A 72,089-nucleotide genomic window follows, 5' to 3' on the forward strand; every position below is an offset into this window, starting at 1 on the left:
CATTCCCCGACCTTCTACTTATGTTGCACATGAGAAATAAGAGGGGGGATGGGGCTGAAGATGAATGAAACAGAGAGTGGGGAATGAAAGGGAGTTGGAGGGGAAAAAGAGAAGAGAGCAAGATTGGGGAAAAAATGCCCTTTGACTGGATTTAAAAAGTCTGTGGCATTTCATTTTCAGAGAGAGGGGAGCTTCATCTCCTTCAGATCCTTTAAGGGCCAACCTAATTGATTAATGTTTCCATCTCATTGCAAAATGAAGGGGAGGGGAAGGCGACTTAACTGGAGCCTTTCACAATCTAAAGTCTTAAAACAGAACCAACACAAAGACAGACGATGACAGAATGAAAGACAAAGTGATGAAATAAAGTCTAAAATTCCAGTGCATGAGTAAAATATGTTGAAGGTCAAAATTGCCACAAGAGTACTCTCAACATAGAGGAAGAGTGTCATGTTTGAACCACCATACAACATGATCTTTTTGTAATTAAATAACTCATTCATTGTGGCAAATAATGCATGTGGTTTCACAAAAATGCTGTATGTGTTTCAGCTCCTCTCATGGCATACAGGCAATTACTGGATTTAACAATTAAATTTAAGAAAATCTACCATCTAGCATTTCTGTTCATATTCATAACTTGATAATTTAATGCTTTGAAGAGGTGATGCACTTCCTGATAAGGAAAAAGTATCACATTTTCCACTTAATGACACAGACCTATGCCAATTTTAAGCTTTTCCTACTTATGACCTGAGGTTGGAGGAACAGAAAGATGATTGCAGTGAAACAGAATTCATGGAAATTCATGGGAATTCACAGTCACCTAAAATTATGGAGTTGTGCACAGGCAGTTGCAACCTGATCAACCTGGTGAGTACAAAATTCTCTGAATTTTCTCACTGAAAATGTAATGTGATTACTTGCCCTTTTTACATGTTTCTGACAGCAGCATGAAAATATTTAGATATCGTTGAGCCCGTGAGCGTTTTCCAGTCACAAAACAAAACCAGCGGAGAGAAGCCAAAACAGTAGTGACCTTTCCCCAACATGGTATATTAAATATGAAAGGTCAGCTCAGATTGTGGGGGAGGGTAGCAGTGGAGTCTTGCACTGAGCAGACACAGACAAAATACTGTAATATCTACCAGGCAAATCCCAGTGGTTTCCTTCAGAGGTCATTTCAATGTGAAGGGAAAAAGGCAAAAACAGAAGTCAGAGAAACACACTTCAGCAATGTTTCTTGTCTGCTCTTGAATTTGAGATCTGCACTCCACACTGCAATACAGTAGACTGGCTATTTTCATAAACCCTTAATAATCCCTCCACTCTTCTTGCATGCCTGTGCTAACATCTGTTCCACTTTTGGAGTCAGAAATATTGTAATTTAATATAATTTGTGGTTATTTGTTAACCGTAAAATGCAACCTCTGCAATAATGGCCATAAAAATGATTTCCATTCACTGTAATTAACGCCCTGTCATATAATTCACGTCCTCTGAAAAGAGAGTCGGCTATTTAACTGCCAATCCCTCCATTCAATGTTGGAACGCAAAACAAAACAAAATTATCACTTTTTTATGATTGTAGATGCCTTTTCAATCAGAATTAAAGTCATTTACAAGAGGGAGACATCTGTGTCCTCATCAATGTAGTATTTAAAATGGATAGCACATAGAGAATGTATATTTAGATGTAAATCAGTCAAGTTAAGTTTTTCTTAATTTAGATTTAGCATCTGTTTTAAAAACACTGGTTTCACTACAAGGGCTTTGATCCAAATCCAGAAAATGTGTTCAACAAGAGAGAGAAGAGTATAAAAACACCTTGAAATTTACACACAGGGGTAAATACACACATGCTGCCAGTTGTGCAATTTAGCGTGACTTATGGTTTATGTCCATCACTTGAGATGAATAGTACATTTTGAATGTAATAAAATGGGTAATATTATTGACACAATATATTGGCACAGAATAACACTTCAGCTAATTACATGTGGAAAGGTACTTAACCATAAAATACCTTGCAAAATGCAAGGTGGCTTGACAAAGTATTGAATCAGAGAATGCAAATGCCTACCACACATTAAAAAATGTATTCACATTTTGAGATTATGTATTTCTTCTTTTCATTTTACAGTTAAATCATGTTTTTTTGTAATAAAATAAATAATACATTTTGACAAAATGTGAAAATGTAATGGTGTGTGAATATTTTGCAAGGTGCTGTAAATACTGAACATGGTCTACTGAAAGGAAATGCTAAATGCATAGCTCCAAAAAAAGATCAAAGCAGTTCAGTTACTCTGTGGAACCCCTTCTGCTGTGACCTAGTTTCTTAAGGTCAGATTAAACCTACCCTGTAAATGAAAATAATTTATTACAAATGCTAAATTGACTGCATTTACTGTAGGTCTTTTTTGTCAGTACAGAGTTTAATATTTTGAAGCTTATTTTGGAATTGTTGCAAAGTGAAAAGTTTCAAGAAGTTGTAATGCTTCCCAATAACACTAATAACTGTCAAATACTTCATATAACAAACTATAAACTGTTGCTAATGAGTAGCAGCTCATCCTGTTAAAGCTGCTTTTCATAGCAAATGCCTACTTTTGAGAAGCTGGGTGATTCAAAAGTGCATTTTTTTGTGTCTGTTCTCATGACAGTATAATCACGATTTTAACATAAATCACATACACATCATCGAAACTTGTTAAACACCATTTAATCACTAAACCACAAACTGGTTTCATGTGGGTTTTGCAATAAAACAGAGTGTTACATATTTTGTAATATCTTTGAGTTATAAAAACAACCATCAGATATGATTTCTTTTTAGAGGCATATTCATATGTCAAGGACAAATGATGTTCTGGAACAGGTATTGTGATTGTCTATAATTGTCTACAACAAGCAAATAACCCAATTGGTTCCAACTTTTAATTTGTCAGACTTTGATTCAAATTAAATTTTACCAAGAATTTGAAAAGATAAGAAAGATCTGGGTAGGAGAAAGAATAGACAGACTTTACAAATAATAATTATTTTGGTATTCAGTGATGATCAGAAAGGTTTGTTAGCTCATGCTCAAAAATGTATCGGCCATCTGGAGAGTTTAGATTTGTTGCCTAGCCGACCTGTGACTCAGGCAGCGAGCCAGTTTGATATAACATGATATTTAAAATACCATACTGCGTCCTGATTTGACGAACAGCATTTGAAAGCTTTATGGAAGTAAAATATTAGACACAGATTGAAAGGGAAAAATTGTCACAAAATAATGTGTTTAAATGATGGATAAAACAAGAGAGACAGAGATGGAGTAGAAGTGTCAATTCTGAATCAAGTGTTCCTCTATTACTACCATTACTGGAGCATTATGGTTAAACTTTACAAGAAAAGGATAGTTCAGATATTTTGAAGAAATTTTATTTGCTGTTGTTATGTTATGTGCTGCAGCGAGTAAAATTAAATCTGATGCTACACTTCAAGCCATATTTGCTCCAGTATCCAAAAATTGTTTTTACATGAGTCCAGTTGTGGAAACATTGAATTCACATAGTAGCCATTAGACATCATGGCCTGTCAAGTGAAAGTATTTTTTTTTTCGTTTTCTTTTTGGATAAAATTTTTCAGATGTGTTAAGTATTTCTTTTTCTTTTCACATTGATTGTTCACATAATGGAGCTAACCATCTGTTGACTAACTGAATTGGCCAATATTAACTTAGTTGGGCAAGGTTTCTCGATGTGTTTTTCTAGAAATTTTCCTGCATTCAGCCCTCCTGTTAGTAGCTGGGAGTCCTTGAGAAGAAACATAACAGGGAGTTTGATCATCCAATCAGTAATGGACTTTAATTAGCATGAGAGCTGTCATATTAGCTAAACAAGATAATAAATTAATGGATGCTTTTTCTGAAGTAGACCAAATTTGTTTCAAAATGTATTGCTATACTCTAAAAAGTGTATTTAGGTAGTAGTTCATGTTATGGACTAATTTACATTAATCACACTAAATTATTTTTGTTTAGTAATATCAACTTACTTTTTATGTTGAATTAATTTTTAACTTAAAGGAACTTTTTACTTTGACTTTATTTGAAATAATTAAGTATTCTAGGTCTGATGTCACGATGCAAGCTGCAGACCTCCCATATGGAGGTCTTAGTCCTTGACACGGCCATTGCAGGTAAAATGTTTGGCCTGATAACATTTGCAGCATGTCTTCTTCCACCCACTTTCCTGTTTAAATGCTCTCAAATAAATGTTGCCTGAGCCAAAATAATCTTTAAAAAGATTAGTTCTATTTTTTTACTTCTTTATTTGAAGTAAACTAAATTATTTGAGTAAGACTGACTTAAATTTGTTAAGACATATGAATAAATTAAGTTGGATAAATTCAATTGACTTACTTATTACCAACTGAAGCAAGTCAATTACGTTGGTTCAACTATTTTCATATTTCAGTGTATAGTCATGTTCTTTCATGAATGAGGCTGTGTTCCTGTACAAGTGTTATTTTGATTTTTCCATTGAATGAAACACAGCAAACATATTTATAGTTTAACAGCTTTCATATAAAAAACCCAGTATTTTATGTAGCAGTTATTTTTGGAATTGTTTTCAAGGCTTTTTAAACTTCTAAATGAATAAAATAAAAATAATTTAAGAGTGACAGAAGAAATTGTATAGCAGAGTAATATAAAATCTATCCATTTGTATTTTTTTATTTTTTGTAAATGGACAATACATATTAATGAACAGAATATAAATATGCAAGATTGTAGCCAGGGCTAATCTCCATCTCTAGTCCTTATGTCTTCAAGTTGACTGAGTGGTCTCAGCTGCAGAATCAACAGAATATCGCTAGTGTTGAAATCAACAAGTTTTTTTTTTTTTTTTAACTATTATAGGGATAGAAAACTTATTTTCTAAAATAAATATTGAATTGGAAAGATCAATGAAACTTCTTACCAAATGTTGAATGCCCTTTGATAATACAAGGTGGATATAACCACACATTCTAATCACCATTTCTCAAGCTTTCCAACGTTATTTTTACAAAACTCAATTTTATGAGGCAAAGTTATACAGAAGTTTAATTTTAATGTGTTTTGACACATCTACAAGTTACTTTTGTTCTATTCATTAAATCTCATCTTGCGGTTCCATTAGTCAAAAATGATTCTCTATAGATAAAATACTTTTTTTGCTGCCTTTGTGGAATTGAAAACATTAATTATGAACATCTGAAGAACCTGAATAATCTTCATTTTCATCTCTCTGTATCTCACTTGTGACAGGAAGCATTTGCAACTGCAGCACATCACTTTAATTGTGGAGAAACCAGCGCCTTAGCAATACTAATCTCATGCAATATAATCAAGGGCACTTTCTCACTGATTTTCTGAAAGCAGTTCCCAACAGCACAAAAGATGTATCTTGGATTTTAGATAAGTGGAAAGAGGAGAGGATCTACAGATTTATACCATCTTGTAAAGTTACATAAGCCACTCTAGGCTCATGACATACTTAAATAAGCAAGGTTATGTAACAGCTCTATAACTGCACTTTACAATTGAGTTGCAAAGCAAGTTAGGTACGAGCACAGGAATTTACAAGTGAAGCAAAACATTGTACCAGATTCCTGCTTTTGTTCTCTGTGTGCATTAAGCAGTGTTTTCACATAAAAATAAAGCTACAGCTGTAAAGTATTCTCCCTCACCCCCCTACTGCTGGTGACTCACAGGAAGTTAAAGGGAAAAGTGAAAAATAAGTCAGAGCTGAACCAACACAAAGCGTGCATGTGCATTGGGACACATACAGACAATGCCCTGAGCATAAAAGAGGGACACAGATATCACTGCCTTTGCTGTGTACCCATCTATTAAAAGCAGAGGGTTACAGAGGGTGTGGTCGTGAGAGACAGAAGTTATTTATCACAGTTTCATGGTACTGCGGCCCCTTATAAATTCAGAGCAGTGCCTGCTATGAGTAAACCCTTTCATAGACTCATTAATATTTGACAAAAAGCATGGCTTTTTTATTAGATGCACAATTTTACCATTTCTTTTCCCTGGCCTGATGTGAGCCTATTGCCACAGTGCATTACATGGTTTTGCTCTTATCTTACTCGGTTCAGTCATATAAATTCATGGATCTCATTTTCCTCCTTCAGCATGATTGGCATCTACAAAAAGGAAGTGTTTTTCTCATCTCCACAGTCAAAAGTGTTTTGTCCGCCTTTATTGTTACAGTATTTACAAGCATGTCTAATTTGTTTTAACCTCATTTTCATTTGTATTGCTGTGCAGTGTTTGAGATTTTATTTTTCCATCAAAGTTCATGGAAAAGTAAAACCAAAAACAACAGAATCAAATCAACAGAATATTTTTACAAAATGCACAATAGCACAGTTGGTAGCACTGTCACCATGCAGCAAGAAAGTCTTGGGTTCATATCCAGGGTTTCAGTCTTTCTGTATGAAATTTGCTTGGAGTTTCTCCCCGTGCACGTATGGGTTCCTTCGGAGTTTCCTGACTTCCTCCCACAGTCCAAAAGCGTCACTCTTAGGTTGATTGTTTACTTTAAATTGCACAAGACTGACTGGTATGAGAAATACAAGGTAAATCAAGATGGTCTCAAATAAACTACTTTAAAACATCACAGTTTAGAAGCGGATTTTTGCTTCTCTCCTTTCCCTTTCAGTTAAGTTGCGCAGTTTTTACTGCCACACCTCTCTGATCTCCAAAGTCTGACTTTTTTTTGTTTTTTTTTGCTTTATGTGTCAAGAACATTTTGTTGTGACAGTTTCACCAAACACCTTTTTTATAGACACCCCACCCAAAAATAACTAAACTGTCTCTGGAGAGAAATCAATAGATGCTGTTTTGTTTGTGTCAGTATCACATTTGGTTTTGAAAGCGTTGTGATACCACATTGTTTGCTAGAGGGGAAGTACAGAGGGTGGGTGGATAGGCCAAGAAAAGACTAGAATTTCACTTTGAAAACTTCTGATAATTTTTTTGTTAAATGACCTTGGTTACGTTTAAAACCCACATATGGAAATTTGAACGTCTTTGAAGTCTTAGGTTTTGTTATCTTGCAACCTTGCCCAGTTTTTGTAAGGTGGTGTAAACATTCCTGTGAGTGGGAAATGACATATGTAGACATACAGTTAAAACTAAATGTTAACATACAGTTTTAATGCCTTACATACTTTAGGATTTCAAAAGAATTCAGACTAGATAATTACTAGAATGAAAGAGATTTATTTGGAATTGTTTTACTACTTTGAATGCACAATTTTACATTTATTTTCATACTGTTTGATAAAATTACCTTCAAATCTGTATGAGTTGGGTGACAAGCTTTTTGAAATATTTTCTTAGAGTTTTTGGTCCACTCCTCAGGACTGAATTTGTTTACTTGAATTATCTTTTCACTTTGCTTCTGAGTGAATAGATTTCACTCAAAAACAATTCAGATGTCAGCAAAGAAATCTCATAATGAAACATGAGTTCAGAATAAATAAACTTGACCGATGAGAAAGAAGCAATGGTGACAGTTTGTCCACTGGCCATTACAGTTGTTTTGTCTTCTGTGTTTTTGATTCCCCTCCGTTTTTCCATAACCTCACTTTCTGATGGTCAACACATTGAACAGGCTGTGTGCTTTTTCTCCTCGGAGAACACTCCACACTCTCTGATATCAGGTCAAGACAATGCTTAAAATCCGACGTCCATTTGAGATGACTAGATCACTCTTTAACACACCACCTACAGCAGAAAAATCTCATGAGATTATTTATAGAGGCATCATGATAATCAGAGCATCCTTAATATTGCCAAAAAGGGAAGATTGGGTCAAAAATTAACATTTTCATCTTGCTGTTTCAGCCAGACTGTAGAGGCATTTCAGTCCATTGGCATAATTGTCACAAAGTCTTTTATGTGTGTTCTTGGACTGACATACACAACACATACCAAAATAATCTCAATTGCCTCTTCCCAGAGGGTCAAAACAGTTTGAATAGCTATTGTTTTTCCTCTTAATCAATAAATTATTATTTGAAAACTGCTTTTTGTGTTAACTCAGTTTGTCTTTATTGAATTTAGTTTGAGCTAAATATTTTCTATTTTAGGTCAATAGTGATTGACCTAAAAAACCTATTCATCTATATATATATATATATATATATATATATATATATATATATATATATATATATATATATATATATATATATATAAATATATATATATATATATATATACTTTTTAAGGATACTTCTTGGCAAATATAATAAAATATTAATTTAAACACCATAGATGTGTCAATATTTTCAATGCAATTTGCACTCATAATGATGCACTATATAAATATTGAACTATCTTCACAAACTCACTATTAAATGTGCATCATGATAGTATTTGCTACTTTTCAGATTTTTTGCAAACTTGAGTACATACTCTATTAATTTCATGCATTTGTAATAGCAGATTACTAACATAAGAATATGGGCATAATTAAAATCTATTATTTTAATTATAAAATAATAAAAATTTTATAATTAAAATTTATAAAATTTTAATTATAAAATTTTATAATTAAAATTAAATTGTCATATATTATGACATAAAGTGACATAATTCACTTTATGTCAGTGAATTAATTCACTGACATAAAGGATCCAAGACAATCAGGATAAACCTGATTAAAATAATAAGTAGGCCACCACATTTTTAAACCACAAAATGTGATGGAAGATACTTCCATAACATTGTAAACTAACAATGACAAAAAGGTTCTAAGATGATCAATTATAAAATAAAAGTTTCACTCCCAAATTTCTAAATTATTTCTCATGAGCAAAAGCATTTTCTCAGTGGTGAACAAAGCAACTCAAAATCAAACTCATGCTCATATCTCGCCTTCAAAAGGCTCACTGTAACAGTTGCTTTCAGTCTATTATTCCTATCCATAATGTGCACAGGTGCAGCCTAATTCAATTGGAAGATCCTGCCGTGGCTGTACACAAATAACTTGTCTCCATGTTACCAGTAAAGCTGTTGTCATGGAGATGACAAGGCTTACATAAGCTCAAATGTATTTATGTACAAAACAAGTGTATTGTCTTCTTTGTGCTCATTTCATTATTTCATGTTTATACCCACATAGTTTAAATGTAAATTGATTTTTTTGCCTGTCTTTTTCAGACATGCACAGCAGAAAGCATTGTATTGTTTTCAAAATGGTTAGCAAGGTATTAAGTATCTGCTCTCAGGCAGAGACATTTTATGCCATCTGCAAAAGTTGATAACGGTCGTCTGCATTTCCCCTTCGGTATCACTTTCATCTGTATCACTGTGACTTGCTGAGCTACAGCTTTGATATTAAAAGCTCAGATGTCTGGTTTCATAAAAAACAATGAGATGATTAGAAACCTTACCTTTCAGCCAGATATGCACCAGTAATGGAAAAAGCCTTTAGGAGCAAGGGGGCGGTTTCTTCATTCACCTAACCTTTACCCTCCCGTCTGCTTCTGGATCCAGCGCCTAGCAGCTTTCAGCACAGGATTAAACAGTTATTGAAAGAGAAGTGGCTTGATTGACAAGTGAAGGTTTCCTCCCTTGTCAGAAGGACCTCTCTTTCTGCCTCACCCTTCTCTTCCTAGCGCTCACCATTCACACTGTAGCATGACTTGAACAACTTCTGAATTCTTTCTGCTGTGAAATACAAGTAAAACTTCGAGAGCCCAACAATTCACACCGGCTGTCTAAAATGACTATTGTTCATGAAAAGTGGGAGAAAATTCATAAATAAACTATCAGTAATGTGTTATGCTCTTCCTTTGCCATTTCTGTGCCTTGACACAAGGCTTATTTCACCGTGACCGTGTCCGGCCTGCGTCAGTGCAGTCTGTAGCAGTCACTCAGCTTAAATGAGGGAATTTTCAGTCTTAGTAAGACATGTAGGAGTGTGTACTTACTGTACATTTATTTTAAGCCTTTAACTGTATTCAGCAGAGAATGAATGCTGGTGGTGAGTATCAAAACTACTTCAAACAAAAAGTTTGAACCAGCTCTGTTCAGTTATGATTTTCTTTGGAGAGCCCCTACAATCACATGCACAGCACTTTGTTTTGAAGTCAGATTGAGCAACATTAAATGAAGGTTCAAAACCAATTATTTTAACAGCTTAATAAATAAATCAGTTGAAGAATCCTTCAAAAGTCAATTTGAACTTTGTATGATCTTCCTACCTGTTTTGCCATCTCTATTTCAAAAAAAGACCAAAACAACATCTTTCTACTTCTCCAAATTAACATTTATTTAGCATCTACCATAAAATGTCTGGCCTGTCCTTGTGGTATCCTGGATGTAATTGTCTTCCTTGTTACCTTTATGAAAGAAACCCTGCTATTTCAGAATAAATTCTATCCTACTTTTTTCCAAACTAACATCTTTGAAGTTCTTAATTGAGTAATTCATGCCCAATCTCCATATTAGAGAACAACATGTTCTGTCTACCTATGTAAGTATATATGTATCTACTAATAATGTATTTACTAAAACATGATACAGACATTCTAAAATAGTCAATACTTGGTTGCTTGTTCCTCATTTTTTCATTATTGGCCTGACATGAAACTGCTCAGCTGCAATCTGTCAGTTGCTGAGACGCTGAAGCGGACTGCTGTTGCCCCATCTGCATTTTTGGGTTACATGTAAAAGTGGCTCATTCAAATCATGTTTCCAAATTCTAAAAAGGCTTTCTCCACATGTTTTTGAAATAAGAAACCTATTAAGCAACAATGGAAAAAGTTAGCATATATTAATAACATTTGTACGGTGACTCTGGGAATTTTTCTAGTAACAGAACTTAAAATTAACTACAATATTTATAAAATGTTAAAAAAGTCAACTGTAACCTCAAATGTAACCTGCTGTTAGAGGAATTGACTTCCTCCAATACCAGCTTCACTTTATAAAATCTCTATAATTTTTAGTCGTATCTAATACCTTCTGGCAGTATGGGCACATGCTTTTCAAATAAAATATGCATCCATAATGTGATCAAGGTCTTACAAATTGTGGTTAAGAAGTCAATTTATTCGAGTCCTTTTCATGTCTGAAAAAAATATAATTGAATTTTGAAAGTTTAACTGATTTCTGTTTATTTTATTCTTTAAATACTTAAGCTAGAAAATACTCCACTGCAGAATTGCATTTAAACAGTCAACATTCTCCATCATAGGAACCATCATTCAAAATATGCCCAGTGAAATAAAACTCAGTAGAGACTATGAAACCTTTACCTCTAAAGCATTGGCTATAATTAAGCAAGATTTTGCCCACCTTTAACACTTATGCCTCTTTTAATGGAGTCAGATTTTCAGGCTCAAATGAATGCACTGGTGTGCATTTGCACATTGAATTATTCATGTGATATTGGTCCTTTACTGCTAAAAGTTTCCTAATGTTATACTGTTTTTATGTTTTTATGGCTAGATTCCCCCATCAGGAACTGGAGTAGCAAATTAGAAAATTTGGTATATACTCTGTGTGCAGAACATGTGTACTTAAAGTTCACTGTATAACTCCTTAGATTCTGATAAATAAAGTGCAAAATAATAGCAATAATTCTGCCACGTTTAAAGCTGGGCTGTCTTCCTATTGCTGCACTGCCCCCCATCAGTGACCTAATACAAGCGCTCTGTATTTCAAAAATTCCTGAATTTCTAAAATAAAATTAATAAAATAAGAGTAAATGTTACACTGGGAATGTTATGTATTTAATCCATTTATTTTGCATAATTTGTTTATACCGTGTTTTGAACTTCTTTAGTTTTTGTTTCCCTCTGTAAATTCCTCAGGATACCAAGATGTTTCAAAAACATCTTGGTATCCTACTTTTCCTTGAAATTTTGAAAACATTTAAGGATTAACATTTTGATTTATGATTCTTTTAACATGTTTTAAACTGTGTGCTTGAGTTATGGGGTATTATGATGTTTATGTTTTTATTGAAATTTTGTATTCATTTTAACATTGCGGTGAGCCTTTTCTTTTGTTTCCGAGTTGCTTTCTCCTCCTTTTACAAAGTTTTGTTATCCTATTGGCCACACAAACAGATGAAACATAAAAGGTAATAAAATCCTTCGTATTCTGAAGTAATAAGTTACGCTGACTTGACAAAGGCTCTGCCAAAGATATTTTGTAGGAAAACGGAGGAAAAGAGATGAGATAAAATGTCAAATCTGATGTGTTCAAGTGCAATGCAAGCTTTGCAGGCATAAATTAAGATGCAGTTATGTTTCAGCATGTCAAGTCCTGCTTTTCTTAAAACGTGACAGTTTAAAATAAAGAGAAAAATGGTTCAAAAAGAAAGTAATGGTCATCTTAAAGGCTCTGTCAGATAGTGGAGAGAAGCAGGCTTTCTATCAATAGGAATGGACAAAGTGTTAGAACATAAATTTTAGAACTGGACTTGTCTTCCTGTCTTTCTTAGCCATTTAGACGCACCTGTCCACTGTCAGAGCCTGTTAGAAGATTTACTGTTGGTCGGGGAATTTGTTGCTGAGCGATGCATCAGGCGTTGTCATATAAAATCTAAGCACTTTCCCCTGACTAATTTAATCACAGACTTTTATGGAGGCATCAGCTAACACAGAGAAAGGCAGAGTGAAAGACTATAATTGGCGTTCTTTCATTAAAAGTAATATATGGAATATGTGGTATAATTACACCAGTTGGGTAATGGCCTATGAACGACTGAAATTCTAACATGTGGTGATGGGTTTGATGCATGTTCATCACGGGGGAATTTGCACCGTATTGACACGTGACTTTCCTTGGGTGGTATGTCAGTTGTGCTTGTCAGACATTAAGTTGTGTGGTTTTCATAACCTCCCGACTCATTGTGACCATCCAACAAGGTGAAATGACTGAAAACCTGGTCTTCCCAATAAATGAAACTTAGCAGAAATAGTCAATTATGAGTAATTTGTGTGGGTGATGTCTAAGTTAAACTCTACCATCATTAAAGGGCTTTTGAACAGTCTGGAAACCCTCTTATGCAATTGAGCCGGTTAAATAGAAACTGCTTTTTCCTTTGCAGTTTGTTGGCTGCTTTCATTTCACCATCTGCTTGACAAGAGATGTGACAGATTTTTTTTTCTATTGTGTCCTACTTCAAACATTAAAGACTCAACAAGAGAGATGTGCAAGTAACATTGCTAACTGTCATTCTCAGAAATGTTATGCTCCATATTACAAGCTGCAATTTTAATGAAGGAAAACTAATTTAAAGAATCACAACAAATGATAGCACACATAACTCATAATGATAATCATCATGCATGTTAAAATGAATATAGTCTTAATTTTAATTTATATTTTGATCTTTTATTTTTAAAACATAGGCTGTGGGTTGTTATTGGGGTTAAACATATCACTTCAGGTTATTATTACTTTTATCTCCCATAAATGCACACATTCTAACACTTCTTTCTTGGCATCATCTGCCTAATTTATTTTGAAACTACAGTTACTTCTTCATGACATATTGCACATTAAATAGTAAGTGTGTGTTTATGCAGATACAAAAATAATTATTTGCTGTAAACCTGGCAGTTTCCGGATGGCATGGAAGCTGACACTTTGCAGGCAACATACTTACCATACCCTGGGCCTTTCCAAACACATCAACCCTCTCATTTCTCAGTTTCCTTGTTTAACCAATAAGAAAAATATGCTTCTTTGTAAAATTTAAGTGTGTAGGCGTGTTGGCGTGCATGGAGGTGTATGTGTATGTGTATCTGATACAGTGTAAGGACCATTTTCCTTATACTGGACCGACTGCTCTTTATGGGGCAAAATAAATGGAAGTCAATGCAAAGAAATATATACTGTGTGTGTTTTTTGCTTGTAGAGGGTACTGCAAGGATGCAACCAGTATAGAAGCAACACTAAGCAAGCTGGAGGCAAAATAACTGAGGACAAAAAAGGGGCAAAAGAAAAATTAAGAGCAGGGGTACCCAAGTTCAACCCTTGAGAGTTGCTATCTTGTACCTTTCCCATCTCCAAAAACATCTGCATCAAATGGCTTAATGTCCTCATATGCAATTCCCTGATTGCTTTAAGCCTGATAGCAATCTAGTCAATTGATGCTGATGTCCTGAAGACAGGATACACCAAAATGTCGACACAAAAGCTCTCAAGGACTTGACTTGAATATCCCTCAATTATTCAAGTCAAGGAACTAGAGGGATATAGAACTAGCAGAATATTAGAAAATACAACAGATCATGATGCCATTCCTCAACACCGAATGTCTTCAAAAAGGTCATTTTAAATGTTCAAAATATGACTTGTTAACTTTTAATTAACACAAAACCTCTTACAGATTATATTGAGTGTATCACCAGTAATAAAAAAAATAGTTTTATAACAAAGGTCGGATTTTCTCAATTTGTAGATTAAATATGCTGCTGTGATCTAACGTCATACAGAAAGGCAAAAACCAAAGAATACTGTTGATATGTACACTCAAATTTTCCATCATCTTCTTCGTCATAAAATGTTACTTGAAACGAGATGCAAGCTGTGAGAGGGTTTGTATTTGTGTTACTGGGACAGAGAAGGGGCGAACATGAGAAAGAGAACAAAACTGAGGAGGACGACGTTCCACAACCCACCAACAAACGCAATGTGACAAGATGGTTACTTTTTCCCTCTGCTGTGACAGTTAATTCTGGACAAGGAAAAATGTCAAAAATGTTTAGCTGCGCTTGAGCGAAGTTAATTACAGAGCCTAAGGCAACTCAAACTAGGGCTGTTAATGGCCCTGACTCACAGATAAAGCTCCATTTACCAAAACTGTTTTAAAGCTACTAATCTGATTTACTTAGAATCAAATGTTTTGGCAGCAGCTGTTAGATTTTTACTGTTAGGTTTAGACTCACATCACATAGCTGTCTAACTTTATTTTACCTGTTTTCAAATGTTTTTATAATGTTTTCTCACTCAATGTTGCACTTTGAGCATGCATGAGAGACACAACTGTATTTGTGCAAGAAACTATAGTCTCAGCTCCAGTTTGACATTCATGCTCCAAACTGCCACCCTTTGACATTTAGACCCTCTGACCACCTACAAAACAGTCACTTTCTTTCTTTGTCTTTGCTTCTGCATCTACCACTCGGTGTCTTTTTCTCTTTCCTTCCTCTGAGGTCAGCAAACCACACTGTTAGTGTTTTCAATCCGCTCTTACACGTCTTTGTGGTTGCTTCATTTCCTTCCAACAGGTCTCTCTAGTGCTGTTGCACTGACACGCAAAAGCCTATAAAGAATCAAGACATTAGGGGCCTAAGCAAAGACAAGTCAGTCCTAGAGATCATGACCCCAGAGGTGGCCATTGAAATGAGCAATAATAGAAAACTCAGTAAATTACCAGGGTGATGTTCCACTCACTGTAATTATGTTATCTGTAGCTTGAACTTGTGAAGCAAAATTAGTCAGCCAAATTTTTTGCTGACACATCTGCTGAATTATTGTATTTTTCTTTCTTACGGATGTGATAATAACAGATTTGATATGAGATATTGAGGAAAAACGCTGGAGATTAGGAAAAAAATGGATACTCATGATTTTGTCTTCCAAATTTTAAAACAATTTAATATCTTGTTTGTATATTTTTAGTGTGAATATGAAGATACTTAAAGGTGGAGTACAGAACTTTTATATAAAATATCCTTTTTATACATTTGTTAAAACTGTCACCATGTTGTGTATGTTATGACACAATCTGTGAAAAGACTGACATTTTCCTCCTCCTTTCAGAACTACTATTGGCGTCTGAAAAATGCACAGCTCCCGACTAAAGACAACCAATCAGAGCCAGGAGGAGTGTCTTAGCACTGTCTAGCAATCTCGTGCTCAACATGTGATATCCGCTATCATCAGTGGCCATGCCAACTACCTTGAGCATTCATGACAGGCTGTGCTAGGTGAAGACATGGAGCCTTTATAAGTTATTTTTATTTTTCACCTTGACCAATAAGCATTCAAAGAGAAAATCTCAAACAATATATGTCTGTTTAAACCTAAAACTTGATTTGCTTTGGAAGCTTTTCCAACATGGCACCTTTTCCATGTGCCATTTTGTTTCTGGGCGTTGGTGGATGGCATTTTTACTTTATATCTTCAGAACATTGCAGCCACAGTCTGGCAGCCACAGTCAACTATATTCATACACTTGCGGTGCACATTTGCTTTTTGAATGAATATGGCTGTCAGCCTTGTAAATACCATAACAAAAGAACACACTCCTTTGCATTGTGTTTCACTTTGCTTCAGCATCACGCGCTCACCACCCCTTGACTAATTTTGTGTTTGAATCAAAAACAAAAGCTTTTTGAATCTCCTCACAGGCCCGTGGTGGCTTTACAGCACATCTAACTATGCTAATTTGCTCTTGCATGATTATTTTGACCAATTAGAATCAGAAAAAGAGGAGTTAGCGAGGTGTTAAAGATTAATTAGTCACAAAAATGTTTATTAGTCTCCAAATTTAATCTAACAGAATACAATGAGATTACTGGGACAAATTAGTTATGTGTAGCATTCCTAATCATCTTGGCTGCAGAGGGAGTAATGACTGTCACCACTTACAATGTGCTATATCCACTTACACTGCTGTACTTCACAGTTAGAAAACACCCTTCCTTATCATTCGTCCTCATAAATGGAGCTGTAACTCAAATATTATTTTCCTTATTGATGAGCTAAAATCATACAAATCATATACAAATGAATTCCTTCAAATTATACTTTTCATAATTTAAAATAACATAACAACATCAACAATACCTGCACCAGAATCTTATAGTGAATTAGCTGTGACAGCATTTTTACTTCTGCTGCGCTGCACTAGTAATTAAAATATTGCATTGCACTGATTTGCATTATGTGAGCAGTGTGGGAAACTGCATCTTTCAGGGTAGTTGATTGCACTGGTGATAAAAAGGGAAAAAAAAGAGTGTGTTACAGCACTAAAGAGCATGTGGGTGTTTTCTCACATTTTGTAGAATCATGCAGTAAAATAACACTAGGAGTGGTTTCATGCTGAGCAAAATCTGGATCCATAAAGCACAATAATTAGCCACAAAAAAGGTGAGTGCAGATGAAAGCATTGCAAATTACATATCTTATTTTGGCAAGGAAAAAACTTTAGATCTTTGTTATCAATCTCCTTATTGACAAAATAAAGAGCTAAAGTTTTGTTGCTTTGTGCCAAAGAACACACCCTTGGCATGCATGTCTCATAAAAAAAGTGGAGGTGAAACATGAAACTTGCAGAAGTCACACATCATTGTTTTTTTCACATAACAGTCTAAGAAGGTAACAGTTTTATCAATAGAAAAGTTAGATGGTTTTTACCCATAAACCTTTCCTATATGTTGATCTGTTTGTTACTGCTTGCCCTACTATATAGGAAAATGCACAAGCATATTTAGAAGAAAATTGGTTTGCATGTTGACAGTAGTGTGAGACAGAAACACTGCTTTCCAGAAAAAAAGAAAAAAAAAAAGTTTGTTAGAGTATTGTAGTTTGAAAAGGTAATAGGATTTTTGCTTCTTTATGGATACTGCTAGCCTGGTAAAAACCAGTTTTACACTCATCTGAGGCCATTTGTTCTAATGTGTGACAATGGTGTCATGAGACCTGAGTTCTAAAATGTCCACTGTACTACTACAAGTGTAAAGTCCCAGTTCGACACTATGAAGCTTCCCAAAAATTGCCTGCTTTTCTGTTTGCTTCCATTTTTCAGTCTAAACATTCCATGTTTAGATTTTGTAGGCTTATGGAAAAGCAGACTGATTGATTCTCAACCAAACTGGTTTTCAAACAAAAGTCTGGTGAGTGTTGAAATGAAGGAAATGAAAGAAAACTAAACCATTCACAACATTGTAAGAAAACTTTCCAGGGAGAAAATTCAATACAACACATTATTATTTTACTCAGCATAATTTAGTTTAATTGTATAACACCATTTCACAACAAAAATATCAAAATACCTTTCAAGACTAATTTAACCAGCTAATAGAAATCAAGCACTATCCAATTATATGGACAAATTCATATTCAGTTACCAAATATGGGTAGTAACTAGCTAGAGTTAGCCACTAGCATTTGTTTACTAGCATTCATTTGAGTATATATAGTACATATTTTTAAAACATACTTTAAGGAGTAGTTGCATGGGATTTTTTACTTCTGCTTGATCAATGTCATTTTGAAGTAATGCTCTTACTTGTTTAGAGAAGAATAGCAGGTACGTTTTAACCACAAGTGTACAAAACAGACTGAGCTTACAATTTATGAAAGAGATTTTTTGTTTGTATTCAAGATCCATTGTTCTAATGTTATTTTCTATCTGCTGAGCCTGCAGAGTCATTTGGAGGTCAAGTAAATATGTAGTTCAAAGTACTTTCTTTGTTCTGACACAATACTTACCTTAAGTATTGGGTACAAAAGCTTTACATTATAAAAAAATTTAATTTGGAAATGTTTCTTTCTTCAGCCCAAATTTGTTATTTTGTGATGTTGTTATTAATCATCTTATCTTGAATGTGAACAAAATAAACAAGATGATTGTAGATTTCAAAAGAAACAGGGTTAGGACAAATCCTATTTTCATCACAGGAAAAGAAGCGGCAGTGGTTGAGGAACACAGATACCTTGGTGTTCATTTGGACAAGAGACCGGACTGGAGACTCAACAGCTAAGCCATATGCAAATTGGATTTAAGTGTCATAAAGATTACATTTTTTGTTGTGCTATTAAATTTATAGATGGTATTGTGTTTCAGGGCTCTTTGAATCACTATAATTAATTTCAGAGAGCTGGGTTGATTAGTTTGTCTGGTGAGCTCAATTAAAGAAAATCTACTTAAGAGGGATGTTCCACATTATTAAGCAGGCCACAGGTTTCAAGCAATATGGGAAAGAGAAAGGATCTTTCTGCTGACGAAACTCATCAGATAGTGTAGTGCCATATGACGAGGTATGAAAACATTAGATATTTAATGAAAACTGAAGTGGTATTGTACTGTGAAGAGATTTGTGGCAGATTCAGAACAAAGATGGGTTTGTACAGATAAAGGCAGAATGAGGAAAGTTTCTGTTAGACAAATTAATCAGATTAAGAGAGCAGCTGTTAAAATGCCCTTACAAAGCAGCAAACAGTTATTTGAAGCTGCTGTTGCCTCTGGAACCTCAAGGTGGAGGATCCTCCAGAGGCTTGAACCCCTAACCAGAGCTCACAAGCAGAAACGGTCGCAGTGGGCCCAGTCGTACATGAAGATTAATTTTCAAACAGACTTGTCCACTGATGACTGCTGTGCAACCCTGGATGGTCCAGAAGGGTGCAGTAGTGGATTGGTGGTGGATGGCCACCACATCCCAACACGGTTGTGACGTCAGCAAGGAGGTGGTGGAGTCATTTTTTGGGCCGAAATCATGGGGAGAGAGCTGGTCGGCCCCTTCAGAGTTCCTGAGGGTGTGAAAATGACCTCAGCAAAGTATATGGACTTTCTGACTGATCACTTTCTTTCATGGTTCAAAAGGAAGAGCCATACCTTCTATAGCAAAATCATCTTCATGCATGACAATGCACCATCTCATGCTGTAAGGAATACCACTGTATCATTTGCTGCTATGGGCATTAAAGGGGAGAAACTCATGGTGTGGTCACCATCCTCCTCTGACCTCAACCCTATTGAGAACCTTTGGAGTTTCCTCAAGCAGAAGATCTGAGGGTAAAATGCAGTTCATATCAAAACAGCAGCTCTGCAAAGAAATTCAAGCAGAAACTATCCACAAACTCACAAGTTCAATGGATGCAAGAATTGTGCAGGTGATATCAAAGAAGGGGTCCTATGTTAACATGTAACTTGGTCTGTTAAGATGTTTTTGATTGAAATAGCTTTTGAATATAGTATATATGACCATTTAATGCTGCACATTCAAAGAATGACCGTTTGCAGTTCTTTATAATCCATAAAATGTTTAGAAAATCTGCTGTGCATAATAATTTGGAACAGTGCATTTTGAGTTTTTTTATTTTTGAAAAAATTATTGTTCTCATGGGGATCTTTGTTCAGTAAAATTTGTTTTATACTGTAATAGTTCATGACTGACCCTCATTTGCATTGACTATTTAAGAAAATCTGAGAAAATATCACTTGCATAATAATTTGGAACATGGTGTACACGAAGGGACAAACAGGCTGTACAGTACATCTTGTTGAAGCTTAGGTCCTTCAGCAAAATATTGCTGAAGGACCTATTGCTGAAGGACCTATATTGCTGAAGACCTATAGGTCCTTCAGCAATATTTTGCTGAAGGACCTATAGGTCTTCTATAAGTCTGTTGTTGAGAGTGTGATCTTTTCTTCCATCATTTGCTGGGTTAGCAGCATCAGAACCAGTGATTTAAAACAGCTAAACAACTTGATAAAGAAGGCCTGTTCAGTTCTTTGGGTTACTCTGGAACCTCTAAAGGTTATGGTGCAAATAAAACTTTTTAATTAAATCAAGAAAATTGTGGACAACCTTGAGCATCCTCTTCATGACACTGTCATACAACAACAGTGTTGTTGTAGAGGCTTCAGCAGATTCGTTGCAATACAGACCACTGCAATACAGACCACTGGAGTAGGTCCTTCATGCCCACAGTCTTCAACGTCTACAACTCTTTGAAGAACCTTGAATAATAAGAGTTACAACATATCATTTCCCTTTGGGATCAATAAAGTATTTTTGAATTGAATTTATAAACATTAACAGAGGCCAAACAATAACAAAATCAATATGCTAACTGGTGAATTATATTATTTTCAACATATGCATTTGACTAGACAAAACATAATATATAAACAAGTTCTTAGCTCAGAATCTTAGCTCAGAATTTTTAAGTGCTGAACTCTGAAAACGAATCACTTCATCTTAACCAGGCCAAAATGTACTCAGATTTGGCTGTTGTTGAGAATGAATTGGCATAATATTGGTGGGTGATAATATAGATCTAATGATGCATGTTGTCATTGTTCTTTCTACATTTTATGATGAAAAACTTGCACAAATGTTTAAGCATTACAAAATTGTACAAAATCCATTTCTTTGTTCAAATAGAACAGCAAAATGCTCTGGGAAAATGTGGCAAATAACTGCTTTTGAACATCTCCCAGTCTATTTGTAAATCTACTCGTGGCACACAGATCCCATAGCAGAAGCAACTTATTCTAATCAAAGAGAAATACAGGTACAGCTCACTCACAAATCATTGAAAACATTCTGATTCCTTTTCAGTTTTTGTAACTTGTACAAAATTTCTTTCAGCAGAAATGATATAGAACAGCAATAATGTCCAGCACTAATTTAATACCTCATTACCATAAGCTTGCTGCAATGCATGCATAATAAATAGTTGTATCTTTTACATGGCTCAGGCATATGGTTGGGAGACTGGATTCTCTTCAAACTGCACCAAATTTGCATGATAGGATGTGAGAGTTGGATGGATTTGGGGATTATATGAAACACAGTTTTCATTTTCAGTTCATTGTACTTAGAAGAGGTATCACATTTACACAGATGGCAAGGAATTTGGAAATGCACATCCTCTATGATTCTCAAAATGTGCAGGAGAAGAAAAAAAGCCACTTCAAAGACTTTATACTCTTTACTGTTTTTTTTTCATGCTCTGCTCTGCTCTCTAACACTTTTTTAATGGGCTACAGCTTTGTGCAGCTTAAATGGGGCAGATCATTATTGTTATTAATCTTTAAACCACATGGTCACAGCTTCATGATATGTTTTCATGTTCCTGAAGCCTTCCAGAACAGTCATGCTGTTTATTATCTTTAGATTTTTGGAAGGTCAGCTTGAGGAAGATATGTATTACTGCACAGATGACTGGCAATGCCTTCTCATTGCATAGCCTCTGTTTTGGTGCTTGAAGAAAACATATACGTTTTATTGCCAAGATGGGTTACAAAAATATTTGGATGTTATGTGCTTGTATATATAAATGTATATATGCAGTTCTTACAAAAATTAATTTATATTACATCCTAAGCAGTCTCATTTAATGGGATACTTTTCAAAATGCTGCTCACATTTTAAATCATCTTGCAAGAGGCTTTGAAAAGATAGCAATAATATTTCATTAGAGCAAGCAAAGGAAAACTCGATTAGCTCAGAGTCTCTTCACATAGATTTTATCTCAAGTCTTGAAGAGCATGATCTTTGGGTTGCCCCAGATTTTAGTTTCATGTTTAAAGACTCCCACAATTATGAGCGCTAACCTCCCTCACTTCTGCTGTCAATTTGAATTTGTGTTTTTCCTTCTAAAATCTGATTCAAGTTTTGACCAGTACAAACACCAATGGCCAGCGAATGTTGATTTACAGTGATGTCAGGATCTGGGGAGCAGTTTTTTTTGTTCAAATGTAATTAAAGACAGATTTTTTTTGTTATTACCTCTTGCAAGATACCTTTGTAATTTCAAATCTTGTGTATGAATAATTTTGAGCCTAACTGTAACTCTGTATGAAATATCTTAATGACTTTCTCACTATTTCTTTCATGAAATTGCAGAGGTAGAATATAACTGCAAGTAGCTTGTGCTGAGTGTTTAGCAGGCTAGAAGGCTACTAATAACCTTACTAAATAAACTCATTCTCAAATGTAACCTAATTAAAACAACTACCTGAAATATACCATGGTACACAAGTTAACTATCTTACCATTTCATATGTGAAAGGTTTAGAGATGTCTGATTAGGTTGTCAAATGGTTCCAAATGGTTCCAAATGTCTAACTGTGAGGAATGAAGAAGCTCCCTAGTCTCTTCACTAACCCTAGAAACTGGGTCACAGCTTAAACAAAACAATTGGATAAAAATCCCCTTCAGTTTTAAAGTATACTGATATCAAGCTCAATGATATTTTATTTGACTCTACATATGAAACACAAGACAGACTTAAAATTCAAGCAACAAATGTCACTTAGTCCAAAAACTTGGACAAAGACCCACTTTTACACAAATACGGTAAATGTAAGAGATAGTAGGTTCCAAGATAATAAAAGCACAGCAAAACTTAACTAGTGAACTTCCTCTGATTTTGACTGAACCATTTTGCGAGGCCTTATGCCACTATCGTGGGTTTTAAATGAACATTTGGTTTTAGTTTAAACCCAAATGTGCTGTGTTGGAGATTTTGTGTTACTATCAGACAAAAAAGATTTAGTTTTAGTTCACACCATATAGTGATTGTATATCTTAAATTCAATAACAACTCAATAGTATAAATCATGTCACAGTTTCCAAATTTTCACGACTCGCATTTAAATTTAAGGTTATTCTTTCTTCCATGTAAACTGAAAATCCAACAATCACTGCGCACAGCAGTTGACTCTGCTTTTTTCTCTATCTGTGTCACCTTTTTTCACATATCATAATCAGTGTTGAGCTTGAGCTCCAAGCTCTCTAAAATTAGTTTGTTTGTGACTCATCTTTGAAACCATCCCATAAAGGTTGGGTGATTCTCAACAGCACTAACTGTAATCAGTCGTGTTGAATATGATGGCGAACTCAAACCACAAAGACCTAAGTGTCGTTGTGTTCTTTCACCTTCTAGTTTAATAAACTTTGTGAATGATACATTCATTAAGATATTGATAGTTTTAAAATGAGGGTTACCACATCACTACACCGCTACATTCAGCAACTAGTGTGACTGTTGTGAGGTTTATAACTTCACAAAGAAATGTATCCTATTAGAGGAGAGCTACAACTCAGTGTGTCAGTTAAAAGTCATTGTGGCCAGCTAAGGAATAGATGTTCAAAATGATCTAATTGACTTTCTCTCTAAATGTGCATTGGTCTTTATGGTTTAGAAAATGCTAAATTCAGTTTACTTCATTGCTCCTTGACCTTTTTGATAATGCTACAAAAAAATCACTTGTCAGACATCCTAGTCTTTGAGTCCAATTATGACTAATCTTGACCCCAAACAAATTTTAACCTAGAAACAAAATTATAAGATAAGTAAGATCTAAGTTTGGAATTCTATGCCTTTACAGCTGCTGTGCATACTGTAGTGACAGTCAAACTGATATTTATCACATATTGAGAGCATTCCCTTTCTTATATCTTGTTATTGGTTGTACACAAATTCATATCAGAAATCTTTGGTATTGCCCTTTTACTACACATGCAAACCAAACAAATACAGTTTATTTTAAACCTGAATGTAAGCAGAAAATTTACAGCGTCTACAGGGTCAATCTGTTTTCATATTTTTATTCCTTTTACAAGTGAATAATGATCAACAAAATGTGACTTTTTTTTTACAAAGGAAAAAAAAAATCCCTAAAACTCTTATTTAATATCAAAGTGAAAACTGATTCCTGATGTTGGGTTGCTTGGGGATCAGCTATGGACAGCCCTGTTCAAGACATTCGCAAAATTTCTCTTGAATTGAGGCCTGGGGTTCGACTAGGCCACTACTTGTCTTCAAACCATTTCTGTGAGGCTTTAGCGGGATGCTTCGGGTGGTTGTCTTGCTGGAAAACAAACGTTATCTTTAGCCCTTGTTCAGTTAAAGATGGAAACTACTTGTCCTGCAGGATTTCCCTATATTTTGCTGCATTCATTTGACCTTCCTACCTTATAAGCCTTCCAGGGGCTGTTGCTGAGAAGCATTCTCACAACAGGACACTGCAAAAGTAAAATCTTTTGCAGTATCCTGCTATCTCCTGGTCAAAAGTCCAGGAGAGTGTGTTTCTGATGATGTGCAGTGTTTGGTGTCTGCCATAGTGTCTTGTCTGAAATATATTACATTTTTTACAAAATGTGTTAAAGTCTTTATGCTTTAGCATAGCAGAAGAGGTTCTATATAATACCTAAGCTGATTTTTTAAGTTCTTGTTTTAGTGCTGGGGATCTGCTTGTCCTCATAGATTTATTAAGAAAAATGTTGAAATGCTACTTATTAGACTCTGAGTCTGTCAAGAAGGAAGTCATTTTTCTGCGGCATGCTTGCCTTCTGATGTGGTCAAACAGCATGCAAAAAAAAGAACACGCCTTTTCTGAAAATGAAGTGTTTTGAGAGAAATGACTTGTGGAGGGAGAGTCCCTTAATGGAGACAAGTAATATAAACTCAGTGAGAGAAAGTAGTGTGGGAGACAGGGAGCAGTTTCATAAAGTTTGACTTTTTCCATCAGCAGAGACCACCAAATGCACAGTTGACAAACGGCCAGTCAAAAATCATGCACTTGTTCAGCACACCAGATAACTCAAACTGAACTTTACAAGTCATTCAAACCACATTGTATCCACATTTCTGTTTAGGTTACATTAAAATGCTTCACTGATATTTAGCAGAACTAATGTGAAGCATTGTCAGTATTCCTAAATACTTTAAAATACATTTTTGCTTAAACCCGGTCTGAAAAATAAGCACTATCTGCATAAACACATAGTTTTGTGGCCAGTCTTATTCAGAGAAAAGCAGGTATTTTCAAGTCTTGGAAAAAAAAACATCCTCTCAAGTTATAATGAGAGAAAGAAATGCAGTGCATTTAAGTGAAAACCCTGTTTAATTATGAATGATTAGAGGACTCTTAAAAGCTTTGAGAGTGAAGAGAAAGAAACTACATAAACAGAACATGAAGTCCAGAATGGCTGGATGGATACCAGATGTGAAATTGTAAATGAACCTTAAGTATACAGGTGAGTGCAGAATGATGAGGGATATTGCTTCTGCATGGCTGGACACTAGCTGACCGTGCACAGGGTCTACCACAGTATATGCTAAGGTAGTAGCTCTTGTATGCAGGTTTATAACAATGTTAACTATGCATTACTTTTGCAGTTTCATTTATTTAATAGTTAACCGAAGGCCTATTTGACAAAGGGTTATGGATAAACATTTTTCAAGGGTTATGTACAGTATGATCAAATTATAGGGAGGAATTTTGTAACTCGATGTGCAGTCATCTAAAGGCTGCTGGTAATGGACCTGTGTTGATATTTATCAATATGAGTGATGCAGTGCAAATCTGAAAATATAATGCAATTTGAAGCTACATTTCTGGGCTGGGTTACAAAGCAGAAGTCATTTAGGAATATGATTTCACATAAAAATACTTTCACCGAGACATTGCAAGCTATAACTTTTGCAGACCTGTCTTGCTCCCTTTTCCTTTCCTCTCTGAATCGTCTTTTTTTTCCTGCCCCACTATTCCTTCCCTGTCAGTAGCATCATGCATGTTTTCACCTCTAAAGTGATTGTACCTGATTTATATGACAGGCCTTTAACCCCGCATGTTCTTGTCCATCAGCATCAGGCAGAAAACACCCAAGGGCACGAGTGAGCAGGACCAAATCTGGTTCTCTGTCATTCACTGACTGTAACCTCCAACTAGAATGCACTCCTACAAATCACATTTATTCCTGAATGTTTCGGTGATGTGAGTATATCTATCTATCTATCTATCTTTAAGTTGAGAACTGCTACTATGCGATATCAACAACACATCTCTAAATGAGAGTAGCAATTTGTCTGAAGAGTGTATGCATGTTTGATTATGTAAATTCTGGAACTAGAAGATACAGCTGCTTCAGGCATATAATAAAGATGAATCCATGAAGACTGTTTCTAGTAAACTTTTTGTGTGACTAACTTACAAATTGTATTGTAGATATTTTAGGAAATTAACAAATCAGCTTTCACTTATGTAGACATTATTTTCTAAAGTACTTGCATAAAAACAACATTGATTCACCACTGAATTGTCTCCACCTGCAGACAGTTGAAGACGCTATAGTTTAATGGTTTCATAGTCCAATTGCTCCCCTTTGTGGACTTTAGTTGTATAGCAAGTCACAATGAACAACTGTTGTCAACAAGTATTAGGGGTTACTGTCCAGCAAATACCAGGTTTGAGAATTACTCTTAAAACTTCTGGCTTTCAAACAGTCACTAAAGTGTAATGATTAAATATTGCATTGATATAAAGTTAAATTACAAATCAGACTTTATGTTAATAATATACTTTGTAAGTCAGTTCTTACTATAAAAAGTAACTGATTTTAAATGAGACTCTTCTATACAATAAAAATAAACTCTTTCCTCCATTTAATGTATTATATAAATATATTTCTATAAATACATTATTCAGGCTTTACCAAAGATAGCATATGGTTGTTTAAAAGAAGGTACTGTTTTAGTTACATGTTATTTTGCTTCATGTTGTTACAAAAGTTGTCTAAAAACACTAGGCTAATGATGTAAATGTCATCTGTGAAACCAACCATAGTTGCAATAATATTTCTAGTTTATTTTTTTTAGTATATTAATCATTTAATTAAAAAATAAATCCTCTTTTTTGGGTTGATGTGATCATATAATAAGCAATGAATAATACAATAAGCAACTGAAAAAAGAATTGTGAGGACAATTAGACATTGCAGTTGGTTTTCTCTGAGGGTAAAATTATACATTCAAACTCATTAATATTTGTTTCACTGTTTATCAGTAAATTACAGAAAAACTTTCAGATTTTGCCCTAATTCTGGCTTGGTAAAGTATCAATCCAGAATTATTCCAGAATCGGACTACAGAAGCATTGATTCCTCTGCAAAGTTTGTCCAGATATAAGAGGGGTTATTTAATTGTGTGGGTTAAAGAAAATCAACAAAAATTTCCAACTTCTGTGACAAATTTCTTGTTCTTAAAATTTGTTTAAGTTGGTTGTTCTATAATCATTCCAACTCATTTAAAAAAACAAAGAAACACAAAGCCCAAAATGAATATTACATTCATGACCATCATGGTGTATCAAAACTTCTGGATGGCCCTTTAACTTGTTCAATTAAATTCTTCACACAAGAGGTATTGACTTGAAAATGTTTTACAGAATTTTATTTTATTTCCGGAAATTGATTTAGCAACTACAAAATAAAAGCAGTTTGGCTTCGATGGTCACGTGACGCCACTGTTTACAGACATCCGGAGAAACATGGAGGACACCATTGGCAGTAATCCCCCATCTCTCGGATTTTTAGAGAAATTGAAGTCTTGGCTCTCCTGGTCATGGACTTACGTATGCTTCGTTTGGTTCGGCATGGTGCTGATTATGGTATATGTCGTGTGGAGTCCGCTGAAACTGCAGGAAACTCTTACTTCAGGTAAATTATTGCAGTTTGATGCTAGCTGCTGTTAGCCTTCGGGTTTGTAGCTTTTATCTCAGCAGCCGTTATTTTGACAGCTCGTTGTTTGTGTGGTCTGTACACGAACAAAGATGGTCTTTTGTGCGGAATTTGTCTGTGTAGTTGCATTATATCATGTGATAGTTAACATTTTTCCCATTCTTAATGGATATTTCATTATTTTATGATTATGCTCTTTACATTAGTCGGTTAAATTAGCTAAATAGCGTCAAATGCGACAGCGGATATTTTATTGTCATATAAATGCAAAAAAGTAAGTTATGTTTGAACTTTCATTTATTGTCATATTGAAAAACGGCACGGAACACCACATTTATGTGGTTTAGGTTGCACAAATCTGACTGCTCTACTTCATGTTTGTCTTTCAGCTTCAGTGTTTCTGAACACTCTCACTCCTAAATTCTACGTGGCTCTCACCGGAACTTCTTCCCTTATCTCTGGACTTATCCTTGTAAGTTTCCAACTCGACTATTAAAGCTTTTTATTTATGCTATCTCGGTACTAACTTTTCACCCACTGAAGGATACACCATCGCCAACCAAAGGGCTTTTGTTCTGCACATCTTTAGTGGGTATAGAAAGAAACAACCCTATTAAAGCGATTAAGACTTTGTTTTTTTCTGGAACACACTGTCTTCCCACCTTCCTTTGTCAGGTGGAAAGTGCTAATAGCTTGAAAATAATTTTGTGCATATCTCATCAATGACACCTTTGGGCAAATTGACTCTGGTGGTGCTTTGGGAGCTGTCAGTGGACCTTGACTTTGACTTTAAAATGCAACTTAAGAAAATATCAAGAAAAGCCAAACCGAGCAGGTGAACTTTATTTAGGGTTGACCATAAACACTTTAAATGATGGTAAATTTGTGCATCCTGGCAGGTGTTGAATGTTATCAGTTAATTATGAACAAAGCCAAATACCCAGTTATAGGAGTGTGTGCACATCTACAGAACCACATTTAAATTTTTAGGACTTTTCTTTTTAACTTGACCAAGACTTTTAATAACTACTGTGGATGCATGTCTGTAATAAAATTCCAATTTCAAAACATGATCCCTTAATGACAGTTCTAGGATAGTTTCATTTAATCAAAACAATTATAAAAGTATTTTATTCTGTCTGAATTTAACTCTTTAAACACTTGTCAATATTTTTTTAAACAATTCTCTAATTGTTTAAAAAGCTCTATTTAAGAAAAGCCAAAAATGAAGTTTGGGAAAAAGTTTTGTTTTCGGATCAACATAATGACTCACAAATGTTCAATTTCTTATCACATATTTTGGTACATTGCTATTTCTCTTTAACCCCTCATCTACTACCTTCTATTTGTGTCTTTTTGAATTTATTTAAACATAAGTATTTTTAATAGATTGTTTTGCATTGTTAAGATTTAGAATTATTGGCATGCTCTCTAATGTTAGCATTTATAATGGCATAAGAATATAATAACCATTGCTTTGTAATTGTTTCTCGTCAATGTTTGTTTTACTTGGAACAGATTTTTGAGTGGTGGTATTTTCGCAAATATGGCACGTCATTTATTGAGCAAGTGTCTGTGAGCCACCTGCGTCCTCTGCTGGGTGGGGTGGAGAGCAGCTCGTCGACTGGTCTCTTCTCATCAGTTAATGGAGAGGCAGATTCCAGACCCAGTGTTTCTGGTAAGTAAATATGAGCTTCATGTATTTAAAAGCAGTAGGAATCTTATTACTCCATGTGCTGACAAGTTGTCCTGCTTTTGGTAGATTGCAAGGTCTGGAGAAATCCTTTAAACCTTTTCAGAGGAGCAGAATACAACAGGTATGTATGACAATAACTAGCTGCTGTTTTAAAATTTTTCTAAAAAAGTATAATTCATGACAGAAACCACACTTTATTAAATATATTATTTATGAGTGAGAAATTGTACTTATTTTGTTACACTCCTGATGAAATATATACATACTACAGGTACACCTGGGTGACAGGGAAGGAACCTTTGACCTACTACGATATGAACCTTTCTGCTCAAGATCATCAGACCTTTTTTACTGGAGATACTCAACAGTTAAGGCCAGAGGATGCAGGTTTGTTAGACTTTACTTCTAACTCATTGTTAAATAACCCTCTCTGCTCAAATTATATAAAATAATAATTCTAAAGCAAGGTCTCAGAGCCATGAGAATAAACCTTAGCTCATTATATCCCCATAGTGATGCAGAAGGCATGGAGAGAGAGAAATCCTCAGGCCAGGATCAGAGCTGCTTACCAGGCCATAGAAATGAACCATGAGTAAGTTCTACTTTTACACATCTGCCAATCATATCCCAGATCATTCTACTGAAACTTCAAAAATCACTACATAAATCCATACTTTTTAGGGATTTACATTAGTATTTGACCTATGAATCACCTGTCAAAGTTATGGAAGAGAAAATGTGTACATTTTAAACACTTGATTGGTGATAACCTATCACTAATAACAGTACAAGGTTGTTGTAAGACACACAGATGTGTCATAGGAGCTTGTTTGCATGTCTGATGAATCATCTTGAATATATGTTTTTTTTCCCCTTCTTATAAATTATGCCATCTTACATTGGTTACATCTGCAAAAAACAGTAGTTTCTAATTGTCAAATTCAAAAGAGATATTTTGAGGTGTTTTTTGTTCATTTTTGTGCATGTGCAGCTGTGCCGCTGCATACGTGCTACTAGCAGAAGAGGAAGCCACAACCATCACAGAAGCTGAACGCCTCTTTAGAAAAGCACTGAGTTTTGGTAAGGATGGGTGCGACTGAACAGTGATTCCTGAAATCCAAAAGCTGATCAATTAAAATGCAAGTCCACAAAGTTGGTGAAGATACTCAGCAAACTAATTGTCTATGGTAATGGATGTAGTTAAGTCTAATGTAAAATTCTGCATGCTCTTTTACAACACCAGATCTCAAATGTGTAAAGTATTGACTTTAATCTGCAGTTGGTCCGTTATTTCTGTAAAGAGTTGTGCCATTATATATTGCTGTAACTTAGACCTCTGCTAATTAGCAGCTTCTTCTATATTCGTTCCGTTTACTTGATACATATTTTAATCCTACTTGTGTTCCTCATTTTTTAACACTTCTTTAATACTACATATATCTTCTTTGCAACCTACAGCTGGGAAAGATATCAATCTACTGGTTTACATTAAACGCAGACTGGCCATGTGTGCACGCAAACTGGGCCGGATTAAAGAAGCAGTAAAAATGATGAGAGATGTGAGTTTCTCTCAAACAAACTCATATCTGTCCAATTTTTTTTATATACAGTACAGACCAAAAGTTTGGACACAACTGTGTGTCCAACTTTGATCTTAATGAGAAAGTACTGTATACAAATAACTTTTGGTCTGTACTGTATATACAAAATAAATTTCAGAATATGTAGTGTTAATGTGATTTAAAATCTCATTTCAGTTAATGAAAGAGTTCCCATTGTTGGGAATGCTAAATATACATGAAAATCTCTTGGAGGCACTATTGGAGCTTCAGGCGTATGCTGATGTCCAAGCAGTCCTCGCAAAATATGATGGTAAGACTAAACGGAATGTTGAAAATTTTGCAAGTAGTCGTAGAAAGTAGCTCAGATGTCGCAATAATTGTACAACATCCACAAAACTATTTCTGCTTTATTTTAGATATTAGTTTGCCAAAATCTGCCACTATCTGCTACACATCTGCACTGCTGAAAGCACGGGCAGTTTCAGATAAGTATGTTCCTATTTGTCTTAACTAAATAGTTGCTAATCTTGTAAATCATCTACTGTCCATATCATTTAAACCTACTGTCTGTGACTTTTTTTCAGGTTTTCTCCAGAAGCAGCATCAAGACGAGGGCTGAGTACAGCAGAGATGAATGCTGTGGAGGCGATACACAGAGCTGTTGAGTTCAATCCACATGTGCCAAAGGTCAGTAATAAGTATAAGCTGAACCTCATGAAAGCTTTACATCAATGTAATATGTGATATTTAACTATAAAATAATGGTTTGGACTTAATAATTTAGTAACTCATCCTACTTATAAACCCTAAATAAAAAGAAGTACCCCCTGACAATTTTATATTTTGAAATACCTGAAACATTTTCAATAACAATGTTTATTTTTTTAAATCATCAGATGGAACAATAAGTGACACAATCAAGATCACTGTTTGCAGATAACAGTGTTGACATACTGCTGACTCACCAGCAGATGTCAGTGTGGGTCATTGTACCTAAAATCTCAGCATATTCTCAGTTCAGACAAGCCTTGTTGAACTCTTTGACATATCTGTTCTTCATTTTTTTTATTTCATGCTTGCTTAACAATGCTTTGAAACGGTGTATGGTTTTCTTTTCTTAAGTGTACTGTTTTAAAAATATCATAGGATAACAGAAGAGAGTAGTTAGTTTTGCTGGCTTTACATTGAACCGAAGGATCACGAAATTGCACCTGAAAGCCTCTTTTAAATCTTACATAAGTTATATGTTTGTGATTAAATATCACAGAAATATTCACAGTCACACATCCTCGTGTTCTAAAGAGAAACGAGAGAGAATCTGTGTGTTAGTTTGTATGAATCTTAGTGACAACAACGATTATTTGGATCCATGCTTTGTGTTTGTTTATTTGGAGATCCAATGGCTACTCTTCCTGTGTTTCACATCACTTTCGTTTTAAAGTGAGAATCCTCATCTTCCTCCCCTGTCCTGGGAAGGAGGATGAGGAGAGATGGTGGGGGTCACCGTCTCTCCTCTCAACACATACCCTCATTTCGCTTTCTTATCTTCCTATCTTCCCTTGCCCCATCTTCATCCAAAATTGAGCACACTTTTCATCATGATATATTTGAGCATTCAACATTTACTTTTTGACCCAGAATTCTGGGTCCCTCTCTCTCATATAAGAGTGTATGGTATGAAAATGCAAACACTGAAAAGTGGGGGCAGGGTGTTGTTTTGAGCTGCTCTGCAACGTCTGATGGATGAGTGCACCTGTAACTCTGCCCTTTGTAGAAATGTTCTCATCTCTTGAGCTACAAAAGATGCCTTGTAACTATTCTGTCTGACATGTAGTCCCCTCTCAGTTTCTGATCCAAAACACTCTTAATCACACATTAGTCACTTCTAGAAAACGAATTTGAAATTGATTTAAAAATCAATGAGTCTTGAAAAACTCATGCAATTGTAAATACATTTGTTTTGTCGTAATTACATTTCTTGCGTAAAATAATCCACAAAAATAATTTATATTAAACTTAAAACAACTATATTAACAAATAAACGGATATTGATGTTTTTTTGTTTTTTTTTCCAACAGTAGGAGTAAAGCCCTACTGTAAGGAGTAAAGAATGGGTCCTTTTTGTTGTGGCAACTGTGGCTCAGAGGGGATGGTAGTCATCTCACAATCTGAAAATTGTGGGTATGAATTCAGATTTCTTGATGTGTCCCTGTACAAGACACTTAACTCAAAGTTGTCTAATAATTTGCTTATCGGCATGTGAATAGATGAATCTGGCCCTAATGTGAAGCAAGTGAACTGTATGAGCAGAAAAGCCTTATATGATTTCAGTTTAGCATTTGTTGTTATGATCAAAGTGTATTTTTGTGTCGTTACTGTTCAGATCTAATTTACAGGGAAACACTGCTTACATAAGCTTTGTGGCCATTTAGGATGCATCACAGGTGACTTAATAACAACCTGGTCTGGTTTCAATATCAGAGCTGCTGTGAAGTAAAGCAAACAAAATAGAGGGGCTTTTCTTTTTTTTCTTTTTTTCAAAAATGAAAAGAAAGGTACATTTTGCATGCACATGTATGTCTGAAAGGAAGAGAAACTGGTAAATGCCTTTCCCCTATTTCCAGCAGTTGGATATGCACAGCCCCCAGCTACAGCATCAACACTCATATGGTCAAGTGGGGCTGCTCAACACATCAGTATGTTTATACTGGATAGATTTCCAGGTGTGAATTTATGTAACCAGGTTTCAAACGGTGCTTATGATTTCACAATGAGACAAAATAAATTAATTTTCAGCCTTTCTAAAGAGACCTGGGAAATTAAGACATCTGTTTTAGTAAACCTAATGATGCAAATTTTTAATAAGCACCATAGCAATTTTATCTTTTTAAATAATTGTGTTCTCATTGATTAGGTATAGCATAGTGTACACTAATATAATACATTACAACTGATGGCAGGATTACTAGAAACAAATATTTTTAATTCTATTATATCTTTTTGGATTATATTTCTTAAAAAGAAATTGACCTTTAAGAGTATCCTAAAAGATAAAAAAATTGGCCAAGAGCCCATCTGTAGTTGTGATTGTTGACACATCTGGTGGTTAGACTCAGCTTGGTGCCCTAACTAGATGTTTTTAAAAGAAGTCTTGTGGTGAATAAATTCATGAAGGATAAAGCGGTTTATACTGTATATGATGAGTGTGTTTGAGTTCGTTCAGGCTTGTCAAAGCCAGTAAAAAGTTCACACATGTAATCTTTAGCCACATATAATTCGGTGTGTGGCTAAACGCTGTCATCCTCGTGCACAGCTGCTTTCCCTTTTTCTTCTCAGGTTTTCTATCTTGCCTCAAGTTCTCCCTTGTCGGTTTCTATTTTGTTCTCCTCCTCTTCTTGTCGTCTTCTATTAATCTTCATTTCTTTTTTCCATCTGTGTGCCGATTCTATTTAGCCAATGTATGAACTGGTATTTCGGAAACTCGACAGTTTTGTAAATGGTTGCAGAGCCAACTACATGTCCCTGCTACCTTGATCTGCTTTACATTTACATTTACAGCTCCATTTGGCAATCCACATTAATTTTTAAGCTTGCAGGGTTATCCAATCGCCCCCCACCCCCTTTTTTTTTTTTTTCATTGCTAGTTTACTTCAACAGCAGTTTTTCATCGCACTATATTTTGGTCAATGTTCTCTGATCTAGATTGCTTGTCAGAGCTAGAAATACAGACTTTTCATGTTACCACCAAAATAGGCTATTCAATTTGTAAGTTGAGACACAGAAACAGGATTAAGTTAGTTTGAAACAAAGATGCATGAGGTTTGATTTTGACAGCAAAAATGGAGCAGCTATAGATATTGCCATGTAGTTTCAGATTTACCTACAAGGTTTCTGGTATTTTACCTTCCTGTAGTAAAATTGGCTAAAGCTGTATGCTAATGAGTTTTAGTTTTTTTTTTTTATTTCAAGTTTCAAAAATGCATGCCCATCAATCATACAGCAACTACAAAGCTGATGTCGTTGTTGCTTGTATGTCAGAGGCAAAAAGAGCCACAGAAGAAAATCAGACAGAGGCTTATGGGTCATGTTCTGGGCTTATGAGTGCCCCAGGATAAAAGGAGAACACATGAAACTCAATCTCTTCATCAAAGAGGCGGCTGGGACTAAAGAGCCAGACCTCAGAACAGGGTGGTGGTGGTGGGGTGTGTGACTAAGGTGTCACCAAGTCTAATGCCATGGCATGTGAGGAAGAACAGCTGAGCGGCTCTCTAAATGGTTAATCTTAAAACACAGAAGAGGCAGGTCTGTGTGTCTGCTGTATACTCTCCGCTTGTTATCAACAACACTTCAGTATGGATAAAGACAGAAGTAAAGCTGGGAACAAAACCTACAGTACTTCTCTTTTTCAAGTAGATTGTGTTACAGAAAGATTTTGCATTTGCTGACCTCTCCTTCCTTCCTCTAAAGGGTTGTTTCTGTCTGCGGGTTTCAAAATTTATTTTTTAGTGGTTATTTAAGACACAAATATGCAAAATAGATTTTTATTTTTAAATGGATTTTTCTTTATGCTTTTTGACCTTTTGTCAATGGATGAATGCAGCCTACATTTCTGATGAACGATTTTTTATGAATAGCAACTCCTCACATTGAAGAGATTTCAAAAGCTGCCTTAACACAATGTCCTGTCTTACCATGTTTGTTGGTGAATTAAAACTACATGCTATTTGGGTCAAAGTTTCAGAAAATTAAATGACTTTTATGGGGTTTTTCATATTTTAAGTATGTGTATTATGTTTGTAAATGAGATATGGATTTAATGTAGGCAACACTGTTTTGTTCATGTTGATCAAAGCGCTTTACATTTAAGCCAGATTCACCCAATCCTACTTACAAACCCACACAAATAACTCACCTTTTGGATTGTAGGACCTCTATCTTCCCACTGAGCCACAGTCATATAGGTTGTAGGTATAGTTCTTATATGCTGGGATGGAAACTGCACTACTGTCAGAAGTATGCTTCTTTTTAAAGGATAATTTTTGTTGATTTAGTTTTTTCATATTTAATGATTAACTAATTATCTAGGATAAAGGTTCAATCAGTTGATTGAATCAAAATGTAGACCAGGTTGACATTAGTTCAAGAGTTCAGCATGCAGAGAAACATGCACAGTCAGTGTAGACTGAATGCCTGCATAAGATTCACATAGGATGAGGTCATGTTATAAATGGGACATTGTTGTGAAATTTTGGTACTTGGGTAATTTTTTTCCCCCAAATTGTATGTATGATATTTATGGGATTTTATGGCATGTATGATATTTATGACATCAGCATAGTTGCTATGCTGATGTCATGGAATATTTTGGCAAGTCCAAATAGTTTTTTGGCAGTCTGGCTTTGCTGTAATTCAAATTGTGTATGCTTGCCATGTCAAATGTTAGGCAATGCTTGGAACATTATTACTTAAAGCCATGTTTTTTTTTATTTGTCATTGAAACACAAAACAGATGTATAATAGAGGGAGAGCATATTTGTTTCCGGTGCTTTAATGAAGACAACAAAAAAACTTTTCATAGCAATGTTTGAAAACTGTCTTATGTGCATGCTACACATTCTTATTGATTCTTTCACATCCATGTGAAAGACTAAAACAGCATAGAGAACACGAGAGGTTGTATACCTTGTGTGACTGTCAAACTGAGAGAAATGAAAAAAGAAGTTGTAGAAAGAGGAGGATGAGCCTGGTCTGGCTGGGCAGGCTGCGATCCAGGGGGCGAGGGGTGAAGCAGCATGGTCAGGCTGGTTGGCTGAGCCTCTGACCATGGAGGGGATTAGACAGGATTAACTCTGGGCCAACCTTCCCAAAGTGTCAGTCTGAGATCCAGAGCTCTGTGATGCTGGCCGCCTGGGAATCCAGCCCAGGGGGCCCCCAGCCTTGCACAGGGGTTTTGTTCTGCAGACTCCCTTGCTACACTTGGCACCACAGAGGTAAATTATAGAGTGGCAGGTTGATCATCGTGCAGCTAATAGTGACTTCCTTAACATTGCATAATTTAACTAATATATATGACAGAAAAACATAAAAAAAAACATTAAACAAAACACCTTTACTTGTATTTCAAGAAGCTTGTCATCTGTTATTTCAGGCAGACTGCCTGTTTTGTCAGCTGTTATCAACTCAGTGGTCAAAACTAATTCACTGAACAAACTTGCAGTTGGTAAAGAATAGGGGGCTGATCTGGGCATGTTACACATTCATAAAATGAACAATAACAGAAAGCTTGGGAACACCCCAACCTCTCCCCTCTCTACAATTGCAAAACAGGGCTCTCAAAAATACCTCACAAATACCTCACATGATGAAAATATATTTTCAGTCTGCAGGGAGTAGGACGAGTTGCTCAATTCGATTCAGGCAAGTACTGACTGAGAAACTATTAGTGGAATAAAAGTAAACTACCGAAACTACATAAAAAGTATTTCAGATTTTTAAAATGTTTAAGCTTTTTAAATAGATACAATATTACACCACATCAAATAAATTGATGCATTCATTTGAAAACAAGATTGTACAACTTTAATTTACAATTGGGTTGAAATATGCACTTCCTGTGTTCACATAAAATACAGAGGTGATGTTTCCAAATGCTTTATCTTTCTCCTGCCTTTTTATATCAGTTTTGTTTTCTTGAAACAAATGTCTATTTTTATGTATGGTGATTGTGGCATCATGCTGTAGGAAGGCTTTTTCTCTGAGAAAATTGGTAGAATTAGTGAGAAGATGGATTTAGCTAAATAGACTTATGGGGTAAAAAAAAAACTAAATCTTTTGTTAGCTGCAAAAGATTTAAGGCTGTGTCAAAGGTATGGCCAGAGTTGCAATACGATGGATAGATCAAAGCCTATTATTTTGCTTAGACAGCCTAGTTAAAGTACAGATCTAAATCCAATTATGAATCTGTCACAATTCTTAAGAATTAATATTTACAGACATTATGTATCCAATCTGACTGACCTTAAGCTGTTTTACCAAAACAAACTTACAAAGTTTTAAGTCTTAATATGTTAAAATTTAGTAGAGATGTTCCCCAGAAGCACTCAAAACAAAAGGCCAAATACAAATGTACGCCACACTTTTCAGCTCCTTACTTGTAAAACTTCTGAAAATGATGTATAGTTTTCCTTCCACTTCATATTTCCACTTCACATTACCTTTTGTTGGTGTATCTCATAAAATACAAATAAGGTACATTGGTGCTTTGGACAAAATGTGGCAATGTTCAAGAGGTATTGGTTTTTTGCAAAGCATGATATGACTCTGACTTGTGCTCAAACCCCAAAACGAATTGGAGACCATGCAAGACAAACATTTAACATTATCATAATTTTTTGTATTTTCCCATTTATAGTACTTGTTAGAGATGAAGAGCCTGATTCTGCCTCCAGAGCACATCTTAAAGAGGGGGGACAGTGAGGCAGTAGCATACGCTTTCTTCCACCTTCAACACTGGAAGAGAGCAGAAGGAGCCTTAAACCTGCTACACTGCACCTGGGAGGGCAGTATGTATCACGTTTTGTATTCTTGTTTTACATCTATCTAATTCTATGAAATATGTCCTTTTTTCTTTGTCACATTTTTTTCATATTTTCCTAATGTCTTGGATAAATCTTTGTTATAACCAGTGTCTGTCATTTCAGCCTTCCGGATAATTCCATACCCCTTGGAAAAGGGCCACCTATTTTACCCCTACCCAGGATGCACAGAAACAGCAGATAGAGAACTGCTCCCCTGTACGTTTCAGCAGCTTCAACCTGGTCTAGAAGGGTTTATCTTCCCTTTATAACAATTTTCTGGGTGTCTTTTTCTCTTATTTTTGTTCCAGCTTTTCATGAGGTGTCTGTATACCCAAAGAAAGAGCTTCCCTTCTTCATACTCTTCACAGCAGGTCTTTGCTCTTTCACTGCCATGCTGGCCATGCTCACACATCAGTTTCCTGAGCTCATGGGTGTTTTTGCCAAAGCAGTAAGTATTGTCACTGCATAACTCTGTCATATTACGAACATCTATTGATATTGATTTTAAATGTTTTAAATTAATTATTTAGAAGTTAGTCAGTTATCTTTTGCTAATTTATGGGCTTTTTGTTGAAAATACATGACTTTTAGCTTCTGTCTTCAATGTCTGTCAGTACCATAAGCTTCACGGCAGCCTAACCTTTAAAGGCTATAAATGTGTGAATGGGTTCCTATTACAGTTATTTGTTACAGAAATGTTTACTGTTTTTAACCACACTCTGTACTCTTTTGTTTATGGTTGACTTGTTTATTACGTCTGACTACATAGACTCATTGGGCCTTCCTTCGTCACAGAAACAAGGCCATAGAGAACATGTCGTGCTCTTTGCTTTGTTTCGTTAAAACTCGAGGGCAGAGTTTTACTTAACACCCAGGGTGCCTGGTTTGTGTAATGATCTTTTAGAAAGCATGAAACTGTTAAACTGAGGAATTCAGAGGTTAGCTTTGCGTTCTGAGGAGAAACAGATTTTAGTAAAGCTGCTGCTATGACTGCAGAGTTGTATTACAGTCTGCAGGTTTTATTATTTATGGGTATCTGTCATGCATAATAAGTTGAATTATTTTATATTATTAAATTGGATTGGCTTTACAAGATGATTTACTGTTTTATTTAAATTATTGATGTGTCAAACGCATCAATCAAACTTACGTAGCTTAATCAAGAATGCAACGTCCATCAGCAACTCTTCAAGATACTGCAATTTTATTAGAAAATGTTCAATGCTTTTCCAGGGCCTTTTATGGACTCAGTTTTATTTTTCTCTTTTTCATTTTTATTCCTAAACCAGCTTTTATATAAAGAGACCCCTTTACAAGTATGAATGGATTTTGAATTAAAGGGGGTTATTATGTATTTAATACATAGTACCCTTCTTTAGCACAATCATGCAAATATGTTACCTTCAACTGCTATGAAAATGGTGTATATATCAAACATAACTTGATTAGAAATTTGACTTCACACCACAGGTGTATCCAAAGCCTTGAAATTGTCTCCTTAAGAGCATTCCGACACTCTACCTTCAACACGTCGTCACAACAATGTTTTTCCATGATACCTTTTGCAAGCTTTCTCAAGAGCTCAGCAGATGCAGTTTCACCAGTTGTTTGCTAATTGCTGCTGCAACTAGTCAGTGGGGGAGGTGCTGGGGAGGGGTGCTCTGTGTGGTGGAAGCTCAGCTGCTGACTGAAGCTCCAAGGTGGAGTTTTGTGGAAATAGGCAGCACATTGTGAGCCCCTCGGATTTACAGGCGTTTAGCATGAATGAGTCAAAAGCAATACCTCGGGAAATCATTATAACATGATATATAGGTCTTCTACATTCTCCTTCCCTAGTCTGAATTATGAAACATGCTCCCCACATGTTGATGATTTTTTTTTTTTGTATTTCTTTGCCTTTGATTAAAAAAAGTGGGCCCTACCCCTTAACTCAGCCTTTTTTTTTCAGAACCAAAAAAGTTAAGGAACACTTAGGTTGCGTTACTTATTTATTTAAAAGTACAGAACAGGAAGCATGAATTTAAATGGTTGATAAAGATGTAGTTGTCACTTCATCTGTTCTGAAGTCTGACCATTAGTGTCATTACAAATAGAGCTGTTTTGGCCTAATTCTTGCCTGATTATCTATGCATAATATTTTTAGTATATTTTGGTATTCCTTGACATAAAATCCGAGGATCTTTTTGGCGCGATGAATTAAGGCTTGGTGTTGCTTTTTCTTTACTTTCAGTTCTTCAGCACACTCTTTGCACCGCTGGGCTTCTTTGCAGACAAAATGGAAAACTTCATGCCGTCCAGTTTTTGGCACCAGCTGACTCGGATTTGACCTCATCTCTGTCTCACTCAGTCATTCACGTGTACACGGACACGCACACACGCACACACACTTAATGAAAACACATAAACACCAATCTCACTCAAAATTCTTGGACAACAAGTGTTTGCTCTCCTGTCTTCAGCATTACTGTCCACTTGCTGCATTGTTACTGATTATATTGGCCAGGGTTGTGTCAACACAGCAAAAACACTTCTTAGATGCTCTCCAACATGCTTTTAGCTAACAGAGGTTTTCCAAGAACTGATTTGGTGAATACCACTTACAACTAATTATTCTGTCATGTTGTTTGTATTAGTAAATTCAGGCATTTTTAGTTTTCATCAGAAAGCTACTGTTAAAATGAAATGATTAAGATCTTCATGACTAATGCCTATTAATCATTACGTTTGTGTCTATAAAAAGTCATGAAGGAAACTATAATTTCTCATATGATGCATCTTCTCAGATGTGCCATATAATTTATCACTCTCCCTTCTTATTAAATGTACATGTCAAGCACTCAGTAGCTGATGTAAAAATAGACACATTCCTGAAAATACAACTCTTTAAATTACTGAGAACTGAAACCTAAGACTTATTCATCCACAAAGACTTTTAAATTAAGTCTCATTTAAAAAGAAAATTGAACTTGTTGAACAATTATTACATTGTCAGAACTAATTTGTCCAGTTGTAAATTATACTGACAAATCTTCACTTTGAGAGCATTTCCATAAGAACCATTATTGAAATAAAGTGCCTTTGTTAGTATTTTATGCCACTGAACACATCTAGTTTGATTACAAATGATTCCTTAAAAATATAAACAGAACTAATAATTATTCTGTTGTTAAAGGGTTTAATGAACTGACAAACTTTGCAATGGCTTACTAATCCTTTGTATGCCATTTCCAAATTGATTGTCCATCCTTTAGCTACACCAGTATATGTGTGCAGAGTTGCGGGGATCTGGGGCCTATCGCCAATGGCCATTAAGTGGAAGGCGAGGTAAACCCTGAACACAAATTGATAAAATGTATGGTAACTGATGACTATGTTTCATTCCAAGCTGATTTTTAAAAGTTGATGACAAAATATCTGTATTATACTACTGAAATAAAGCAAGGCATGCTGAGGACAGGAGAATGTGTTCACAACTATAATTACCTTTCAATGGGTTTGACAGCAAAAACCTACAATAAATGTCTCTTCCCTCTCATGTGTGATGTTTCTTTTTTTCTATATATACTGAAGTTGAATGAGCTCCCCTATCCCTGTTGATGAAAAAACTCCTACCACATGATGCTTCCTCCTCAATATGTCACTTTAGAGATGATGTGTTCAGGCTGAAACCTTTTCTAGTTAATTCCTAATTTGAGTAACAAGAATATCCCAAACAAAGAGCACATTTGTATGTTTAATACATGGGGTTCAGTGAAAACATTGTTGAGTTGTGAAGGTTTTTCAGGATGAATGACAATTCTTTCTTCTGACAGTAAACAATCCACATAAACTTATGTGCCCTTGGGGCAGATTTAGCTCTGAGATTTTGTTAAACTGAGATGCTGATTTGATATAACTTTGTTGGCAGAGAATTATTTTGATGCCATTCCTGTTATATGTACAGACTTCAACTGGGATCACATGTGGTGGAGGACAAAGCACCACACAAATTGTTTTAAGTATGAGTAATAGTTTAGTGTCATTTCTTTACTGTTGGCACAATTTAGCCAATTAATCAATAAATCAAGACAGTAATTATTTTTGTCCTCTGAATGCCACAGTCATAAAGCTAAAATATCAAAGGAACTTTGTTTCCATAAGGATACCATGAGGTCTTTATTGGTAATAAAAGAAGTGTGACTTAGTATAAAATCAGTCAAATATTTCTAGATGACCTTTGCAAATGTAAATTGCATCTAAAATGGTAAATAGACTGAACTTGTATAGCATTTTCCAGTCATTGTGACCACTCAAAGCTGCTTTACACTAGAGTCGCATTCATACACCGATATGCAGATTGGTAGACAACTTGGGGTTAAGTGCCTTGCCCAGTAGCACATCAACATGTGGCAGAAGGAAGCTGGAACTGAACCTACAACATTCTGATCACAAGACTACCCTACTCACAGAGACACAGACGAAGTATACAGACTTGTCAGGTATACTTCAAGACCTTTCCCCTATTTCCTCCTGGCCCAAAGCTTCACTTGGACAAAAGAATCTGGCCTCAGTCCAACCTGAACAATTTCATCATCAGATAAAATTAATTTTGCTGAATGACAAAATACCTAAATTTAAAATGTCTTCATTAAGATATTCAAAAGCTGAACTTTTAATACAGATCAGTGCAAACCCAGGAGCGTTTTTAATCAGTCAGAAGTTATTGCTTACAACTTTCACCTTTCTAATCTGTAAGAGAAACGAACCCACCTCAGACTACTAAAGAAATTGAAAACAGACTATTTTACTTGTAATTGACTTTTGACTTGGTGTATCATTTGGCTTTGTTTAAAGCACTTTCTCTTGGCTGTTGTTCACATTGCGTGGTCTTGAAACAATTTCTTCATTTTTAATGTTCGTAGCTTGTTGTCAAATTCATTTAGATCCATAAACCCTTCTAAAGACTTGTGTTTGAGAAGGCCTAACACTGCTGCTTTACCAGATGTTAGGCTGTCATATTTAAGATCTTGAGCCATTACAATGGTTTTTGTAATGTTTTGGCTCATTTCCTGAAAGTTTTCAAGGAGCAGTATGAGACTAAGTGCTTGTGCACTGGGCTGAAAGCACAGTTGCATAGACAAGATTATAATGAGCGTTACAAAAGTTTTATATGCAACAACTTAAAAGATCTGAAAAGTCTGGTTTACATAACTATTGAGCTCAATTTAATCTGATGCCTCTAATTTCTGTGAAACGGTCTTTCATAAGGTAGCTAATTAGTAAATAGAGTACCCCCATGTGTCATTTGATCTCAGTATAAATACCTGACACCTGAGAGTTTTGTTGAAATTACAGAACTAACAGTATCATAAAGACCAGTAAAATAAGCTGGCAGGATCATGCTGTGGGAACGCATGTCAGGGAAAGCTCATTACAGGGAGAGTGGACGGTGCTAAATGCACAACAATCCTGGAAGAAAACCAGTTAGTTACTTCTTCACTTAAAAAGGAGTCATCAGATGTCTCAGTGCAATGCCTCCTAGGCACTTCCTTTTTGAAGTTTTCAGTTCATGCTCCTCTTGAAGGAGACTCCCAAAGCAGTACCTGCGTCTGAGGACAAATGTGATCCTACAGTCATGGGAGTACAATGTGGCCTCATAGAGTAGACTGAAGGGTTTGGCCATGGAGAGGTATGCATCGTCTGATCTGTTACGTCTGCAACCCAATCTCAGACAAGACACTGGTTGGATGGATAAAAATATTATAATTTATTTATTTCAGAATTCTGCTTACATATAGAGGTAACATGAAAGGTATGTGCTACATTATATCAGTAGTACCCTTGTAATTTTCCTGTATCAGATAAATTTGAGTTGGTTGGGAGCTACTTGCAAAAAATGTTTAATGGTAAGCAGTTATATAATTAATAATAATAACATAAGTTCTTTCCAATTTTGAAAATGGACCAGTTTTCAGTCTATTCTACTGTCCTGAACAGCAATTAATCCCAGAATCTATTGCTTCACATTTTGTGTCATTATTTAAGACAGACTTAAATGCATGAACATTGAAAACTACTAGACACCAAATTCTCTAGTATTTAAACTTACTCAGCTTTGGAACTGTAATAAGTCACTGATGACAAATCCATTCTTCATAAAGTAATGACAGTTCATAAGGTTCGTCACAAACCTGTCTTAAGATGAGATCACCATTGTTTTCTCAAATGAGTCTTAATAACTGGATAAAAAAAGAAATCTTAATTTCCTCCAAAAACATAGTCTTTCAGAGTATCTTGTCTTTAACATCCCTGATAATTGTTAACAAGAAATTCCCTCAAACAAAAAAATACAACTTTTTGGCCACTTGCTGAAATCACCTTCCCACTACTTACTCAGGGTTGAATGAAGGCTCTGGCAACATATGACCCTGAATTATTTATTAATTACAATATCTCTGAAAGGCAATACTGTCTAAACATGATTTTTGTTTTAAGATAAAATTATCGGTTTTACTGCCCCCATGTAAGCTATTTTGCCAACCAATACATTTCCAATTCTCAGGTATCTAGACTAAAAACAACAACATGCATGTCTATCGTCAATTATAAATGACACATTGTCAGCAGCACTTTTTTTCTGTTACTTTAGATCCGGTATTTCTGTTATTATGGCTATGTCTCCCATCTTCATATAAGAATGCATTGTGTCAAAGATCTAAATATAATAGTTTTATAATATATTCAACCATTTAATAACAAAAGTGTCTCATAAATGGTCTTGTTGTAAACTGTTCAATGCACTTCTTTTCCAGTTTCTTTCCTCCTCTCAAGGTTTAGGAGGTCCTTGCATCGAGAAGGATCAAAGTATCAAACGACAAAGCCTTTGCAGTCACAAGATCCCACTTATAGGAATCTTTAGAGCAAGTCCTTGAGCCTATTGCGGCTGTTTTTGGCCTTGCCTTTTTGCTAAGTTATGTCCAACCAATCGGGCCTCTTGTGCGGTTTGCAGGTGTGAATGTCCACTACGTCCTCACAGTCTTTGCACTCCACTGCGCAGCACCACTTGAACTTGCATTCACACTTGGTAACAGCGTTTGACTGCGCATGGTGTCGTAGCCTCGTCCACAGCACATGACCTCACAGCCATCTGTGCCTCTTGAGGACTTGTTGCACACTCTGCCAGCAGTCCCCAAAGAGCCTGTGATGAGAAGAGAATAAATGCCTGATTTGTCATAATGACCAAATAATTTAGAAACTTTGAACTTAAGGAAGTTACATTAAATAGTTTCCACTGATCATTAGTTTTTCTGCAGAAGAAAGCACTCAATAGTACTCCAATTCTCTTCAAAGTGGGATCTTTCTGACTGCATATGAGATATTGAACAGATAACTATAACCCCATTTGTAGAAACTCGATTGTTCCTTATGTGTGATGAAAATACAACTTCACATTTCAGAATTTGTTATGTAACAAAATATTCACAAAACTCTGAACACCAAGACCCAGCATGCATCCTACACCTGTCTGTGACTGGTGTGGTTAATGAGAAGGAAAGTTATAATAAACAATTCAACATATTAATTAGCCACATGCTTTAACAGTGTTACCCAAAAAAGTGTTTCATAAACGTCAATGTTTTTTGAAAAAGAAAAGCCTTGTTCAGTGTACAGTTATCAAACTCTGGACTGACCAGTGTATATTTTACAGACACAGAAAAAAATACATTTGTGTCTGTATATCATATGTCATCAACATGCTGCACTTCATAGCGATATATATAGTATATATACAGTACCAAAAGTTTGGACACTGTGTGGTTTGGACACTGTGTGGTGTCCAAAAGTTTGGACACCACACAGGTGTCCAAACTTTTGGTCTGTACTCAATACAGACCAAAAGTTTGGACACACTTTCTCATTGAATTCAATAACATAAGTTCTTTCCAATTTTGAAAATGGACCAGAAAGTGTGTCCAAACTTTTGGTCTGTACTGTATATATATATTTGCAAAGATTTCATTCTGCATAATACAGGGGGGCAATAATTTCTTATTGACCGGACATGCTCAAAAAACAATATTAATTTGGTCAGGGCACAACTGACAGACCTGTGCTTGGGCTACTTCCAAGCGGTGCCACCATCCAGATATGGAACATCATCGTATCAAAAACCATGACTAAATGTAACATACCTCAGCATAGATCTCACAATTTATTTATTATGGAATTGTTGGCATTCCACAAAATAAAATGTTTAAAAACTACTTAACAAGTAATCCTGCCAGTTGGCCAAACCAAAATACCACTTTTCCCTCACTATTCCAGAAGGTTCAGTCCACCAGGCAGAATAGTTTCAGATTGTGGTCATATACTAAAGTGGAAAATCTTAGCATCAGATAGGTAAGGTAAGTCAACGACCACTATTAAGTTAACTTTTTTTTTTACAAGGTAAGACAGCATGTCCCTTTGAGTCAAAGTGCAACCAAGCTAAATGCTGGAAGGAGCAGAGGAATTTGTAAAATCAGTGCCATCACGTCCCCTGCACATGCTAACCTCATCTAATCTGCTAACAGTGAACTCCGTCACGGTCTACTGAAGGGGATGGATCTGACAACCAGGCAAAGCAAACATCAGGAATTAAAGGAGATGTGAGAGGTCAAATTATTGAACTTTAAGCTGTGGAGGAATTCAAGACTTGAGAGGATGGATTTCTACCCAATTTTTTTTTAAAGTAGTGCATGATTCACCATCTGTTTGTCATTTTTCAAAACAGTGTTTCAAAGAAAATCTAGATTTTGTTTTTTCCCAATGTTTTAAAGAAATACCAAAGGTCCAGGGAAATCTTTTTTCAAGCTTTTCAGATCCTCATTGCTTTAAGAATATGCATAAACAGACATAGCTAGAATATGAGCAACGCATGTCACATTCCTTGGAGTAAGGTCATTCTGAACCAGACACCTCACAAGTGTCTTACCTGGGCTAAGGAGAAAAGAAACTAGACTGTGGCGAGCCTTCAACATCCTCTTTTCAAATGGAATGTTGCATTTCATTGTATATTGCCTAAACTGCACACTAAATGGATATATATTTCAGTAGGCTAGACATTTCCATAAAAAGTCATATTTTTCTTATTTTCTTTTTGTAATATTTAGATTTTCTGAGAAATTCTCCACAGTCAGGTGATGCTTTTAGTTTTTATAAGCTGCAAGCAATATTAATAGAATAAAATTACCATTTTATATATCACTCTGATTAATATATGAGTTTCAGTTTTTGAATTGAATTTCTGAAATAAATTCATGATCCCCAAAGTATGAGACTTTAATATCACAGTATACAGTTGTTTTTAATCAATTTGACCATTTTGAACCAACCTTTTCAAAAATTGTTCATCAAAAACAACTTGCAATAAATTGTAACTCATTCACTTACCTGCCATCCGGTCCCTGACACAGTAATCTGGGGAGTTCTCCACATACACCAGTTCATTCTTGGTGGTTCCCTGGAAGTCCCTGTCAGCCACCCTAAAGCCAGTCCCATCCTGGTTCATCGTCACTTCAATGGCCGTGTTGTACTTCTTCCGAAGGTAGTCCCCGGTTCGCCTGAAGTCAGACATAGCCAGCCAACAGGTTCTCAGAGAACAGGAACCACTGACCCCGTGACACTTGCACTCCAGCTTCATAAAGCGCTTCACTGCCTAGAGCATGGGTCAGAGGTGACAGGGTGTTAAGCTGTTGATGTTGCCGGCTGGTGTAATCAGCTCTGCTGTTAACTCTATTTAGAACTGAATTTATATCCTAAATGTAATCGTTTAAGATCACATTTAGGATCTTAAAAGATCAATAAACTCTGTATCTTACTCTTAGTCTACAGTCGTAAATATATACACACAGTATTTCCTACATTCTCATTAAGGAAGTTAGGTTGTGGAATATTTGTGATTTTGGACATAATTTCAACTATTTTTATCAAGCCATGTGACAAATTGTTAGTTATCTTAATAGTCAATCATGATCAAGAATGTGTTATGAAAAATGACTACAGTATATGTGAAGGAATTCTGCAACTATTAAACAAAATAAGCATTTGACAACTCTAACTTTTAAATAATTATCATTTTGTCCCTTTCACTTATTTTCATATACAAGTACCGGTACATGTCCAGTTTTTTATGCTAATTTCCTAACAGTGAAACTCTTATAATTTATAGATCCATCACACATTGAGTGAACTTTTTCAAACTTTTATTTCTTGCACTTTTGTTTGTTATGGCTTATATATCATGAAAATTCAAAATTTGGTGTCTTATAAAATTTGAATATTGTGGAAAAGTCCAATATTTGACATTCATGATGGTACAACCTAATCAGCTAATAAACTCAAAGCAACAAAACTCTAAGTGATCTCTTTCTAGGTCAGTAAATTGTACAGTCATGGGCAAGACTACTAACCTGTCAGATATTCAGGAGACATTCATTGACACCATCAACAAGGAGAGTAAGCCACAAACAAAAAAAATCATTGCTAAAGAAACTGGTTGTTCACAGAGTTATGAAGAAAAAGGTGCATCAGCAATAAAAATAATTGCAGACAGAGCTTCACAAGGAATGGATTGAGGCTGGAGTCAGCACATTCAGACCTTATGCATTGTGGGTAACAGACATGGGCAACAGATGTCTCATTTCTCATGTCAAGCCATTCCTCAACTAGAGAATACATCAGACGTCTCATACTAGCTGAGCTGAAGAGAAAAAGAACTGAACTGTTGGTTAAGTGGTTGAAAGTCCTCTTTTCAGATAAATGTAAGAGGTGAATTTCATTTTGAAATCAAGGTCCCAGAGTCTGGAGAATCCACATTGCTGTTTAGTGTAAAGTTTCCACAGACAATGATGATTTGCCGTGCTTTATTATCTGCTGGTTTTGGTCCATTGTCTTTGAAGTCCACAGTTAACAGCTATCTACTTGCATATTTTAGGGTGCTTCATGTTTTTTTCTGATGACAAGCTTTATGGAGATGCTGATTTAATTTTCCAGAAAGACTTGGCACCTTCACCCACTGTTGAGGTATGGTACCTTTGACAGTGGTTTAATGACATTCAACCACTGTCCAGGGTGTTACTTTGCTTGATTGACTAACAAACTTGACTTACCTGAAGCCCATGAAAAAATATTGAATTGTTTCACAATATTCAAAGTATTTGACTTGTCTCAAAACACAATTAGGAAACATAATTTATTTTCTGACTTGCATCAAAAGTTGTAATTCTAAAATTAGAACTGCTGCTGCTCACCATCCGACCACATCGGTTGTTGTGGAGGTTCATCAGCGCTCGCGCATCCTTCACCATCTTTTCTCTAGCATCCACGAAGGCCTTGGCAAATTTGATGCCATAGTTGATGTTATCGCTACATCCCCCCCAGTCAAAGTAGCCCTTGTCGTCTCTCGCTTGACCCCGCTTGAGACTGTCACAGTTGCAGATTTTAAGATCGCCCTGACTGCAGGCCCTTGTAATGGCGTAGACCACTCCAGCTGAAGAAATGGCGTAAACAAATGCTGCTTCTCTGCTGCCTGTATGGAAAAACATATGTGAGCGTTAGAGAAAAAGACAGCACTTTTTATTTGATTGTCTTAAATGTCCTTTTTACTACCCTAACTCACCTTTAGTCATTTTGTTCTACTTTAGGATTTGAATTACTTAGTATTTAGTTTGAAATACAGGAACCTTTTGTCTGTATATTTTAAGTAGGAGTGCCATTATCAGTCCATTTGTTCTAGATGGACCAGACAAAGTTGTGGCAACAGTGTCATGCCAAACAATTTTCCTTTTACTTTTTTTTCTGTTTTGTTTTGTTTTGGGTTTTTTTTTTTCAATTTGAACAGACGGGGGCTTTCTGGGTCTCTGAACTGTGTTTTCATTTCAGACAAGAGGAGATTCTGGGGGTTATTTGGTCTGGCTGTTCCACCCTCCTCCTGTTCTCATTCCTGCTCACGCAATGAGGCAAAGCACAGGCGATATGTCAGGGAGTGAAGCTTTGTCTGGCTGCCAGATACATCTACCCAAATATTTACATCTTCTATTACTGTTTATACATCACCAGTGTGGATCTCTCAATCTGCTTCTTGTTTTTGGAGAACATTCACTTTCCCAATCTTCCTTCAGTCCAGAGATGGAAAAATACCCCCACAACACTTTCTCCTTCTGTTTGTATTCCAGGATAAAGTTGATTTAGAGTTTATTCTTTACTCATGCGGCTTTTCTGAGGAAAAGGAACTCAAGCGTCATCTACATAAGCAGCCACTGTCACACAGCAGCAGGCTGAGAAAAATCTCAGACTCACTTCGCAACATCACCCTGCCAAACACAGTGTGATCTCGGTCCAGCGTGCTGCAGTTCCAGCGGTGGTATCTGAACTGGTGCTGGCACTCTTTGATCCACTCGTTGGCCCCCTCGCTAATGGACTGCATCAGGTCCGGGTGCCGCTGGCAGAGCTGCCGCTGCTTGTTCACCAGGCCGGGAATGTTGTCACAGATCACCCGAGCACCCAGTGCTCCGATGTACCTGGGGACACAGACGATGCAAATGAAAAGTGAGCACAGTGTTTTATCAGTGACACTTGTCACTTTGCGATTGTTGCTGCAGATTAACTTTTGCTTTCTCCTTATTTTTTGAGTTGGCTAAGACAACAATGTTTGGATGTTGGGTTACAAAACTATTCATATATTTTATATGATGTAAAAATCAAATGGAAAGCAATCTGCCTAACAAACTTATGAGGCACTTAAATGTCTGATGGGTGGATGGACACATTACTCATATTTAAGAAATATGATCTGTTTATATCAAAGTTTTCTATCCCAAGAAATAACACAGAAGTCTCATTATGAATAAATTTGATCAGGTCAAATGTTTTCAAACTCCAGCTTACAGGTTTAATTTCTAGCAATTAAACGTGTACTCTTATGTAATACAGCACCTGCCACATTTTTGGAAATCCTGGGGAAGCTACATAAAAGGCATAAGAATAAATTTATATTTTATTGCATTCGAGTAATCTTACACTGAAAGAACAAAAATCATTGAAAATTCTAACCTTTGAATGCATTCATTCAATAGAGAAAATTATTCCAACATTGTGAAATAATTGTTTAGACAAAATCACTGGTGTCAGAATACGTTTTTCATCATCTGTTCCCATGATCTGATGTCTCACTTGTTTTAGAAACACTTCAAAATGGGAAAGATTAGAAAATATACCAAGCAAGCCAAATGTGTGTATCTTCATAAATCAGGAAATGACTACAAGAAGCAAGCCTACATTTTCTAATCTCTTTATTAAAATGGTTTAAAGCAACTCAAGCTGTGATGAACAATGAAGAGTTATGTCCTAGGGTGACAGAGTCACTATTTTAGCAATTTACTGCCAGGCTGTTGCATACATTTTACCAGGGGTGCTGTATATGTGCATGTAGATAATGCACTTAACTACATAAGTCTTTCACAGGATGAAGTGAGTTTGGAAGAAGAAAAAACTATTGATTTTTCCACTAATTATGTTCTCAATTCACTTTGCTATATAAAGTGTTTGATTGTATACAGCTATATTTTATTTTAGCAAAAGTTTAAACTGAATTATGAACATGCAAACTTGAATGTCAAGATAAAAAAGTAAAAATGTTCATTGTTTAAGTTTGTTTGTTGTTTGATATGATTAGATGTTCAGGCAGCTATGGGAAACTCCAACTGAAAAAGAGCAGCAAAAAAGGAAAAATAAAAAAAAAACAAATTCACATAAAAATGTTTGACTTCCTATTAATAATTTTGCTTTCTGTTTATTATCCCTGAGTTTGTCAGCAGCCCATAAGAGTATGGATCATATGGTGGCATTGTTGGTGGGCTTCACTTATCAACAAGAGGGCAGCCATCTCCAGTATAAGTTAGAGCTCAGATCAACCATATGACCGCACTAGGTACCCCTCTCCTCTCTCTCCCTGTTTTGGCCCTTTTAAGCTCTGTTCTCCTTCCGGATATCAACCTGACGCTTAATCGCAGCCCCATTTGTGTCGCCGGGCCACTGAAACAGAAACAGACCGAGCGGGCTGTTTCCACTCCTGTTATGGCTGTACTTTCCCATTCTGACCGTGACAATCTGCCAGAGCAATAAAACGAAACAGAGGCACGACTTATGCTTATTGTGTTTATATTGTATGATGTACAGAACGAGCCCCGAGTGTTTCCAAGAGGACACAGAGAACAAGAAAGTGGGGAGCTATTCCTATAGGGAGACTTATGGTGATCATCTTAATTACTTTAGTTGTTAAAACAACAGCAAGCAGATACTGGCAAAAAATAAACTGACTAAAGTGTCTGTTCATGCAAACAGACACTGTGTCTGTTTGCATGAAACTGAGAACAGAACAGTTTGTTGTACCTGTACTTTATCATTCAGCATTTTTTAACAGTGACACTATTAAAAAAAGGAATATAGAAGTATCACTAAAATAACAGGAAAGAGATTAGGAAAACTAAAAGCTCATGAAATTCCATTTTCTTGCAGGTATAATTTCAGGTTAGATTGGATTAAAGGTGCTGGTTATTCTCCAGGATTTTTTTTTTTACTTTTGAGGGCATTTAAAATCCGTAAGAGAAATCTTCAAGGGGCATTCACTCATGCACCACTGCCTGCACCTGCTACCTATACTCTGAGCATGAGCGGTGGATAGGGGAACCTCTCTTCACACCATTAATCTTCAGAACGCTGCTGCAGGGAATATCTCAGTGTGCAGTGACATGCAGAAGAATAACATAAACACACATCCAAGACATTCCTATACAAAGTCAAAGATCTTTTAAAGACATGGGAGAGTGTACATATATAGATAAAGTAGATGAACTAGAATAGTTTTAGTAGCTAATCAATGGAAATTCACACACAAAGTTATATATATATATATATATATACAGTACAGACCAAAAGTTTGGAGACACTTTCTCATTGAATTCAATGAGAAAGTGTCTCCAAACTTTTGGTCTGTACTGTATATATATATATATATATATATATATATATATATAAAGTATTTATTTGATATCATAGATTATTTGGCCTTTACATAACACCATACAGTGATGTTTCTGACACAATGTTATTTTATGTCCATAATACAACCTATATAATCCTGGGGACGACTGATGACTTCACAGTTATCCAGCAGACAGTCCACAAGGAGGGTAAGCTTCAAAAGATCATTGCTAAAGAAGCTGACTGTTAACAGAGGGCTGTGTCCAAGCACATTGATGGAAAGTTGTGTGGAAGGGAAATTGTGTAATAGAGAATGATGCATGAGCAACTGGGTAACAGGAACCTTTCGGAGAATTGTGAAACAAAGCCATGTCACACCACAAGGGAGATTCACAAGGTGTGGGCTACAGCCGACGTCTGGTTTCAGGAGTCAGGATGTAGGCTATAACTGTATCACTCATCTTAGGCCATTCCTGAACCTGAAACAACATCCAAAGCACCGTACATGAACTGAGGAGAAAAAGGACAAAGCTGTTGTTCCGTGGTCAAAAAACAATTTTCTGATTGAAGATTGTTTTGCATTTCATTCGGAAATCCAAGTCTTTACATGCTTATCCTAGCAGAATCTTATCACTGAGCAGCTCTCTACAAGGAAATTTGACAATACTTGGACTTGGCACCTTACCCTGCCTAATGACTACAGTGTCACTGTGCTTGATTGACCAGAACTTTTCTTTGACGTTTGTTGTCCTTATTCAATATTTAAAATTTATGATAAACTGAATTTTAGGTTTTTATTAGCTGCAGCCCATAATCATGTTTGCCATGAGAGTTTTAATTTGAAATTGAAATACTCAAAAAAAATAACTTTAATTTATTTTTACTTTAATTTACAGGAATGTGAATAAATTCCCCCTCACCCCATCTCCCCCCCAAAAAGATAAATCAAAGAATTTTGCAGCAGCTACATTAAATTTGTATTTTACATGTCCAGTTCCATAAGTTCAAAAATAATGCTTCAAGATCTCACTCACCACCACGATGAATCAACTCTGGGTGTGAAAATGAAGTAGGAGCAGAATAAAAATGGGCTTGGCATGATGTTGCCTCTTTGACCCATTTCTAATCGCCATTGCACTGCTGTTGTCTGATATGCTCCTGGTGTTCATTGGGGAAATCATAGCGCCTCTTCTCATGTGTTGGTAAAAGACGTACAGTCAGATGTGAAAGTCCTCGGTGACTGTCCGCCGTCCATCATCGGCGGATAAAAAGAATTTCACAACGAGGAAAAAGTGGTTTCAGTCTCCATTAGCTTTCCAAAGACTATAATTAGAGCGAAGTTTGGATCAGCACATCTGTAACCATCTTCATTGGAACTAGAGATTGATCGTAATGTGTGATATTTAAGTGCGCCGTCGCCAATATATGGGATTAGGTTTAGTTCCCCGGTTGCGCCTCACGATGAAGTTCAGAGAAGTTGGAGGGACTCAAAATCGACAGACTCAACTAATAACACAGTCCAGTGGGAGGAATATCTGAAACTGGGACAGATCCAGTGCTCGCCTTTCCACCAGCAGCCGGGAAAGAAGATGCGCTCAGAGAGGCGCAGCGTTCTGCTTTGGTGCGTCAGCTGTGCGCCACCCCTCACTTCTTCCCTCACCCTGCCCTGACTTCAAAAATTACAAACAGCGGTTGTAAATTTGATTTGAACTGAAAATCATTTTAAAGTGTGATGCACTTTAGCAAACAAAATTCTGTTTTCAACACAAACTTTGTCTGTATGTCATGAGGTGCGGTGTGAGGTGGAGAGGCAGACGCTGAGGATCCAGGTATATGTGAAAAAACGGAGTTTAATGATGAAAATGTCTGAATATCCAAAACAGTACAAAAAAAAAAAATACTGTCAGCAGCAGAGCGGGAAAACAAAGCTCAGCACTGGTAGCACAGGTTACCGGAGGACAGGAAGACAGACTGGTGCATACGACAGATCATAATCCGATTCGAGACCCATTTCTTCCAGCAGCAGCGGAGATGGCAGGAGATCCCGCTGAGCCAGCTCCAACTGCTGCTGGATCCATACCTCCCGGTACTGCTGAGCCATGAGCTGCTTCCTCACCTCGGTCTGGTCGGGTCCTTCTGTCATGAGCTGTGGTGTTGGTGGTGAGGCAGACTCTTGAGACCCAGGTAGAAATGAAAATGATGATTTTAATGGTGAGAATAGGTAAATAGAAATCCAAAAAAGTCCAAAACCCCAGCAGCTACACAGGTAGCAACGGAGCAAACGAATGGACTGACACCACTCACTGAGGACATTAGACGAGGACCCGACAAAGACACAGACACACAGGTGACACTAAATCACTAAGTCAATCAATCAATCAAATTTTATTTGTATAGCACATTTTAGCAGCAAGGCATTTCAAAGTGATTTACATCATTACAAACACAGAAACACAATGCAACATAGAATCAACAATCAAAACACAGCATAATACACAGGAGGTAATCAGGGAACGAGACACACCTGGGAGTAATCGAGGGGAGATAGGACAAGGAAGAGACTCAAGGACACCAAAAACTCAGAAATAAACACAGAAAAACACAGATCACGACACTGTAAGCATCCTTCCACAGATTGAATAGTTCCCAGACTTTTAATATTACTTAAAATTATATTTTAAAAATGCAGGTTTCACCAAAAAATGCAAAGGTATACATTTTTGTAAAAAAAAAAAAAACAGGACCAAAACAGACACGTAATACTGAGGAATGAAGCATATTTTTTGTGTTTTCTTTTCTTGTCGTTTTTGTTTTGTTTTTTCACCTTCCTAGCTTTTGGTGTTTCGGGCTACCTCTGTATTATCAGAATCAAAATCAGGCAATGAAAAGCAGTTGCTAATTATTCCTCTCATTGTATTGTACAAATGTGTTTATCAGGAAAATAGTATAAAAATAATATACAGCCTTATGCATAAAGCCGCACAGCTAGAGCAGTTCTCAGTAATTTGAGAAAATATGGGACAAAACAAACATTCAGAAAACCAGAAGTTTCTCCAAAATGAACGAAGAGACAGTTGCTCTTTAGTGGATCAGCCACTAAAGATACCAGTAGCAATAATGAAGGGGTTGCAGGACTTTCTGCCAAGCACTGGTTTTGTTGTCCATCTGACAAAAATATTATGTTAGATCCACTTTGATGCACGGAATGAAATCTGTCTTTACCTTCACCATTCCAGCAGACACTGGAGGATTTTGAGGCAAAAACTGTTCCTCTTCAGCTCAGTGTTTAGATGATTAATTAAAGATCTAATGAAAATGAAAAGAAGATAACCCATTATCATTAAAACAAAAAAGCTTTAGCTATTTTATATATACCTAGGATTTTTGAGGGTGCTGTTTTTTGACAAGCTGTTCAATTCCTTGTAATCCTTCTTTCATAAATGGTGGTATTGGGGAATCTTCCCTGGCGCATGTGAGGCTAAATTTAGGTTATTTCAGAAAGGATATGTTTTATTTTCACCATGACTGCAATTCCACAGGAGTTGATTTCTAACAATCACTTTGCTTAAAACCTTGTGTTTTATACTACTGCACCCATATGGAAGTATTTCTTTGCATTAATGGCATAACAGCTCAGACTATGTGCCAAGCCTTAATTTTAAGCTAATTTCTTTCACAAAAGCAATAGCTCCTAAATATATTTTCCTGAAGAGAGAGGAAAGGATACTTAAACCAAAATTAAGAATTTTCTGGCCCTTAAACAGAGAAATTTTACAAGTGAGCAGAATTGACAGAAATAAAAATCTGAATCTTTCACTTAAGTCAAAGGCCAGACCTAAATTGGTTATTTAAATTGACAGTTCTAAAACATAAATGTGGCATCTTAGGTGTCCCTTGGCACACTTTATCATCTGTCATTTCTTTTCTTGTTCAGTTTTTCCCATGTTTGGTCCTATGCCCATAATAGCCTCTCTATGTTAGAAAATGATTAATAAGTCAATGAAGATGCCTTCATGCCATGTGCTGCAGGGAGAGGGGAGTAAAATATCCTCCCCTTAGTTCCAAGCACTTGAACCTCTCTTGTAATGCCACCGGAGTGCATGTTTGTAGTTCAGCTCATATCAACAGTCCCAGTCCAGAGACGGGTTTGTCTGGAATCATCTGACCCACCTCAAGGACGTTTTCAGCTCATGTCCCCGAGACTTCAGTGAGTCACTTAAGTATACGTGACAGGTAGAGATAGGCCCAGAGAAGAGATACGATGTTCCTGCTGAGTGCAGATGAAGTGCAAGAGGTCATTTTAATCAGTGCAAATCCATGGGTGTTAGTGCTGGATCTAGGTAAAGGTCAATAACAATGCAGCTGCCTAAAAATACTTCAGCTCAGACAGCCACTGCAATAAGGCTGATCTGGGAGCTTGGATGTAGTTATGAAATACGTTACCATACAATCCAAAAATCCTTTATTCTAAAACAAAGGCCCATCATGCATTCTATGCAGCGCAGTCACCAAGCATGCTCTTTCTGTTGCCCAGCTGTTTGTCCTTCTTTGGTAGTCAGAGCTAGATTTGGAGCCAAAAAGGGATCCTCATTACATGTGACCCCTGCTTTCTTTACCCTGGGACGAGCTATGGATTTTACAGTGACAACTCTATAACAAATTGCTTTACAGGCAGCAGGTGATGGTGGCCATACCACTCATCATCCAGCCCACCCTCTACTGGTGACTCGCTTTGAGCCAGCTCCAGCTGTGGTCTTTAAGGGGCCATGTGTGGGGTCCTTGCTCCTATTCTGGACCCATTAAATGCCTGGAGATAAATTTAGATTGAAACAGACAAAAGGAAGAAAATTGATAGGGTAAAATAATGACAAATAGTTATATCTTACAAGTCCAGAGAAGCGACAGCATCAAGTTCATAGAGAAAACATTTGTAGGGTATTCTGTTCTTCCTTGAGGCAAGTCTTTAAAAAGAAGGCTGTAAATTTATGGTTTAACTCCTGACAGGTTATGTGCTCCCTCCTTGACCTCAGTTCCACAACATGGAACTGCAGATATGTGGTCAGCTTGATGTTGTAGAGCAAGTCAGCATTTGGGAAATCTACACTAAACAAATGTGTCTGCAGCAGTCATTTTCAAGTTCAACTTCATTTATTTATGGATCTATACATTCATGCCCCCTAAATCTTCCATATTTTCACCTGTTATAACCACAAACCTCATAATATTTTATTAGGATTTCATGTGAGAGAGACACAAAGTAATTTATACTGGTGAAGTGGAGGGAAATTTTATCTTTTTCAATTTCACTTACTCGTACAAGTCCTTTAAGATATGTGTCTTGCACTTTGTCATATTTATAAACAGAAGTGTTTGTCTTTGTGTTTTGTAGCTTCTAACTGGAGTTCTTCCAGCCTTGGATTCATTGGTTGCTTTGGATTCCATTTTTGAATGATGGCTTAAGCAGTGCTCCATGTGAAGCTTACGACATTGCTTTACAATCTAAACCTGCTTTTAACTTCTCCACAATTTGACTTCTGGTCTGTCTGCTGTTTGTTCAATCATGGCCTCTAAAATTACACGCAGGTGGACAATATTTAATAACTATAGAACTTTTGAAGGCAATTACACTGTATCTTATATAGTATTATTATATAGTGGTATCAAAGTAGGTGGCCTGATACTTATAATACATACACTATTTTTCACATTTTGAATCAATCTGTATTACCTTTCCTCTATTTTACAATCATATGGCAGCTACTCTGTCATAAAATCTTTATTAAATATATTGAAGTTGTTATGTGAGAAAACCTTAAACATTAAGTTCCATCAAACTTTTGTTGGACTTCACTGTAAAGTGTTTCATCACAAGCTTGTATCTTTTTATAGTATTTCGACTCTAGAATGTTCAAACTAACCACAGAATATCTCTTGCTTTCTTGTAGATTCTTGCTATTGGGTAACATGTCTGTGGTATTTCACTTTTGTGAACAAAAGCCTCTATTTGTGCTTCAATATTGCACCCTAACAAATATGTAAACGAATATTTATTAATGGTCACTAACTGTTGTATGCAAACAGACTTCATGCGAAATACAAAATTTTCTGAGATGTTCAATGAGAAGTTCTTACAGCTTGTCACTTTCCGACGGCGGCACTGCGTTGAAAGGAAGGGAGGCAAGGCAACAAGTAGTGATGTTACGTGATGTGCCGAGGCTTCGAGGCGTGTGTCGAGTAATGGAGGGGGCGTTTCCGTAAAGCGCGTATCGAGGCTTGCTTCATTTAGGGGAGGAGCCGAAAACGATGACGTCCGAAGCCTCGCTGCCTGGCTGTACCACGTGACTGCTTCGGGAAGTGGCTCAGATGTTGGCGCGGGGTTTGACAGCTTTAGAAACCCCACAGGCTGCATTCAAAATGTGGGTTGTTGTAGGCGAGTTGCGGTCAGTTGAGAGAGTGGATAGAGTTTTGATAGTTTGGATAGCAGAGTTTGGATAGTGGTTATTTAGTTTGAGACAGTTAGTTTGGTGTTTGGAGAGTTTAGGAGAGAGATAGATAGATAGGAGATTTAGGAGCGCGAGGACAGGATAGGAGTAGGATGGAACCGGCGAGAAAGAGGAGGATTTCCCCTATGTGGGAACATTTTGATTTGATAAGCCCTAACAAGGTAAGGTGAACTGAACATTTGCAGATGCATTATGTTTGCTTATGAGGAACTGTATTTTTCACTGTTTCTTATTTTCTGTAAAGGTGAGGTGTTTATTGTGCTCCAAGGAGTTGGGGTACAATAATAACACCTCATCCATGTAGTGTCAAAAAAAGAGAAACCGTTTGAAACCAAAAACTGTGGAGAAATTGTTGTTTCTTAATAAAAATGCATGAAATCATCCAAGTTACACAAGCATTAGCCTATTCACTGCCCCCTCCCTAGTTCCACAAGCACTTTCACTGTCCTCTGCCTGATTAAGCCCAGGCCATTTTTCTAGAGTCACAGAAAAACTTTATTACACAACATGCCATATCACATGACACTACTATTTTGGGAATAAATACACACAGAGGATACATTCAAACAATATTTTATTATACACATATGTGTATACATAATTTATGTAGACAAATGATTTCGTCCTACACCTTTTGTGAAGTCATTCCCAAGAGCCATAATAGACAAAAATTCAATGCATCACACGTGTTAAGATACAGCTGGCTGTGATTATACACCTGGCCAGTAGGTGGTTTCGTGTGCACATGAAGCCTCAAGAAATGAACCCTTTCTCGAACCAGTTGGCTCAAGTGGTTCAATGCCTCATGAGGCTTCATCTCACCATCACTAGCAACAAGGTATGGTGGAAAGAGCTTTATTGGTGCTGCAGGTCACCAGTACACCAACACCCATTTCTTACTGAGAAGCACAGCAGCCGGCTTTATCCCCGGGGATTCTTCCACCCACACCAGGTGAAGGGGTGACAAACAATAAATAATTTACAAACCCAACACAAAATAAATGGTACAAATAAATATTTACATGCATGCAAAGTAGAAATGAACTAATCCTAAAGTCAATCAAGAAATTAAATCAAACTTAATATAACTTCAGGACATTACCCTCCTTGTACACATGGTATGCTCCACCCTTCTAAGGAGACACACCAGAAAAGTAAAACTCAATTAACCCAACACAAACAAACTGAAATAAAGAAATGAAACTAAAAGTACTTGTTCTCCAAATAAATATCAATAGTCAATAGGGATGTTCAAGTGCTGCAGGTTTCAATCTGCTGATGTTCCCTTTTACTTTCCCTTTCCTTCATCACAGCAAATAACTTGGCGGGAGAGATTCTGGGGGCTGTATCCAGAATAACAACTGGACGTTTGAGTCCATTGGATCCTGATTCTTTTGGTTCTGGGAATCTTTTAAGATTACTCCAAAACTGTCTGCTGGGGTTGCTCTTAACGCTGTCCCCCAAAGGCAGCAGGTCTTCTCTTGGCTGGAGGTGGACCTGGGTGTCATTCGGATCCAATTTCCTCTTCCAGTATTCCTCCTCATCGCTTTCGGAAATGTTGCCGTCGTCTCCGGGGAACATCTCGAACACAAAAGACGTGTCCTTTCCTGAAGAAGGGGAGTATTTTAATAAAAGAGCTGGACACGGTGCTTCTGCTCCAACGGTTATTGTTAACTGAAAATGAGAACCTAAAAGAAAAGAAAGGGGAGAATAACAACAAAAACCAGGGTTTCTAGTAGACAAATCCTCAATCACAGCACCTCAAAGCTGCAGCACACATGCTGCCCAATTGGCCAAGAGGCCCTGAAAGTCAGTTTCCCAGCTAGCCTTATACTCTGCTCATCAAGAGGCAGAGTGAAACCAGCTGGGCCTGCTTAACCCACCGGAGCTCAGCAACAACCTGAATTGGGGGGGAAATCCTACATGCAGCCACCACTGCATGCAACACCAACACAAAATAAATGGTACAAATAAATATTTACATGCATGCTAAGTAGAGATGAACTAATCCTAAAGTCAATCAAGAAATTAAATCAAACTTAATATAACTTCAGAACATGACCCTCCTTGTACACAGGGTATGCTCCACCCTCCTAAGGAGACACACCAGAAAAGTAAAACTCAATTAACCCAACACAAACAAACTGAAATAAAGAAATAAAACTAAAAGTACTTGTTTTGTAAATAAATATCAATAGTCAATAGGGATGGAGTCCCTGGTCTCCATCACACAGCTCATCAGTGTGAGCTTGTGTTTACAGAGGCCCGAGAAGCTGAGAAGATGAGGCTTTACAGAACGACTAGGCATGCCTGTTCTGGATTTAGGATGCAGCTTTTCTGTCCTACACTGGAATGTTAATTAGGTGAGCTGAATGAAAGAGAGGTGACCCGTTCCGTTAACCAGCTAACCCTTTTCCCCAAGAGCCAGGAGGGGGATTCAATGTGTCGGAAAAGCCAAGTCAGCAAGTGCCTGTGTGGGTGTGTGTGAAGGAGACACAGAAACAATATGTGCTCTGACATTGCTGACTAATCTTCTCTTAATTTTCTTTTCATAAGTAGCTTCACTTTTCACAGCGTACCACACAAGCACTGTTTACTGATTGAAGCAACATCGGGTATAAAACAAAATAACATTTCTGTCCACTTGTAAAATTTCACAACTTTTCCATGCAAACAAAAAGCTGCTTTTGATGTTTGAAGTAAAAGAAGGATTTCAAACAGGAAAATTGACTGTGCAGCTGACTGTGCCATGCTGAAACATTCAACTGAACTCAAATATGTACACTCAACAAAAATATAAACGCAACACTTTTGTTTTTGCTCCCATTTTTCATGAGATGGACTCAAAGATCTAAAATTCATTCCAGATAAACAATTTTACAATTTCTTTCAAATGTTGTCCACAAATCTGTCTAAATGTTTGATGGTGAGCACTTCTGCTTTGCTGAGATAATCCATCTCACCTCACAGGTGTGCCACATCAAGATGCTGATCTGACATCATGATTAGTGCACTGGTGTATCCTTATACTGCCCACAATAAAAAGGTACTCTGAAATGTGCTTTTTTTTTTTGCTTTATTGGGGGTCTGGGGACTCAGAACCAGTCAGTAGCTGGTGTGACCACCATTTGCCTCATGCAGTGCAACACATCTTCTTTGCATTAAGTTTATCAGATTGTCAATTGTGGCCTGTGGAATGTTGGTCCACTCCTCTTCAATGGCTGTGCGAAATTGCTGGATATTAGTGGGAACTGGTACACGCTTTTGTATACGCCAGTCAAGCACATCCCAAACATGCTCAATGGATGACATGTCCAGTGAGTATGCTGGCCATGCAAGAACTGGGACATTTTCAGCTTCCAAGAATTGTGTACAAATCCTTGCAACATGGGGCCGTGCATTATCTTGCTGAAACATGAGGTGATGTTCATGGATGTATGGCACAACAATGGGCCTCAGGATCTCATCACGGTATCTCTGTGCATTCAAAATGCCATCAATAAAATGCACCTGTGTTCTTCATCCATAACAGATGCCTGCCCATACCATAACCCCACCACCACCATGGGCCACTCGATCCACAACATTGGCATCAGCAAAGCGCTCACCCACATGACGCCACACACGCTGTCTGCCATCTGCCCTGAACAATGTAAACCGAGATTCATCCGTGAAGAGAACACCTCTCCAACGTGCCAGACGCCATCGGATGTGAGCATTTACCCACTCAAGTCTGTTACAGCGACGATCTGGAGTCAGGTTAAGACCCCAATGAGGTCGACAAGCATGCAGTTGAGCTTCCTTGAGACGGTTTCTGACAGTTTGTGCAGAAATTCTTTGGTTATGCAAACCAATTGTTTCAGCAGCTGTCTGAGTGGCTGGTCTCAGACGATCTTGGAGGTGAACCTGCAGGATGTGGAGGTCCTGGGCTGGTGTGGTTACACAGTGGTCTGCGGTTGTGAGGCCGGTTGGATGTACTGCCATATTCTCTGAAACGCCTTTGGAGACAGCTTATGGTGGAGAAATGAACATTCAATGCACGAGCAACAGATCTGGTTGACATTCCTGCTGTCTGCGTGCCAATTGCACGCTCCCTCAATGCTTGTGACATCTGTGGCATTTTGCTGAGACAAAACTGCGCATTTCAGAGTGGCCTTTTATTGTGGGCAGTATAAGGTACACCTGTGCACTAATCATGATGTCAGATCAGCATCCTGATGTGGCACACCTTTGAGGTGGGATGGATTATCTCAGCAAAGCAGAAGTGCTCACTATCAAACATTTAGACAGATTTGTGGACAACATTTGAAAGAAATGGTAATATTGTTTAACTAGAATGAATTTTAGATCTTTGAGTCCATCTCATGAAAAATGAGAGCAAAAATAAAAGTGTTGCATTTATATTTTTGTTGAATGTATTACTCTCATGTAAAACTTATGTTAAGTTTTACATGAGAGTTTATGTTAAGAGTAAAACTCATTGGATCAAGATAAACAACTCAGTATACATACTGAATTCTTTGTAAAATAACATGTCATGTAAATATGTAAAATATAAGTAAAATGTAATTCTAAGAAAACTAAAGGAATAGTGTTGCATTATGATGAAAAAAGTCAACCGAACAAAAACATATGAAACAGTGGCCTCTGGCGGAATTTCAAGGACAGTGCAACTTTGTAACTATTGCTAATAGTCATTAAAGAGATAAGCAACTTGTTCCACCTTAAAAATAGAAAGAAAAAAAACACATTAATTTATTTTTATTGCCCATTTTGTCCTATTCAATGTTTCCCAACTTCCAGATTCAGTGTCTATCCCAGCTGTCATAAGGACAGACCCAGTGGACCAATCATCAGGCCATCACAACTCCAATGCCCAGGTAAAGAATTAAAGTACTTATAAACTCTGTACAAAAGAGGCCATAATGGTTTAAGACATCAGACTGTTGTTGTTTTATGAAATATACACAAACCTTATAAGGTTGTCAATTACAACATACACACTTTAACTTTGAGAGTAGTTTATTAAATATGTCACTTTTCAGCCAGCATGTAAAGCATGTGATAAAGGCAGAAATAATCAACATGGCAGAAGAACCCTGATACTAATTATAGCAAAGGTTTATAGTTAAGTAATGCAGGATTCCACTAATGACAAAGGCATAACATTCAACTTTAAAATCTCTTCCAACAGTAACTGCATGTAATCATTTTCTTTGATAAACATCACTACGCAAAGAGAATATCAAAGAATCAATGTAGATGTCATGTATGATTAATAGACTCTGAAACATTCATAACCTTTAATACTAAGACTGTACAATAAAATAAGACTTGGTAGCACATAAACTTCTGTAAAACTTGTAGTATTCAATGATGATTTTTTTTTATACATTAACCAGCAAAACACTTCAGGCTCATGTACGGGGATCGAATGAGAGCTCATTAGTGTGGATGTACTTTTTTTTTTTTAGATGTTAGACTTTACTTCTTTATTGCCACCTAAAATGGTGCCTCTGTTGATGTTTAAACTACATTTAATAAATACATATAACAATATGAGAGGGATTTTTGTTAAAGAACTAATATAAATCCTGACTTGTGTAAGTCTCAGTTATAACCATTAGATGATCCCGCAATTAAGTATCTGAAGGCTGAACAATGGGTTAATTTGATGAGACCACCATGTCGAGTTCTTTGACGCCCTCCTGGTTTGAGCTGAGGCCACAGCTACCGGACAGGGGGCTCTCTGAGAAATGGCTGCCAGATTTTGGAACGGCTGCTGGAGAGAGAGGAGCCTGGGCCAGACCGGGTTTCTTTGGAGGAATAGGCGGGGGGTTTCCCCTTTCCACCCTGGAGATGGTTGGTGATCGGACCCCCTGTGGAACTGCCCCTGTGGCCCTCCCAGTGGAAGGAGACAGGGGTGCTGCAAGGCTACGGTAGTCTGTACCAAACGGGGAGTTATTTGGTGTGCCCTGTTTCATCGACCCGCTCTGCTGGACGGAGGTAAACCGGGACAGAACCTGAGTGACTGTGCTCCGGGCCATTTGCTTGACTGGGCTGGCCTCAGGAGACGAGCTGCTGGTCACAGGAGAGAGCTCTTTTGGTGAGAGCAAGGGGACAGGTTGAGCAGGCTGGAACTGTGAATCCGGCTCAAAGGAACTCTGGAACTTGTGCCACGCAGCATGGAAACGCTGGTTGATCCCAGCCTGATATGGAGACTGGTATCCTCCCTGGCTCACAGTGCCTGTGGTGCGTTTGGCAAGAACAGGCGAAGTGCAGGGCGAGGAACGAGACTGAGGCGTAAACACTGCACCGGAGTAAGAAAGCGATGTTTGCGTCTCATTTCCATTCTGACAGGACGTCTTCTCTGCATGTATGCTTGATATATGAAACCCATTGGCCTCCCCTGGACAGTAAGATCGGGACTTTGGCTGTTCAGATGCATGGTCTTCTTCAATGTCCTCAACCTTAATGCTGTCCACTGATAAGCTTCCTGCAGGAACCTTTCTAACCCGATCTCTTCCTGTTGCCTCATTTGAAGAAGCAAAGACTTCTTGCACTTCTTCCAGCTTCCTCTTCAGCTCTTCCACCTTATCATAAATTAAATTCATTGCATGAGATGAAGTAATTTAATGAAAGTACTCCACCACAAGGTGCAGTTTGTCAAAGTGTTCACACCTGTTGTTGTAGATCGGAGCAATGAGCTTCTTCCTTCTTCAGCCGCGAGCGAAGCTGTTCCCGTTCTGTGTCGAACTCAGCAAGCTGCTCCTCCACCCTCGCCTCCATCCTCAGGGCTCGCATCCTTTCCTCGTCCAGCTCCTTTCGCAGAGTCTGACAGGCATCTTTTTCCTAATTATATAAAGCCAACTGTTTATAACAGAATCAAAAGGATGAGGTACTTGGATTCAAAATGTTAGGACCTTGTCAAGTTTGCGGTTCAGCTCCGTCAGGCGGTGACCCTCCTCCAGAGCCCTGGCACTCGCCCACTTGCACTCTTTGGCCAGAGCACAGGAGAGCTGCTTGTGCTGAGCCCGTTCTTCTTCAAGCTGCTCAGTAATCCGTCTCTGCTCCTTTTCCAGATGGCGGACCTGACTCCGCTCAAATTCCAGCTGCAAGCGAAGACAGTTTCATGCCATCAAGAAACCGTCATTAGTTGGAAGACATTTTGTTTCCTGTCTATAACCCAGCTCATATTGTAAAAAAGTTCAGTCAGTCATTCAGTTTCTGGCTGAGGCAAATGTCTTTGAAACAAAGCACCTGTTGTTGTAAGCGCTCTCTCTCCTTTTCCAGGATGTAGGTGACATCATCTCCCTCTGCTGTGTCCTCAGCATGCCTCCTCTTTTCCTCCTCCAGGTCTGCAATAACCTAAAGCAAGCACAAAATAGAACAAAAAGTCATCCTGAACTAGGCATCTACGTCTTGTGGCTCCAGAGTTGCAGAGTGACTCATTGTACCTTCCACAACGGCTCTTCATAACTTTGGATAAAATTGATAAATTATAGACTAATGTTTTTAAAGAGGAATATAAGGAATGCAAGTTTTTTTTACAGATTTTTAAATTTTGTTTTATTATATAATAACTGAGTAACATTGGTCGAAATGTCCTACTGTAGAAACTCATCAAAAATTATGAGATGTCCTTCTTCAAAGGTCAGGTAACATTTGTGGCTCGAAACGAGTTTTACGAAGCTGGACTGAGGGCAAAAATGGCTCTTTGGATTGTAAAGGTTGTAGGTCCCTGTTATAGGGCAATTTAATATTCTCACGATATGAAACCTGTTTCTCAAAACAGGTTGTAAACGCTTTCAAAAAACCTTAGAATAATCTAATTACTTTTGTTAAATATGGAACAGTACAATTAATTTTTACAACTGCTAATTAACCCATTTATTAATCAAGATATAAAGATTATTTTTTATTTGGATACCATGGATTACTTTAAACTGAGAGTAAATATTTACTAAAATAAAAGTCTGAGCAGGTTTTATTACACAAAATTATAAACGTTCAGTTAAGTTTCACTGGTTAATTACACTCAACAAAAATATAAACGCAACACTTTTGTTTTTGCTCCCATTTTTCATGAGATGGACTCAAAGATCTAAAATTCATTCCAGATAAACAATATTACAATTTCTTTCAAATGTTGTCCACAAATCTGTCTAAATGTTTGATGGTGAGCACTTCTGCTTTGCTGAGATAATCCATCTCACCTCACAGGTGTGCCACATCAAGATGCTGATCTGACATCATGATTAGTGCACTGGTGTATCTTATACTGCCCACAATAAAAAGGTACTCTGAAATGTGCTTTTTTTTTTGCTTTATTGGGGGTCTGGGGACTCAGAACCAGTCAGTAGCTGGTGTGACCACCATTTGCCTCATGCAGTGCAACACATCCACTTCGCATAGAGTTTATCAGATTGTCAATTGTGGCCTGTGGAATGTTGGTCCACTCCTCTTCAATGGCTGTGCGAAGTTGCTGGATAGTAGTGGGAACTGGTACACGCTTTCGTATAAGCCGGTCAAGCACATCCCAAACATGCTCAATGGGTGACATGTCCGGTGAGTATGCTGGCCATGCAAGAACTGGGACATTTTCAGCTTCCAAGAATTGTGTACAGATCCTTGCAACACAGGGCCGTGCATTATCTTGCTGAAACATGAGGTGATGTTCATGGATGTATGGCACAACAATGGGCCTCAGGATCTCATCACGGTATCTCTGTGCATTCAAAATGCCATCAATAAAATGCACCTGTGTTCTTCGTCCATAACAGATGCCTGCCCATACCATAACCCCACCACCACCATGGGCCACTCGATCCACAACATTGGCATCAGCAAAGCACTCACCCACATGACGCCACACACGCTGTCTGCCATCTGCCCTGAACAATGTAAACCGAGATTCATCCGTGAAGAGAACACCTCTCCAACGTGCCATCGGATGTGAGCATTTGCCCACTCAAGTCTGTTACGGCGACGATCTGGAGTCAGGTTAAGACCCCGATGAGGATGACGAGCATGCAGTTGAGCTTCCCTGAGACGGTTTCTGACAGTTTGTGCAGAAATTCTTTGGCTATGCAAACCAATTGTTTCAGCAGCTGTCTGAGTGGCTGGTCTCAGACGATCTTGGAGGTGAACCTGCAGGATGTGGAGATCCTGGGCTGGTGTGGTTACACATGGTCTGCGGTTGTGAGGCCAGTTGGATGTACTGCCATATTCTCTGAAACGCCTTTGGAGATGGCTTATGGTGGAGAAATGAACATTCAATGCACAAGCAACAGATCTGGTTGACATTCCTGCTGTCAGCGTGCCAATTGCACGCTCCATCAATGCTTGCCACATCTGTGGCATTTTGCTGAGACAAAACTGCGCATTTCAGAGTGGCCTTTTATTGTGGGCAGTATAAGGTACACCTGTGCACCAATCATGATGTCAGATCAGCATCTTGATGTGGCACACCTGTGAGGTGGGATGGATTATCTCAGCAAAGCAGAAGTGCTCACTATCAAACATTTAGACAGATTTGTGGACAACATTTGAAAGAAATGGTAATATTGTTTATCTGGAATGAATTTTAGATCTTTGAGTCCATCTCATGAAAAATGGGAGCAAAAACAAAAGTGGTGCGTTTATATTTTTGTTGAGTGTAGTTGGGCTATCTCCTGAGGTAGCTAGCCTGCAGTCTGCTGCTTAACAGACATGTCAGTAAAGTAGTAAACCTTTGGTTTGAAATAGCAGAACTTTAAGAGGAATGCTACATAGTTCCTTTTATTTTTTGCAGCTGGAAACATTTACATCTGAATTTGTCAACTGTCTGGCAGGAAGTTCACAGCAACATGTAGGGACACAGCTCTCCTACATGCTCCACATAGCCTGAGCTATTTCTGGTCACTCCATTTGTGTCTCTCTGACATCTCATTAATACCTAGTACATTAGTGTCACAAATTTCCCACAAACCATCACATAGCTGAAGTGACGTATATGAACCACTGATATCTGTTAATGCATCTGAACCCAGGATTGTATTGGAAACCCTGTGCTGCCATCTAATGATTGGCTATACACATGATTGTGTTATACACAATTAAACCTAATTTTACTCATTTCCCTATTTAAAATGAGAAGGAATTGTTAATGTGTATGATATACAAATTAACAATCTCTACTTAATTTATAATCAGTTTGGTGTTAAAAAGACAAATAATGTTTTGTATACCACTCTAAATAAATTCAGGCAGTAAAGGCTTAAAAGCAAAGGTTTGACAAAAGGTTTTAGCATTTTAGCCCATGCCTGCCAGTGAGTTTGGTTGACTGCATCAAAAGTAAAATTGATCTTGCTTCAAAACACTGTATATATTATGAAGTGCAAGTGCCCCAGATACTAAATAAAAATATCTGCCATTTACTCAAGTTAGGTTTTGAATCCAAAATGAATATTTTATTCTGTTTCACTCAGCCTGTTATGAACACCTTTTGAATGTGTGTGTGTGCTGAAAACATAAATGTGTATTTAATCATGTTCCTAAAAACCCAACAGACTGTGATGGAAGTGAGATTTAATTTAATAGATTTGAAAATGTTGCAGTTAAATGAACAGGTTCATCAATCTTTTTATTTGTGTGGGGAAAAAAAATCCATTATCACATCACACATAAGCTTACACTGCTTTCACACAGATTTTTGTTTGAAATAGAAATAACCACCAGTGATCTATTTGTTTTAGTTTTTACATCAGTTACTTGGTTTGAATCTCTTAAAATACCAAGTATTGGAGCTCACCCTCCTGTGCCTGCTCTCAGCTGCAGCCAGCTGGGCCAGCATCTTCTCTTGCATCTTCCTGCAGTGGCTCACCACCAGTTTGAGAACCACCAGAGGGTTGGAGGTGGGGGAGGAGTGACCAGGTTCCTTATTTGGGCCCCCAACAATTTCATTGTCTCTCTGCAAGGCGTGGAAGGGGTCACTGAGGTTGTACCTACCATAGCGCTCCTGGATGAACAGCTCTTTACATTGAGCCTGAGGAGAAGACAAAATGAGGAGTCAGACTTTTATTTGCAGAGATTTAGTAACTCGGTCATGCTGTGTGATTCTACTCTTAGGCTCTTGTATCTCAGACCCAGAGGGAAGATTTAAACTGCATATGTAAACTTCTAAACACATGCTGGAGGAAATTCACAAAGCGTTGCAATCTCTTCCTTTTTAGCAGATGTTTTGCTCACACTTTACTTAATCTCTGCACTGGATTCACAAAGCGGATGGCATTAAATATTTACACACAAAAAAAACGCCTTTAAAGTTCAGGAAATGGGAGTAACGTGCACCTATTTCTGTGTCAGGTCAATGTTGTCTTCTCTTCAGCCACACTCATTGGAAAAATGTTTTAGGGTTTCATTGTTTAAATTACCAGAGAACTGCAGGTCATGTAGAAGGTTCCTCCTAAACTTTTAAGAACATCGG

At 37.0% G+C, this 72,089-nt stretch overlaps 3 protein-coding genes across 3 annotated transcripts in view; 1 reads left to right on the plus strand and 2 right to left on the minus strand.

Moving 5' to 3' along the window:
* The first annotated feature begins 28,082 nt into the window (after nt 1-28,082).
* Nucleotides 28,083-42,654, plus strand: st7l (suppression of tumorigenicity 7 like). The gene is made up of 15 exons (XM_032549994.1): nt 28,083-28,263; nt 28,674-28,756; nt 29,803-29,962; nt 30,047-30,101; nt 30,252-30,367; nt 30,494-30,572; nt 30,972-31,060; nt 31,439-31,539; nt 31,738-31,852; nt 31,959-32,031; nt 32,127-32,229; nt 38,954-39,104; nt 39,243-39,335; nt 39,428-39,567; nt 41,350-42,654. Exons 1-15 carry the CDS (start codon nt 28,095-28,097, stop codon nt 41,443-41,445), a joined length of 1,623 nt encoding a protein of 540 aa, XP_032405885.1. The 5' UTR covers nt 28,083-28,094; the 3' UTR covers nt 41,446-42,654.
* Nucleotides 42,655-44,841: 2,187 nt separating this feature from the next.
* Nucleotides 44,842-55,755, minus strand: LOC116710766 (protein Wnt-2b-like). Its single transcript, XM_032549995.1, is given in 6 exon segments — nt 44,842-46,196; nt 46,199-46,296; nt 48,531-48,795; nt 50,390-50,667; nt 51,438-51,658; nt 55,154-55,755. Coding segments are annotated over 6 exon segments (1,080 nt in total). The 5' UTR covers nt 55,240-55,755; the 3' UTR covers nt 44,842-46,064.
* A 9,871-nt stretch (nt 55,756-65,626) lies between these two features.
* cttnbp2nla (CTTNBP2 N-terminal like a) overlaps nt 65,627-72,089 on the minus strand; it is a 17,269-nt gene continuing 10,806 nt past the window's right edge. The window contains exons 3-7 of the mRNA XM_032550315.1: nt 71,415-71,648; nt 67,883-67,990; nt 67,546-67,734; nt 67,304-67,474; nt 65,627-67,215 (exon numbers count right to left, since the gene is read on the minus strand). Coding sequence (XP_032406206.1) covers nt 66,289-67,215; nt 67,304-67,474; nt 67,546-67,734; nt 67,883-67,990; nt 71,415-71,648 — 1,629 coding nt within the window. The 3' untranslated portion in view covers nt 65,627-66,288. The remainder of the gene's footprint in view (nt 67,216-67,303; nt 67,475-67,545; nt 67,735-67,882; nt 67,991-71,414; nt 71,649-72,089) is intronic.

The sequence above is a fragment of the Xiphophorus hellerii genome, chromosome 20 (assembly GCF_003331165.1).
Source record: "Xiphophorus hellerii strain 12219 chromosome 20, Xiphophorus_hellerii-4.1, whole genome shotgun sequence".
NCBI lineage: Eukaryota > Metazoa > Chordata > Actinopteri > Cyprinodontiformes > Poeciliidae > Xiphophorus > Xiphophorus hellerii.

What these genes read in the sequence shown, in the direction of transcription:
- st7l (XM_032549994.1), top strand. Translation starts at nt 28,095, where the DNA reads ATGGAGGACACCATTGGCAGTAATCCCCCATCTCTCGGATTTTTAGAG. An exon ending in GCAGGAAACTCTTACTTCAG is followed by an intron (nt 28,264 to 28,673) that starts GTAAATTATTGC and finishes TTTGTCTTTCAG; the next exon opens with CTTCAGTGTTTCTGAACACT. An exon ending in TCAATCCACATGTGCCAAAG is followed by an intron (nt 32,230 to 38,953) that starts GTCAGTAATAAG and finishes TCCCATTTATAG; the next exon opens with TACTTGTTAGAGATGAAGAG.